The sequence below is a fragment of the Thermothelomyces heterothallicus genome (assembly GCF_042370625.1).
Source record: "Thermothelomyces heterothallicus CBS 202.75 unplaced genomic scaffold P884_scaffold_17, whole genome shotgun sequence".
Classification (NCBI taxonomy): domain Eukaryota; kingdom Fungi; phylum Ascomycota; class Sordariomycetes; order Sordariales; family Chaetomiaceae; genus Thermothelomyces; species Thermothelomyces heterothallicus.
In genome coordinates, this window is record NW_027192578.1 from 47,414 (window position 1) to 115,901 (window position 68,488).

Sequence of the window (68,488 nt, forward strand, 5' to 3'; positions counted from 1 at the left end):
CTAGATAGAGGAAGAAGATAATCCCCTACTAACGTAAGAGTAGCTAAAGGTCAAAAAGGATACCTAAGTTCCCTTAGATATAGCTATCTAGTAGTTCCTTAGCAAAGTGCCTAAAGGACTTAGGCCGGCTCAGCTCTTATAATAGGCGCTCGAGTACCCCTATAAACCAAAGATAGACGTCTACTAGCGAGTAGTAATATAGGTAGAGGAGCAAATTATAGCTGCCAATATATAAGGACAGACGTAAGCCTTAGGTTCCTAGTAATAGTAGTAGAAGTAGCTATAGGCCAAGTAAGGGTCCTTAGCTACGTAATAGCCATCTAGTTAGAGTAAGATAAGTATATCAGCGTAGGCTAGATCGCCCTAGACCATTAAGAAAGGCTAGGCGTGTTGGCGTCGCCCTATAGATAACCCTGTTAAGTAGATATAACCCCCTCTCTTTGAATAGTCTAGGCCAGAGGACCTTAAACTAGCACCTAAATACCTACCCTGGTTTATAGGCTAGGATAAGCTAGAGGCCGAGACTAAAGCCTAGTAGAGGTATCGGCAGTCTAAGAAGCGACCGTCGCCCGAGGGGGATAGTAAGGCTAAGAGAGCGAGACAATAGGAAGCTAGAAAAAAAGGTATTTAAGTGTCGAATTCGTTAGTAGGAGCCTTGGAGTGAATTCGAAGGGGAAGTATAGACTAGGGTAGAAACCTCTTAGTATAACCAGAGGGGTATAGGTTATAGATTCGTTTTTCTGGTTCTAAACAAGTTATATATATACTAGATATAAATAGGGGGTACCTATCTAGAAGGTACTAGGGATAATAAGGACAAGAGATAGTTTTTATAGAATAGATTAATAATAATGGTAATAGGCTGCTATTATAGTATTATTCGTATGATAATAAGATTCTTCTTTTACTTATAAGTTTGGCTATCTTTTTCTATATAGGTAGACTCTTTTACATCTGCCTAGAGGGGTATCGTTATCGCTGTCCCTATGTCTATCGTAACCGCTATCTAGGAGGCTAGACTTGTCTGCTGTATCTACGAGTGCCTAGATACATTAGACACTTTGAGCTAATACTCCTCTCTATCTGACTAGACGGAGGTTTGGTCTTAGGGGTGTGTGACTGTTGCTGGGAGAGGCTAGTACTAGTTTAATATATAAATCGCTATTAAGTTTAACTACTACCTAGAAAGAAACGAGGCTGACTACTAAAGTAGAAGACTTCTAGCTAGACCTAAGGTATTATACCTAGCTAGGGAAAAGCTAAATAATACCTAGAGGTATATACCTTTAATAGGCTACCTTAAATCTATTTTAATACTAGAAATCCTATTATTATTCCTTTATACCCCTCTCTTTCTCCTTTCTTTTATTCTAAACCCTATTATTTACGGTAAACAGGCTACTTTAAACTATATATCTAGCTTAGTTAGCTACCAAATAACTTAACTATTTAATGAATAGGGCTAAATAGCCTACCTATTTAGTATAGTAAGGCTAAATACTAATAGTTCAAGCCTTCTTTTATCCTATCTCTAGAAGCCCTGCCTAAAAACTATAAAAACCCTTAGATTTCCTACTATTTTCTAGTTTTTTAAACCTCTTTAATTCTTCTATAATTTCTTTAATAACTACCTTCTTTTCTAACCTTTAAACTCTTTAATATTAGCCTTTTCTATTAACGTAACTATATAGCCATCTCTTATAGCTTATATACTACCATTTCTATCAAAAGGAGGCCTTAGAGAGTATTTTCCTACTACCTTTTACTTTATTCTATCATGTATATAAGAAAACTACTTACTTTTGCGACTTTTACTAAGTTTATTAACCTAGAATAGCTTAGCTCTATTAGTCATAATGGCCAAATCTAGAAGCAAGGCTAGAAGGAGTAACAAACAGGCTGCTAAAGGCACCTAGGGCCCTATAGCAATAGTAATAACTATAGTAGCAACCCTAGCCACCGGAAATAAGCCTCCGGTTAGCTAGTAAGATATACCTATATCGTAGTTAGCAACAGTAACCAAAGCAGCCGACACCCTGACCACTACGTTTACGCCTATTAATTAGTAAAGGAGGCAGATAGTTATAATTATAGAGGCATCTAACTAGGCGTAAACTATATCTACACCTATATAGGGTATATACTCCAGCCCTATAAGCGAAAACAACACCCTAGTAGATAGTAATGTCTAAGATGTCCTTAATAATCTAGATATAATACTAGAAAGCAGTATAGGCTTTATAGCCAACCTAGGTACTAAGGAGGAATTCTATAATGACCTAGTAATAGGTAGCCCGGTCTAAGTATATTATAAAGATACGGCTATAGCCTTTAAGGGCGAAGATCCTAATATACTATAGTATAACTTATAGTATATACCCCCTCGAGTTATTAATGCCTCTTATAGCGTTACCTATGACACTTTTAGCCCTCTATACCTACAATTTCCGGAGGATACTATAATCAAATAGTATTATAATAGTAAGATAGGCGCTATAGCCTAAGTCCCTAGAAGCGTAATCAATAGAGTCTATATTAGTAAGAGTAAGTATAAGGCGGTTTACCTATTAGCTATATACTATTTTATCAATAGCCATTAGTTATAGGGAGGGCAAATGACTATAGCTAACTATAAGACTTTCTATAATATAGATAAGGATAATACTACTAAGATTCCCTATCTAGAGGCTAAATTTATCTTCGTTAAGATCAAGGGCAATATAAAGGTAGTACTATTTAGCGTTATCGTAGGTACCTTAGTTATAGTTAACCTATATAAAGCTACTAATAGCGATAATAACTATATTATACTAGCGCTATTTTTCGCTAAGTACTATAAGACCTTAAACCTATAAGGAGGATTCTAGCCTTATATTACTAATAGTAATATAATATATAAAATAAGGGGTACCTATATAGTTATATATACCTAATATATTATTATTATTATTATTAGTCCTATACCACCATACTAATAAGTATACCAGAGCCTCTCTAGTTATTTACAAAGGAAACCGTACCTAATAGGCCAGATAAAAACCTCTATCCCTCCTTTAACGCCCGATCCAGAATACTAATATACTATAAAGAAAAGGAGAAGTAGCTAGAATAGCCCTAAAGAGGCCTTCCCTCCCGGTCTAGCCTCCTTACAAGGCGGTATTCCAAGAGCCTCCCTAGGTCTATTAGCCACTATAGAACCCTCCTTGCCAAACGATAGTTACAGACCCCTATACCCCGTAAAACGAGGTCTAGGTCCCTTTGCGACCGTATCTCCTAGGATTCCTACATTCGGCTTCTTAGTAGGTTCGGGCACCAGATAACTAGGTGCTCCACAGTCTCCCTCCCTTAGCTATAGGCATAGTAGGGGGTACTGACCCCTAGGACTTGAACCCTAAAAAGGAAGTCGCGGAGGCCAATAGCCCCTGAACGGGCCTATACTAGTAGGGAGCTCTAGGCCTTCGTTAGACCCTGGTGCCTTTATAGGCCTTCCCCTGTAAAAACTAGGCACGGGGGGTCCTTGTCTGATACGTGCTATATCCTCCTACTAGCTTGGTCGGCCCTCTAGTGGTTACTCTAGCTAGCCACCACGGCTAGCTCCGTAGCCTGTAGCCTCCTCTATAGGGTCTATAGGGGGGGTTAACCCCCTCTATAGCCCTCCTAAACCTACTACCAGACTGTCGACCTTGCTACCTCTAGGGCTATAGGCTTCGGCTCCTGGCCCCTTGCCCTGGTCCTTCTCTTCCGGAACCTCTAGCTAAGCCTATTACAGGCCTGTTAGATAAGAGCCCTCGCGGGGACCCGGGGGGCCCCTAGGCCTGCCCCAGTCTATAGGAGTGGCTGGTCGAGTTTGGCTTCGAAGTTAGCTAGCCTCTTATTAAGATAGAGGTCGAGGGGTAGTACCTAGGCCTCTGTTTCAAGGCAGCGGATAGGGGTAGCCTTATAGGCCCTAGTAACTACCCGAAGGGCCCTATGTTAGGCCTTTGATAGTTTCCTAATAGGGCCTTCCAGCTTACCCCCTGGCTTGGTAGGCTTATAGAAGTTCAAGGCCCTATAAGTTAGGGCGCTACGGATATATTTGGTATAGACCTCGCAGGCCCGTAGCAGGCCAGGGCCCTAGGTCTTCGCGGCAAGCCTGGTTAGGGCAAACTCCTAGGTTTCTAGCTTCTTAGCTACCTTTGCGTAATAGGGGCCCTACTATAGCCTCTAGTCTAGCTAGACCCCTAGGAATCTAGCCGACTTCGAAGGGGCTATAGTGGTAGTACCCCCTCCGGGCCGTAGGAGCTCTAGCGGCTATAACTACTGTTTCTGGCCCCTGTTAAAGTAGATGAGTTCGCACTTTTCCGGGGCAAAGGCTATACCCTGGGTCCTTGCCTACTATAGGCAGGCCTTCCAAGCCCTCTATAGCTAATCGTTATAGGCCTCCTCGGCCCTCCTAAAGGCTAGAAGGTTAGTATCATCGGCAAAGCCTACCAAACTAACCATAGGGCTGGCCTAGTAAATAGCCTAGTAGAGGAAAGCTATATAGAGGATAAATAGTATAAGGGAGAGGGGTGACCCCTAGGGGACCCCGGCCCTTACTACTATATTCTCTGTTTCCTAGCTATCGAAGTAAAGGATAGCTACCCTGTCCTATAGCCACTCCCTGACCTAGACCACTAGCTACTTTGGGAAGCCCTAGCTCTATAGGGTAGCTAGTAGCCGGGTATGGTTAATAGTGTCAAAAGCCCCTAAGATATCAAGCTATAGGAGGGAGGTAGCTGCCTTATACCTCCGAGCCTCCTAAACCTAGGCTATAACTAGCCGAATAGCTAGTTCGGTAGACCTATGTTCCTAGTTGCCTATCTGCTCGGCCGGGAGAAGCCCGTAGGCCTCTACGATAGCCGTTACCTTCCGGGCTACTATAGCCTCTAGTACCTTGCCTACTATTGGTAGGAGCGCTATAGGCCTATAGCTACCTAGGGTAAAGTAGGCCTATAGGGGTTTGCTAGGCTTACGGAGGACTACTATCTTAGCCCTTTTAAACTAGGCTAGGAAATAGCCGAGCCGTAGGCTCTCCGAGGCTAGTTTAGCTAGTATCCGGTAGAGCGGCTACCTACAGGCCTTTAGTAGGCCTATAGGGAGGAGGTCCTCCCCTAGGGCCTTCTATAGGGCTGCTCTAGCTAGTATTACCCTGACATCGCCTACCGTGACCTCCTGGCTCATTTCGAATTTCGGCTCCTAGTAGTCGTTCAGATCTAGGTCGTTAATATCTGACAGGTCTGCTTCTAGGTTCGGAAAGAACTTGTTAGCTAGAGCCTTGGCCTTCTATTGGTAGGTTATAAGCCTTCCTTCGAAGGCTAGGAGCTTTAGAGGGTCAACCGGTAGGTAGCTTTATAGCCTTGCCTACCGCTCTAGCCCCTATAGTAGGTCTGGCTGGTTAGTTACCTCCCGTAGCATAGCTCTTCAGCTCTTGGTCTTCGCGGCTATAATGGTCTTAGCCTGGTCCTATAGGGCCTGCCGGAGTGCCTCCTACGTATAGGGGTTTAGGGTACCCCTATAGGCCCTCTCTGCCTCCTTAGCCCTCTTCCGGGCCTCCCGAACCTCCTTCGTCTACCATCGAGCTCGTTTACTACCTGTACTAGCCTTCTTTGCCGGAGCCGAGGCTATAGCTATCTCCTTGAGGGCCTCTATAAGCCTATCGAAGGCCTGTAAAAGCTCCTCTAGGCCCTGGAAGACAGGCCCGGCTAGGGCCGATACCTACCTACTAAGCCGGAGTAGGAGGTAGGCTGCCTCGGCTCGTGCGACCTCCTTATCTAGGCTCTTCTAGTCCCACCCTTTACTAACCGGTACAGGCCTATTAGTCCCCCGGAGGGAGACATATAGGGCCTATAGGTAGTAGTCGGATTTCCTACGTTCTGTAATATCCCTATAGGTCGCTTCTAGCCCGGCTAAGGCCTAGAATAGGTCTATCGTAGAAGGCCTCCTCTACTAAATAGTCCTACTAGCTAACTAGGAACCGTTTAGCCACTAGAATAGCTACTTTGCCCTTAGGCTTATAAACTAGGTAGTATTTCGAAGCCCGGAGGTAGTATATTAACCTTGTAAACCGGTTGATCTACGGTTCCTAGATAGCTAGTAGGTCGTATTTAGCCTCCTCTAATAGGACCTCGAGGGCCTGTTTATTACCTTAGGTATTCTACTAAAGGATCTTAATTTGTATTCGAGGTAGCCAGAGCAGAGGACGGAGGCATAGTAGTAGTAAGCTCTTTAGCTATTATCCCCTCGGCCGGTTATAAGAGGGAGGGGGCTCTAGGCTATAGAGAGGAGATATAGGTCTGTCGGGCGTCAAACAAGGCACTCCTAGCCGCCTGTTAGGCTAGGGTAGGCCTCCTACAGGGGCATTTAGCCCCGGTTTAGTAGTGGTCGTCGCCTTCCGGCTAGCTACCAAACTCGACGGCTACCTTCTGGTATGGTTACTCTAATAGTTAGAAGGTCTAGGGTCTATACTAGTAGGCCTCCCTAGCCCTTTCCTAGGCTTCGGCTTTCTTCGGGTAGCCCCTATACTAGGCGGTATAGGGGCCCCTATAGGCCGTATACCTATAAGGGAGTTGGCTAGAGTAGGTAGGGCACTAGGCCTTGCTAGTCTTCCCTCCCTCCCCGTAGGCCTTTACGCTACAACGGCTATAGCAGGCCGGCTGCTAGTAGTACTACTAGGTATAGCCAAAGCTCTAACACCTATAACACTGCCTTAGCTCTAGAGCATCTTAGTAAGGTTTACAGTCTAGCACCTAGGCATCCTAGACTACGCCCTCGTTATAGGCCTTCCAGGCCTCTTTGAGGTCCTATAAGCCTAGGAGTACCGTAGCCCACTTCCTTTACGGGCTCTTTGGCAGCCGGAACTTGACCGTTTCGATCGAGTACAAGCCTACGGCCCCCTTGAAGTCTTGTTCGCTAACCCCCTATAGCTCCTCCTTTCGGACTCCTTTGGCTAGGATTATATAGGCCCTGCCGACCTCCCTAGCCTCCTCTCCAAAGGCTATAGCCACCTATCACTTGTTAGCTAAATACCAATCCTTAGTAGCCTTATCCTTAAAGACCATTACTATATCCCTACTTAGGAGCTTCCTAGCCGCGACGGCTCCCTAGCGGCTAGAGGCTCCGTTAACTACTTAGACTATCTTAGCTAGGGTTCAGGCTTTAAGGTCCTCCTGTAAGCTCGTATTCCGTATTATAACCTCCTATAAGGCCCGTAACGGCACCATCTTAGCCGACAATAGGCCTCCTTAGGGGCCTGTTACCCCCTATTACAGCCCTATAGCCACCTATGCCTAGGTAGGGCAGGGGGTAGCCTTAAGGGCTTCTTTAAGCCCCTTTTTAACTTCCTTGGCTACGAGTTCCTATAGGTTTAGAACCAGGCCTATAATAGTGGTTATAAGGCCCTATAAGAGCCTATTAGCAAGGTCCTATACCTTGCCCCGTTTAGGGCTTAGTATAAGGTTAACTAGTTACGTAATAAGACCCCTTAGTTCCTTGATATCTAGGGTAGGGCAGGCCTATAGTAGGCCCCCCTTTGATTGGCTCGAAGCCATAGGCCTCCCTACTTAGTAGCTTGGCAATAGGCTTTAAATCGACGTTGTGTTTAGGGGCGCTAGGTAGTCTGTATGGTGAAAATTTTGACGGTCGTACGAGGTTTGGTCGGATTGCGGTCGGGTCCGGTTCCTACGCCTGCGGTGCCTGTTGCGCACCTGCAACGGCTCGCGCGCGGTTGAAAGTGGTAGCGTTGGATGGCGTTTTTCGAGAGCTTTCTAGCGATGGTAGTTCCGCGTATTTTAGTGAGGTATTCGCAAAGATGTAAGTCTCTATAAAATGGCGTCATATTATAGGCAAGTTAGAACCGAAAATAGTACCCTAATCGATAACGTTAACGCTACCGTTAAGTTATATATCTAGGATAGCCCCCGATTCCTACTATTATACTGCCTCTAATTCGTCTAGATTCGATAAACCCTATATAACTATATCTACCCCCTTCTCTACTAGGAACTCTCGTTATTTATAGACCTAAGTCAGATAGGCTAATACCTTAGAAGCTTTATACTAGTATTCTCGTAGCAAGGCTTTGGCCTCCTTCTCTTTAGCCTTTAAACGATATTACTTATATATAATATGATCTACTACGTCGCGATTAGCGATATACCCTTGTAGGGGAACGGGAACCTATAAGAAGAAACTAGAACGCCAGAACTATCGTAAGTATAACCCTGACGTATATAAGCCTTATAATGGCGAGATTTTTTAATTATTTTATACACTTGGTTATACTCTATACAATAGGAATATACTATTACTATAAACCTATAATCGGAAATAAACTAAGCTAGACGCTTACGACGAATAGATACTTAAGATCTATATACGTTAGATAGTATAATTAATAGTACAAAGGACTATAAGGAGCTAAGGAGGAAAACATATATAAGGATCGCAGGGGATATTAGTACTATTTAAAACGGCCAAAGAGGGCTTTCAGATCAAAAGCCTTGGAGAGAGGGCATCATGTCACGGAAATATATATATAGATACCGCCTAGGCCACCGACATAGATAGGCTAATCAAGCCAAAGGGACAGAAGAACTAATTATAGCATAGGAAGCATTATAATTACTACGTTTACCAGTAATCTAGGTAATTACCACCACACGCTCACTTATAATCACCGTGATCAGGAGTAATCACCAGGGCTATATATATATATAGATAGTCACTCGTTATAGTAGACTCTAGGAGTTCACCAGTGATAGTAATTATAATTATAGTACTCCTAATAGCATTATACTACTATGAGAGGCAACTCTGTTGTTGTGAACCCTTTGGCTTCACCGAATCTCTTAGACGACCTATACACTTGCCCTGCTTTACCTACCTTTGTCTAAACCCTTTTAGAAGAAGTCTGAGTTGGGTTTGTTATAATATCGCTAATATATAGGGTAAAGTATATAAGTTTAGAGAGTACGCTATGACTATAGAGCGCCTCTAATATAGTGCTAAGAGGTATAGGAAGAGACTAAGAAGAGGGCGCCTGTGGAAAATGCCTAGATATATGTCTTAAGAGAGAATACACAAACTAAGGGGGCGCGTTACTATAGTAATATACCCTAATATAGCGATCAAAACACTATAGAAAAGGGCCTGAGGAAGGTACCCTAGGAGAGGCCCTAAGCTGTATCGTAAAAACCTATATTTCGGGCTAACGTTATACTAAAACTATAATAAAAGGGGCCTTACCAAAGTTAACAAAAACATTTGTATTATAGTACCGCGAACTAGTAGAGCGAATCTATAATACCAATTTAGGGCTAAAGGGGTATCTACTCTATATAATCAAAAAAATGAAAACAAAATAAAATATAGCTACCCTAAAAACCCTGTCAAAACCTATCGTAAGAGATAAACTCTAAGTCTACTATATATTTATCTAGGAAGTAAGCTACCTTGCCCTTATTACCTAGGGCCCCTATTATAAGTATACCTAGTTTGGTAATAAACTTATACTTAGCTATTTACTAAGTAATATAGCCTTTATTAATAGGCTCTAGATAAGGTAGTAGCAAATACTACTAGATTATAAGATCTTATAGCACCTATACTATATTAGTATATAATTAAGCAGACTAAAACGCGACTAAACCTACTATATTAGCATTAAACTTAGGCTATAGGTTAGCTACTACGATCGTATATTTACGATTGGTTATAAACTTACTATATACTAGCTATTGCTCCTATAAATGTATCAATATCTATATTAAATTATAAATAAAAATAAATAAGTTCCTATAGAAGTAATCTTCTTATTACTATTATTAATAAGGCCTATATTAGACTGGTAGTACTTCTTGACCACCTCGAAAGTAACGGCTATATTGTTTATAAGCATAGTAATATAGCGGTAACGGCGCTTACTAAGTATAAGCAAATCCTTAGAGTTAGCCGTATCTAGCTTTAGGGCCGAAACGACCTTATATATAGACTAAATAATAATTATAAGATTAACTATATTACTAGTCATAATATTAGTAGCCTAAACTATTATTAATACCTAGGGAATCGCTCCTAAAACGTATACTTATTAGGAGGTAGATTGTCTAATAGCCCTAATAGCACTAAAAACACTTAAACGAGCTAGTAGTAGGATATATATATTAAACGTTAAGGGGAACCTTATCATTTACATTAATATCCTTAATGGTACCATATAAATACTATATATATAGTAGCAAGTCGGCTATACTAAGCTATTAAATCTCTAGAGTATCGCTATAGATATAAGAATAAAGATTTGAAAATTGGAAAATATATTATAGGTAGCCAAAATAAGAACGTTTTACAGAGGATAAGATTAAGGATTAAAAGAGAATCGAGAACAAAGAGCAGCCCTCTAAGAAAGTCAAATATTATTTCTATTACTATGGCAGAGACCTTCCTAGCACTACGGTAACCACCAGATATATTTATAACAAAGCAAATCTTTAGATAAAAACACTTAAACTATAACTATAACAATAGTAATATAGCTACAAATATAAAGGCACCTAGTACCTACCTATGACGAACCCAACTCAGACTTCTTCTAAAAGGGTTCAGACGAAGGTAGGTTAGGCGGAACAAACGCACAGGTCATCTAAGGGATTCGGTAAAGCCAAAAGGTTCACAATAACACTATAGTTATCTCTCATAGTAGTCAGCAATGCTTGGTATAAGTACTGTAATTATAGGGAAGTTACTATCACTAGTGAACTCCTAGAGTCCACCGAAACGAGTGACTATCTATATATATATATAACCTTCCCAGATCACCCTGATCAGTCCTTGGTCAGTGATCCTAGTAAGCCGCTCATCGCGATCAGTGACTTTACACTGATCTTGGTAATCGTAAGCCAATATATGGTGGGGCTCGCAGTGCTTCCTACGTTATGATTGGTTCCTTCCGTCCTTCCGGCTTGATTAGCCTATCCGTGCCGGTGGCCTAGGCAGCATCTGCATGCATATTTCCGTGACACGATGCCCTCCCTCCGAGGCTTTCGACCCGAAAGCCCTCTTAGGTCGTTTCAAATAGCGCTAACACCCTCTCGTAACTTGCTCCTGTGAGTTCCTCCCCTTGCTCCCTTCCGCCATTCGCCATGGCTGACCGTGTGAAGAAATGCCGTCGTGATACAACGCGTGAACGTCGTGTCTTAGTCGCTGTGATTGAGCGAGACGGTTCCGAAACCATGCCGTATTCTAACTATTGGCGTGTAATACCTAAGAAGTATTATATTATATCGGGAAATTCTAAGAGGTGTTTAAATTATACGTATAAGGGAAAGTCTTACAACAGGCCGAATATAGCGGATTTCTATAAGTGGCTTCTGTTTGTCTTCTTGTTTCCATTCTGACTTGTCGTAATATTATATAACTAGCGTAAGTAAGATAGGCTAGAGGAGGAAATTTTGGCGGCAGAGGATCTGCTTTAGCAAACTTTAAGCCGCCTTACACGTTTACGTCGTTAAAAACAAATGTTACGTAACCAGAGTAATGAGTTCGTTTGTCGAGGTATATAGGGTTTAGATAAGGAGGATAGGGTAGTGGCCCCGATGTCGGAAGAATAGGATTTGACAGGTCAGGTGTAGATATTAGGTGCCTTTGGCGTAATTGACTAGGAAGTAGTTAGCTTGTCCCTAGGGTTAGCTCCTACCGGTACTTCTTCCTTCTTAGATGCCGGTTAGGTTCTTAAGTCGGCCCCTGTAGTCGGTTAGGGTTCCTCCGGTAGAACTGTTCTAGTTTCTTAGGGTAGTTTAGGTTCTTGATCGGCTCCTATAAGTTGTCTTCTATTCTAAAATTAAGCTATTTAACTAGATATTACAGTTCCCCGTTGATAATACGTAAATCTAGGATTTCTTCGATATCCTATTCTTCCTCTTCGTCCTTTGCTTCGATGTTTATAGCGATTTTGGCGTTCTTTAGTACTGGTTTAAGAAGTGAAATATAAAAAACATCTGTCCGTAGTCGTATAGATAACGGTAACGATAGTTAATAGTTAGATGTCGAGATTCGTTCTTTGATAACGAAGGGTCTGACCTTCTTAAAGTCTAGCTTCGTACTTGGTTATTTGGTTTATAAGTTTCGTACAATTAGGTAGACTTTGTCTCCCCTCTCTAGGCAAGGTCCCTCGAGCCTATGTTTGTCGTAGTGGTTCTTTATTCTGGTTCTGATAAACTCGAGTTCCTTTTTAAGTTTTTTGTATAGTACGTACATCTGTTCTACTTTGACTACTGCTCTTAGCACTATGACCTCTAGTCCTTGCCTAAGGTCTGCTTCGTATCTATAGTTTGTAAAGAACGGTATGACTTTGGTCATTTCTGTCGGCATCGTATTATAGGCGAGTTATACTATTAGCAATAGTATAACCTAGTTATCTTACTGGTAATTAACGTAAGAATGGAGGTACTACTTAATAACTTGGTTTAGTCGCTCCGTTTGTCCGTTAGTCTGCGGGTGATATGCCGTTGACAGTTTACTATTAACTCCTAATCGTTACATTAACGCTTGCTAGAACTTTGATACGAACTTGGTGTCTCTGTTGGTGATCCATTCTTATGGCCAAGCGTATACCGATATAACTTGCTAATAGATCACGTCTACTAGCTATTTAGCTATCTAGGACTCCTTATAGGGAAAGAAGTATACCTATTTAGTTAGGCGATCTACTATAGTGAGAATACTATTATAGATTACTCCTGTGGCCATGTCCTTAGATTCTGGCAGTTTCATAATAAAGTCTATTATAACTAAACTCTATAGTTTGTCGGCTGTTAGTAGTAGCTAAAGTAGCCTGTACGGCTTATATCGTACTATCTTGCTTCGATTGTAGATATTATAGCTCTATATGACTTCCTTAACTCGTGCCGTTAACTATAGAAAGTCGTAATGTTTCTTGACTTATACGATAGTCTTCGTAACTCCTTTGTGTCCTCCGAGTTTCGACTTATAGAGTTCTCGAATCATTTGTAGTTATTAGTCTTTATTATAGATATACGCTTTGCCTCGGTATTAGAGTTTCCTATCTTTTTCTTCCACTCCGTTAGGTACTACTAGTCTAGGTACTACTTGATACTATGCCTTGTCGATCCTTTCTTCTTGAAAGATTGTATAGCATTCTAGGAACGAGTCGAGTAGATCATCTTCCACGGGTGTCTATGTTTCGTAATATAGCGTTCCGTCTTTTCGTTCCTTAAATAACGGTGGCGTTGTTTCCGTTCGTCCTTCTGTATGATCCGTTCGTCGGCTTAAAGCGTCTGCTCGTACGTTTTCTTTACCTTTCTTATAGCGGATCTCGAAGTTGAATTCCGCGAGAAATTCTGCCTACCGTATTTGTCGTCCGTTAAGCTCCTTCGTCATCGTGAAGTACTATAAATTCTTGTGATCTGTGTATACTTATATTGGTTCGATCGTACCACTAAGATATAGTCGTTACTCTTTAAAAGCTTTGATAATCGTAAGCAGTTCCTTATTATAGATTAGATAATTGAGACGTGGTCTGTCAAGCTTCCTTAAAAAGAAGGCTATAGGATATAGCTTCCCTTGTTCGTCTTGTTATCTTAACTGTCCTCCGATAGTATAGTCTGAAGCGTCCGTTTCTACCTTAAATGGCTTCTTAGGGTCTGGCAATACTAGTACTAGATCCTTAGTGATAGCGTCGCGAATCTATATAAATGCTTACTCGTGTTGCTCTTCCTATTGGAACTTAGCGTTCTTCTTAGTAAGTTCGTATAATGGTTACGCGATCGCTCTAAAGTTCCTAATAAATATCCGGTAGAAGTTTGTAAACCCGATGAAACTTTGTACTTCTATGACTAACGTCGGTTATAGCTAATCTTTGATAGCTTTAACCTTTGAGGGTTCTATCCGAATTTGTCCTAGGGATATCTTGTATCCTAAAAATACTGTCTTCCTGACGTGGAATTTACTCTTTTCCTTGTTAACTAATAGCTTATACGCGTGTAATACGTCTAGTATTACTCTTACGTGCTTCTGGTGTTTGTCTATCGTCTTAGAGAAGATAAGTATATCGTCAAGATAATATACCGTAAATTTGTTGAGAAAGGGGCAGATAGCTTGATCAATTAGGGCTTAGAACGTTACTAGTACGTTCGTAAGTCTAAATAGTATGACGAGGTACTTATAGTAGCTATAGGGTGTCTTAAAGGCCGTTTTCTACTTGTCGCCTTCTTTGATCTATATATAATTATAGGCCGATAGTAAGTCAAGATACGTGAAATATTAGGCTCCTGCTAACTGATCTTAGAGCCGTGAGATTAGTGGTAACGGGTATTGATTCTTTACGGTCTGTTCGTTAAGTTGCTAATAGTCGACATATAACCGTAGCTTTCCGTCTTTCTTAGGTATAAATAGGATTAGGTAGCCTGCTAGCGATGTTAACGGACGGATATATCCTCTTCGAAGGTTCTCCTCCAAGTATCGCTTAAGTTCTTTGTTCTATATCTAGCTCGTATAGTAAATCTTAAAGAACTTTAGTTATACTCCTTCCTTAAGCTTAATCTTATAGTCCTATGGGCCGTATTCTGGTAATCCTTCTAGATACTTTGGTTTAAATGCTAGGTATCCTTTGTACTCCTTTAGTACTTCCCTAGTCTTGTCTTGTTTCTCGGTTTTCTGATAGTATGCAAATTTGGTTCTATCTATAGCGATATTAGCGATTTCTCCTATCTTAACCTATTACTCTAATTATAGTACTCCGTATTTGTCAACGGAAAGAATAGCTATTAGCGGTTTAGCTCGTTCCTCCTGTTGTAACGTTAGTATTGTTATACCGCTTCTTCTAGAGTCCGTAGTGGTCTGTCTGCCACTGCCTGTCTCTTATGGTAGATCCGTAGGATATGCCTTCCCTTGAGCATCGTCCGCTCGTGATCCTTGCGTACTTCCTATCACGCTGGTCGAATACGACTCTATTTAGGGTCGTAGGTGGCTACCATTCTTCTAGCTAATGTCCGGGTCGTAGTCTTTATACTATAGTAGTCCTAGTATTATATCTTTGTCGTCGCCTATATCTATAATGCTGAATACGACTACTATGGTCTTCTCTACTATAGTGATATCGATTGGTTTGGTCTCCCTATATACCTATTATGTTAGGAATGGCCCTTTAACTATACTATGCTTCTATTTCATTCTCTAGGGTATCTATAGCTGATTTATAAGTGTTAGCAAAATTAGGTTTATCTCTACTTTACTATCTACTAGTACGAGCATTTTGTGCTGCTTCTATTATACTATTATCTATAGTCGCTTGTCTTGCCGTCGTTATCCAAAGATTACGGCGATTTCCTATATCTCTGCCAGGAGGTCTCGATATAGTGGTTTCTTACGCTAGTTCCTCCTGTATTACGCTACCACTTGCTACTATATAGGCATTAATGGTTTTCGGGCCCCTCGAAGGGCCCTAACCCGTTTCCTAGGTTAATGTTAACCTCTCCGATTGTTTAGCTGATGGCGGCTTTGTCGATCGTGCTTATTTCTACAAGCTATTAAGTGCTTATAGCTTCCTACCATTAGGTTCGTTATACTTTCCGTCGTACGTACTATAGCTTCGTCTAAAGCTCCCAAATTCGCGATTTCTTTTCGTCCTTATAATAAAGATAATCGTTATTCTAGCATAAGTCCTATATATCTTATCTTGTTCTGTAGTACCTAGGCTAGGCTTGTCTTAGAACTACTATAATGCCTTCTAAACTCCGGGTTTCGATCTTCTAGAGTAATTCGGCCGCTCTGTTTCCCGCGTTATAGACCTATTCCATGGGGCGTAAACTTCCGTCCCCGTTTTCCTATCAGGTTGGCTAGTGATTGTTTTCGAATTTGTCGTAAAAGTGGTATCGGCATTCGTATACTATATACTAGAACTAAGGCACTTGTATATATACCTTATGTCGAGGGTATAGTTATATAGCGTCGCCTAGAAGATATTAGAATTCTTTTCCGAATCCTTCCTACTATATGTAGACCGTAGGTGCCCTAATGCTAAGGTAGGAATGTTTCTTCTAGTAGCTTTCCTATATATGTTCGTCTTTTCCACGGTTTGTATATATAAACTGGTACTCTAGGTTCTATATATCGTAGCTAAGTTGCTAATTATCAAAGTGCTTAGTATAATTATTAGGTCTATCGTACGTCATAGGCTATTCCCCTTTGATAGTTTCTATAATACGTCGGAGTTCCCTTATTTTGTTCCTTATCTTATCACTCTACTAGGTAAGTCGAGTTAGGCGTCTATCCTATTTACATAACTCCGTATTAAGCTAGAAAACTTTATTATGGTACTATTCGATCTGTTCCTAAAGGAACAAGATATTTAGTCCGGGCCGGTCGACTCCTTAGGTGTCGGTTGTCTACGATCTATCCTGTCTCTATGTAACCGTAAAACCCTATTGCCTTAAGGCTAGGAGAATCGAAATCGGTGGTATATACTCCCCTGCCGTATCTTATTTGATAATACCTGTTTCTGGGTCTATAGTGACTAGTTCGGAGTATAGTGTCTGTTCGTCTTTGCTATTATTATCGTGTTCGAGACTGTCTGTGCTGCTATCCCTGTCTTTGTAGCTTATGGCTACTACTTCGATGACGTCCTTGGTTTCGTCGATAACTATAGTTTCTTTTCCTAGGACTGGTTTCTAATCTTTCTTCGGGCTTTAATATTCCTACTTATAGTGTCCTTTCTTTCCGTAGTTATAGTAGATAGTATTAGACTTGTCTTTAGCCGTCTTCTTCTTGTCCTACTTCTATACTATATCTATATCTATAGCTCCAGGATATATCCTATACGAGGTACTAACGTATACTCGCTTTTTCTTATCGTTAGCCTTAACCGTGGTTCTATTTATTCGACCTTATTTCTACTATTCCTATATATAGAGCCGATCGTCAATTCTAATAGCCTATATAATATATTTATCTAGAGTTTCAGGCCAGTCGTACTTATATAGCTTGTCTTTAACCTTTTCCTTCAAGCTATTATAGAATAGTTATATTAATGCTTCGTCATTAAGCTAAGACTTGAGTATGTCCTATCTAAACTATATAGCGTAGGAGGCTACTAACTTGGTCTATTAGAGATTGGCGAGCCTTTCTTAGGCGTAAATCTTCTTATCTTTATCGCTAAAGACCTTCTAAAGCTCTTCTTCGAAATAGTCGTAGGATCAAAAGACTACCTATATAAAGGCGTCTTGATTGTCCTCATCTTCCTTAGTAAGATAGTCATTCCACGTAGGTTCAAACCATCTAAGTACCTTGCCCTCTAGTCTCGTAGCTATATAGAGGACTTTAGCTTTGTCGTCCGGAAACTTATCGTTATTAAGCCGGAAGTAGGATCGGAGGTTTATCAAAAACCCTATAAGGTCCTCCTTGGTTCCTCTGTACTTGCTAGGTAGTTCGATCTTGATATAGCTTGCTTTGGTAGTCTTGAGCGCCTTGATTTTGGCGTAGGCCTTGTTAACTAGTTTCTACGAGTGCTTTTCGCCGTTCTCGAGTTCCTTGATTCGAGCTTGAGCAGCCTTGTCTCTCTGGTCTAACTCCTAGATTTGCTACTAGAGTTAACCAAGCTAGGCAAGCAGCTATTTGGCCATGACGCTAGTAGCTATATCGATGTCAAGGTCAAAGTCACCTCCGTTCTGAACTATAATAGAACAAAGGGAGTGATAGTAACGTATGACAAACCTAACTTAGACTTCTTCTAAAAGGGTTTAGACAAAGGTAGGTTAGGCGGAACAAACGTGTAGGTCGTCTAAGGGATTTGGTGAAGCCAAAAGGTTTATAATAATACTATAGTTATCTCTTATAGTAGTTAGCAATGCTTGGTATAAGTACTGTGATTATAGGGAAGTTGCTATTACTGGTGAACTCCTAGAGTCTACCGAAACGAGTGACTATCTATATGTATATATAACCTTCCTGGATCACCCTGATTAGTCCTTGGTTAGTGATCCTGGTGAGCCGCTTATCGTGATTAGTGACTTTACACTGATCTTGGTGATCGTAAGCCAGTGTATGGTAGGGCTCGTAGTGCTTCCTACGTTATGATTGGTTCCTTCCGTCCTTCCGGCTTGATTGGCCTATCCGTGCTGGTGGCCTAGGCGGCATCTACATGTATATTTCCGTGACACTACCTAATTATAGTATAATCACGGCCTAAATAATAAGTATAAAACACTAAAAGAATGTCAAAACGCTACTATAGAACAAAGTCAGATTAAAGCTATTCTAATAGGGCCTATAGATAGGCCCTTTAAGAGGGAGAGTAAATTGTCACAAACGTAACCCGATCCGGCCAGGGACCTAGGGACAAGCTATAGAAGGCCTATACCGGGCGCTAACGGGTATAACCCTATAAACAATAGGCACGGTCAGGGTATAGCCGGAGGAACGAGCGGCCGATTCGGGGTATAAAATGTACCTATTAGACCCTAGATCCGAGAGGGAGGTTTTGGCTCCCTAAGGATCAGTCCTCTAAACAACCTACCTACCTGCCCTAGAAAGATAATTGACTCTCCTACCTACGAACCCAGCTTGAACCCATCTAGCAGGCCCTATGATAGTGCTACCTCCGTGCCAAGTTAGCCTAGTGGTAGGCCCTCCTGACAACTTAGAAGAATTAATGTATCTTATTACTACTTCTACGGACCATACTAGTTAGTCTAGGAGTGCTGCCTATGGCGCGAATACTGCTATAGTGTTATATCTTATAGCCTATCTAAGCTATAGCCATTTGTAGCTATTAAGCTATAGTATTAACCCTTAGCTTGTTATCCCTATTAGTAGGCTGGTTAGATCTAGCCTATTATCTATAAAACTATAATAATTTGGGATTAGGTAATAAAAGAAGGGGCAGAGGTTTTTACCTAGCCTATTAGGTATAGTTTCCTTTGTATTTAACTAGGGAGGCTCTAATATATACTTAGGCATAGTAGTATAGGACTAATAATAATAATAATAATAATAATAACATCTGTTAGCCCCTTATCTAGCCTATATAGTATAGTTTCCTTTGTATTTAACTCGAGAGAATCTGGTATGCTTTAGCATAGTGGTGTAGGAATAATAATAATAATAATAATCTATTAGCCCCTCTCTTTTCAATTCTGCCTTGTAGATCCCCAACTCCCGACAAGCGCCATCGCCGCCTCCCCGCCCTCCGCAAGCCTCTCATCCCCGAGCACCTCGGCCAGACACTTCCATGGATCACGGCCGCCGCCCCACTTGAGCAGGCTCTCCTTGAGCCGCTCGCCGTTCTCCCTCCTGAGCGCGGCCCCGCGGTCGCCCGACTTGAACACCACCTCCCACACGCGCTGGGCCAGCACGCGGTCGAACAGGTAGCTGTAGTAGGTGCTCCCGTAGCCCGACAGGTGGCCGAAGAAACCCTGCCAGCGGGTGCCCGGCGGGTCCGGCGGGGCGCTGCCGTACGTCCGCTGCAGGCCGTGGAAGATCTCGGTCGAGTCGAAGTCGGGCTGGGCGGCGCGCGGCGAGTGCAGGGCCTGGTCGAGCATGGCGAGGATGATCTGGTTCTCCGTGTCGGAGGCCTCGAAGCGGCGGGCCTGGCGCACCTTTTGCGCCACCATGCGGTAGGGGAGCGGGTCGTTGGTCTCGTAGTGGCGCGCGAACTGCCCGAGCACCGACGCGTCGGCGGCGAAGTACTCCATGAGGGTGGACGGCAGCTCGGCAAGGTCCGTCGCGCACCGCGTGCCCGACACGGTCTGGAAGGAGGTGCGCGCCAGGACCGAGTGGATCGCGTGGCCCATCTCGTGAAAGAGGGTCTCGACCTGGAAGAAGCTCAGCAGGGCGGGCTGCTGGTCGCCGTGCCCGGACGGCTGCGGGAAGTCGCAGACGAGGGCGATGGTAGGCAGTTGTTTGATGGTCTTGTTGGGCTGCCTCGAAAAGGTCATGCCGTCGTTGGCGGCGTACTCCGGGCTCGCAAACGGGGGCACGTCGGGGTCCTGCTTGCTCTGCTGCCAGACCTCGGCCATCTCGGCCTCGGATATCTCGCGCGAGCACCGGACGGTGAAGTGCGCCGGGTTCGGCGACTTGTCCGGGCGGTAGAAGAGGTCGCAGTAGAGGACGGCAACATGGCCTTCCGTGTCCGACATGACGTCGAGGCGCCGCACGTCGGGATGCCACGTCTCTCCGACCACTGGCTGCTTGGGAACGAGCCGGATGCCGTAAAGGTCGGTAAAAAGCCTCGACAGGCCCTGCATCACGACGCCGAGGGAGAAGTAGGGCGAGAGGAGGTCGCCCTGGCGTCCCGTCAGCCGCAGTGGCCGACGGATTAGGTCGGAGTAGTAGTCCTTGTCCCAGGGGTCGAGTCGCTTGACGGCCGGGTAGGCTTTTCGCTTCTCGGTCAGGAGCTCGGCCATTTCTTGCATCGCCCTGGGCCTGTTGTTCTCGGCCAGCGCGCGGAGGAACTTGTCGACGGCCTCCGGGCTCCTGGCCATCATGCGGTCGCGCAGGGCCAGGTGGCCGTAGCTCTCAAAGCCCGAGAGCGTGGCCAGCTCGGCCCGCAGTCTCATCAGGTGCTCGAGCAGTTCGACGGATCGACGAGACGCGGTGCGAGAGGCGTAGTAGATGAGCTTCCGCGCGTCCGCGTCGTGGACGGTCCGCAGCGCCAGTGCGGCTTGCCCACTCATCGTGGGAAGGTGTACCTTGCCGCCCCGGGTCAGCTCCCGCGCCTGGAGCGGATCCATACCGCGCAGGTCGCTGCTGGGGAGGACGATGACGTCCTGATCCGGCGCCATCTCCTGCACAAAGGCGGACCCGACCGCGCTGATCTTGGACGACAGCTCGACAAAGCGATCGCGGTACTTCTTGGGCAGGTTGACGGCCGACTTGGTGAAATCCAGCTTCAAGACTTCGGCCACCGTCTTCTCCTCCTCGGACCAGACGGCCGTGACATCGGGGTTGGCCATGGCGGCGGCCAGTTGGTCATGCAGACCCGTCATGGTGTTGAGCTCGTTCATGTACTGGTACACCATATCCCAGGCCATGCTCGCCATCCGCTGCATGTTGCGATCGGGGTGGGTGACGCGGACGAAGTCGGCCATGTCGAGCACTCGGCAGAGGATGTCGCTCAGGCGGTCGAGGTCGCGGACGATGGCGCGGTACTCCTGGACAGACGATGCGGCCAGCACCTTGGAGACAACGGCCCGGGCCTTCCTTAAGCTCACGCGGGCAAAGGTGAGAAAGCCACGGGGCTCCTTAAGGTACGCATTCCGGAAGAGGCCGACGCTCACGCCGCCAGGGTGACTGGAGAATTCCCGCCAGAAGCGGGGGTAATCGAAAACAGAGCGCAATGTGTTGTCCTCGTCACGGTACAGCGGCGGCGCATGACTGGCGGGAATGATGGGCTCGAACTCGACGGCGGCCGACTTGGGAGAGTTGCTGAACCGGCGCCGTTGGAGGGCGGGTACCGCGCGTTGAGACAAGCAGCTCGAGCAGACCCATCGTTGGTGTTGCCATTGCCTGGGTCGAGCGACTGCCTTCATCATGGTGAACCCCTGCGGCCGCGAGGACGCGAGGCAGCGATATCTCCTCGGTCAGGCGGGGCGTCACGGTGCCGATAATTCCGTCGCTACCACAATGACGCAGCCGGGTCGAGCCGTGGAGGCGCTAAGGTACGTGAACGGGTCGCGGGCGGGTCTTGTCGGCGATGTATGCCCGTCGGTTGGTTGCACCTCGGAGCTGCTTGGTGGTTTTCTCGACTCCAATTGTCTCAAGTTGGTGTTGGTTTTGGCTGGATTAAAAAAAAAAAAAAAAAAAAAAAAGTTACAGGGGGAGCAATCATTTTGAGGCGCGCTATTGCTACACCAAGTTGTTACATGAATTGCCGAGTACTCCGTACTTCGACGGAGCCCCACAGGTAGTTACTTGTAGTTACATACCTCCCAAAGTCAAGAACCTCGAGCTCTAAACCAAATTGGCCGCACGCCCTCTTTAAAAATCTATAGCGTCGACGGAAACGGGGCTAGTCCTCTTTGCATTGCATCTTTTGTATGATATCTATACCAAACTCTCCTGATGATAGGTTAAATCGAGATGGTTCAAGCTTGTTATTTCCAATGACTATGGAACACGAAGAACCTCCGTACAGAGTAGCCGAATGGGATGCCCGTCTCGTACTTGTACGGAGTACGAGTAAATTTCGTGGAGATGGAAGCCTTGACATGGTCTAGTGTGCCAAATCAAGTTAGCAAGTGTGTCGAAATAGCCAGGCAGCTCATCGCTTTTTCCCAGGTCGCTTCCCGGAAATAGCCGCATCCGATGCCCGCTAACTACGGAGTAGCAGCCGTCCAATCCTGGTTTCCCGCCCACGCTTCCGCAACCTCTGACCTCAGCATCCAAAGCCCGCCGTCCACCACCAAACGGGACCGTTTTTGCCCGCCGATTGCCGGAAGCCTCGAGTGCTCGCGAGGGACATCTCAATTGGGTGGACAATGGCCGCCAGAGTGCTGCTGCAGCGGGTATGTGCTCGTGCGCGAACTCCGATTTGGGCGCCATTCGGGACCTCGGGAGAAATCAGGCGAGTACTGACGAGCAATAATCGTCTTTTGACAGCCCGTTGCGCCGTTGGCGGCTGCCGCCCTCGTAGGGAGTGTCGGCTTCTACCCCCGGACCGCGCACGCCGAAGCCCCCAGCGAGCGCCGATATGTGCGTGTGTTCATGCCTCCGTTCCAGCGTCTCCCAAAGATTGCCGGACTAACCCCGACCTCGGCACTTTGCAGTCCAGAAAACCCATCTACGACGACGACTTCGACATCCCGCCCGTAGCGAAGCCTGCGCCCGTACCAGCAGCCAACCCCACCTCACCTGCTCCGTCAGAACATGCCGTTGACGCCGCCGCCGGCAACACTTCCCCGGCCGCGCCTCCCGCGCAGCTGCAGTCCGCCTTGGAACCCGACGTCACAACCGTGGTCCGCACCCGTGCGCCCACCCCGACCGACCGGCTGGCGGCGCAGATCCGCCGCGCCCGCCTCTTTCTCTACGCGCGGGCTTGCGTGGCCGAGGACGCCGTCAACGGCGCCATGGCGAGGGCCTTTGCGCTCGAGCGGTCCTTCACGTCGACCATCGCCTCGCTGGCGCCCCCCCGCGAGTCGGGCGAGAAGCTGATGCCGGGCCTGATCTACGTCCTGGTGGCCGGCATGGCCGGCAGCATCGTGGCGCGCAACCGTAACATCCTCCTGCGTGGCGCCACCCCGCTGGCCTTCGGCCTCGGCGCCGCATGGACCGTCATCCCCGTCACCATGGGCAACGTCAGCGGGCTCATCTGGGAGTACGAGAAGCGGGTGCCCGCGGTGGCGGATGCCCATATTCGCGTCCGCGAGGGCATCGAGAACGGTGTGTACATGGCACGCCTGCATGCCGAGCTGGCGCAGAACAAGGTGCACGAGGGTGTGAGGGGCGCGAGGGAGGCGTTGGAGGAGTGGGTGAGAAAGGGAAAATGAGGACGCCCCTGTAGTGGAAGGAGAGGGCGTATTAACGAACGGAGGGAGATATTGAAAAAAAGACAAAAACTCAAAAAGGAAGAGAAAGAGGGAGGCGGGGGTCTGGGGAACCCCGAGTGTAGAAAGTTTGCTGAATAGAGCGGCAAGGCGAGCGGCAAGGCGAGCAGCACGTCCCTCTCTGCTTGTATCACAGGGGTAGAGAGACCTCCGGTCGGATAGACCAATTTTTTTTCTGCTTTGCGTGAAGAAAGCCCCGGGTCTATCCCAGGTGCGGCCATAGAGCGTATCATTCTTGCTAGCATTACGAGTTTGGTTCTATGAATGTAGTGTATGTAGAGGTCTATCGTCTAATCAGGGTATCACATTCTCAATCTCTCTATACCATCCTTCACAGACTATCCTCCCTTCTCTCCCGCAGCCGATTTCCGAGCCCGCTATAGAAGCTCAAGGCCCTCTCGTACGTCCACATCGTGACGGCACTCGTCGGCGCCGCCTTCAGCAAACTGACCGTCAAACCCCTGTACAGCCCCCTTAACCCCTCCATCCTCAGGATGGTCCTCACCGCGCCGATCGTGCCGCCGTAGTACTCGGGGATGTTCTTGTGCACATACCTGCCCCTGGTGGGCCCCTGCACCTGGATTCTCTTCCGCACGAGATCCAGGGGGAAGGTCCCCGTCTTGGCCAGCACGCTGGCCATGGTGCCGGCCACGGCGCCGCCCGAGCTGAAGGGCAGCTCCAGGCCGCTGAGGGGCGGGCGCAGCGTCTCGTAGGCGGCGAAGAAGAAGCCCATGTAGGGGACGATCTGGGCCAGGCCCGGCGCCAGGCCGCGGAAGAAGCCGCGCAGGCCCTCCTCGCGGCTGATCTGGCACACGGCGCGCCACAGGCCCGTGTAGACGCGGTCGTTGCCCTGGGCGGCAAAGCGGGTGCGGAGGAGGTCGAGCGGGTAGGTCGCGGCCGTGGCGATGCCGCCGCCGACGGCGCCGGCGATGAAGGACTCGGCGGACTGGGGCAGGGCGCCCTCGCCGAAGGCGGAGTGCAGGAAGAGGGTGGTCGAGCGGTAGGCGGTGAACTGCACGGCGCCGTAGCACACGTAGAGGAGCTCGGCCGGCACGTTGCCCTTCCAGAGGCCGGCGAGGCCCTCGTGGCGGAGGATGTGGCGGATCGTCGGGAGCGTGCCCTTGTAGATGGGCCCGCCTTGCAGGTTGCGGTGCGAGAGGGGGTCCGAGAGGGAGTGGGTTTGGAGCTGGAGGCGGATCTTGACGACGTCGAGCGGGGCGATGACGAAGCTGCGGGTTTCCCTGGCGTCAGTGTTCTGTTCTGCTTGCCGCGACCATGATGGATGGACGGCGATGGGACGGGGTACGGGGTGTTCCAGGATACGACATACCGGGCAATCAGGCCCGCGGTGGCCCCGGCAGCCGTGACTTCCAGGCGAGTGCCCTCATCTTTGAGGTGTTCGCCCTTGAGTGACATTCATCCAGCGAGTCCGGTTAGGCGCCCGGGCTCTCTACAGCGTGTTGCTCTGAGGGCCGCGCTGATAGGCGCTGGTAGGCGCTGATAGCTGTGCTGGTCGCGTGTTTTGCCTTCGGGATGATGGCGCGCGTGCAGCGAGATTGATTGCGCCGAAAATTTTGGGCACCGTGTTTCGGGGGTGCCCGCGCTCGCGCTTTTATGCAGGAGAATCAGACATGTAAGCAACGACGTCGTGCATTCGGAATGGTCTTCGCCCCTGGTTGTCGCTTTGAACTAGTGTTCGTCCTCCGACTTACACTAGCTGATGTGCCTTGCTTGCATTATGTCTTTGGCGACTGAGCTCTGGTGGTGACAACATCGCTCGTCCGAAATCTGCAGGAGCCAATAACCTTTCTCGGACACTTTTGATATGCAATAGTGACACAAGCGCTTATTTAGCAGAATTTCGTACTAGTGTAACGGCACAGAGTAATCCGTACTCCGTACAGTACGTCTTCGGTGCAGCTTCACTATTCTCCAAGCAAGTACAGATTAACGAGCCGGGTCAGAGCCGCGAGCACTGTTAAAAGAGAGAATGGTATGAGGTAAACGATTTTCGGGGAGGTCAAACTACCGCTCAAGAGCGCGTCCGAGGTATGTATGCTCGCTCAACCTTTTCTAGCAACTTCCGAATATGGACTTGACCCTTTCTGATAAGGCAGGGTTATCGATAACTAGGAAGTGATTTGTGTTTAGTTATTGGTTCCATCCGCCCGAATCTGGAGCACCTTTAAGTGGCTGAAATGCGCAACAATACAGGAGTGGGTCAACGGCGGTACGGAAGGGCAGCAGCGACCACTCAGACAGCTCGGAGTGCTTGCACCCATCGCGGTTCCCCAGGTTCTTGGTTTCGGCGGGGTCGCGGGGATGGACAACCGTACCTCCGGCTCCGGTCGTGCTCCTTTTCGCGCCTGGCCCAGCGCCAGCGTCCTCTTGTTGTTTGCCGCATGGTTCTCTTGGAGCTAACTTTGCTTTTTTTTTTTTTTGTGCTCGAGCACCGCCGTCGCTGAATCGAGCTTGAGTGACGAAGTTGCCTTGTGCGCGGGTGATGACTGTTGCATGTGATCAAGTGCTCCAGTGCCCGAGACAGACTCGCATCTTCGCAATTTCTCTCCGTTCTTGCCACTCCTCTTTTCTCTTACTTATTGCCAGAGCTTGAGGTTCAGTTTCCAAGTCGTCCGCACTCCAGACCAGTTTTCTGCAACAGCTGGTCACAATGGCCGTCACGTTGCCAGCATTCTCCAACATCGCCGCTCCGGACGTCAGAAGCACCGTGGCGCCGGTGCTCTCGACCCTCCCTGCTGCGGCCTCCTCGACGGAGCCTGCCACGACAGTCCTGCCATCACTTTCGCCCATTCTCCGACAGCGAGTCCAGCTCTTGGCGTCGGCCAGCTCGGAACCATGGATTCGGCTCTTGACCTACACGCCCTCCAAGGTGGCCGAACTAACGGGCATCGCCCGGAGCGTGAACCTGGAGCCCCATCCGGTGTCTGGCGAGATCGAGCTGGATTGGGACCAGGAAGTCGGCATTAGATACAAGAGGATAGACGAGGAGACGTTGCAGACCATGGTCGTGCTCAAGGAGCTGAACCTCTTCTTCCGCCTCGTCTACTGCACCGGTGACCCGGACGGTGGTGGCGATGGCTGGCGAGTCGGCGAAGTGGGGGTTGCCGACCCCTCTTTCCTCGCCTCGTTTGGCGGGTTTGCCAGCATCGACGAGGCCGAGAAGTCGTTCCGAGCTTCGAAATCCACAAACAACGCACCGCCGTCCGCCGCGAATGGTAGCCACGCGGCAACCCGCACTAACGGTGGTTGTTGGAGTGCACAAGCTGACGCGTACGACGACCACGACGACCACGACGACGACGATGATGATGATGACTACTGGGCTCGGTACGACGCGACGCCTTCTAGGACGCCGGCCATGAAGCGCTCACCCGCTCCCGGTGCCGGCGGCGGCCTGGCTTTGCGGCCCGATATAAACCGCAGCCAGTCCACCGAAGCCGAGGATGCCTATTTCGCCCGGTACGACTCGGTCCAGCCGGCCATGGACAACCACGACCCCGACGAGGAGACCAACCTCGGGGAGAATGCTGAGCATGTCGAGCCGCTGCCACCCCTGGGCCTAGGAAAGACACAGCCTGTCAAGGCAAACAACGCCAACGGGGCAGTGGACTCGGCGAAGGAAGCAAGCAATGGCTCAAATCTGGCACAACCCATCCCTATCAAACCCGACTCGGTGCGCTCGTCCGGCTCCGGAGCTAGTCAGGAGGAGTCGTGGGTGATGGCTCATCCCCGGCCCGGTAGCGCCAGCTCGACCGCCTCTCAAACGGTTGCCAAGCTGGAGGAAGCAGCGGAGAACCGCCAGCAGGCGGAATTCGGGGTGAAACAACACATTTCACGGAGCATCAGGAGCCTGTTCTTGCTCTCGCGAGCCTCGGGGATCGACAGGGAGGAGTTTGAAAGAATGGTTCGGACCGAGCTAGATGTGCTGGGCATTGTGGAGGACGACATCTGACGGGGGAGCCTTGGGATGAAGCTGGGTTAATGAGGGAAGTGGAAGCGGGCGGCTGTATAGAATGCCGATTGCCGTCGTTATTGCACGTTCTGTTGTGTAGGCCGTGGCGGGTTTGTCTGGTATCTCAGTCGTAGGGGATTCCGTTTTACGACTCGTTTATTGTCTGGTCTGCATTTGGGACGGAGTTGGTGGGCGTTTGAGGGAAGATCTCTGTTGTGTACTGTACATACAATGCGCATCGGGCATCAGGGCACCGAATGCGATAGCGAGAAATCATACTGCATTTCAAATGTGGGGAGAGAGTAAGCTTCACGTGAAGCCGTGCAAGTTGAGTTGACTCGTAGTCTGAAGGATGCGAACGGTTACGGTCGCATTCCTGGCCACAGATAAAAGCCAGGGTTAGGGTGTTGATATCCCGTTGGGCCTCGACACTGCCTCAATTCTTAGGCGTCAATGCCGTCCCGGCCAAAAGAGTTGGCAGGCGCGAGACGAGAAAAAAAAAAGCGGCGACGAGGAGGCCAGCAACAACACCACCCACCCGCTCTCCTCCGACCTCCTGCACCCTTCCGATACCACCTCACCACCCACAGACGATGCTGCGCCCGAGGTTAAGGATACCGCTGCGGCCGCGTGTCGGCACGCCGGCGACGTCGACCCTGCTGCCGCTGGCCTGCCGCGCACGATCGATCCACGCGATCGCACCCCTCGAGTACAACCTGAAGAACGAGGCGTCGCAGAACGGCATCGCCGACTTCCTCTCCCCCGCCGCATTCAACATCGCGTGGACCCAGTACCAGACACACCTCCTGGAGAAGTTGAACGCCTTGACAGCAGGCATGTTCTAATTTCTTCTCTTTCCCTCTCGTCGCTTTTGCTTTACCCTCTTGCCTGCGATGGGCGGGTCGTGCATGATTCAAGGGAGAAACATGGTGGTCGCAGGCATAGACTGACTGGAACCGACTGTCCAAAACAGAGAGCGACTATGAGTCCCGACACGTCAAGGACATCATGCTCAGCACCGCCCGCGATCCCGCCTCCGCGCCCCTGTTCAACTACGCCAGCATGATCCACAACAACCACTTCTTCTTCAAGCACCTCACCCCCAAGCCGGTCGAGATGCCCGAGGCCCTGCGCGTCCACCTCGAGAGGTCCTTCGGCTCCATCGAGACGCTCCGCCGGGAGATGGTCTACACGGCCGCGTCCATGTTCGGCCCGGGCTTCGTGTGGCTGGTCAAGACGTCCCAGCCGGGGCTGCCCGTCGCCTTCAAGGTCCTCGCCACCTACGCCGCGGGATCCCCCTACCCGGCCGCCCACTGGCGCCGCCAGGAGGTCGACATGAACACGGCCGCCGGCGCCACCACCGACGCCGCCGTCGAAGCCGGCAAGTCGTACCTCGAGCGCACCGCCTACGGCGCCGGCAAGCGCAACAGCAGCGTCGCCAAGAAGGTCGAGCACGCCCCGGGAGGCACCGACCTGCTGCCCGTGCTGTGCATCAACACGTGGGAGCACGTCTGGCTGTGGGACTACGGCTTCGGCGTCGGCGCCCCCGACCGCGGCAAGCTGGGCTACGCCGAGAAGTGGTGGAAGCACATCAACTGGGACCTGGTGCTGAAGGAGGCCAACGTGCAGAGGCTGGAGATGTCGTCTAACTTGGGCGCGCCCTCGTCCTAGGCTACCGAGAGAGCGACGTAGGGGCGTGCGTGGGGCTGGCCGAAGCCCCTCCCCCCCCCCCCCCCTTCTTCCTCCCGGTGAGAGGGCGGGTTGTATAATATATCACGAGACCAGGAAAAGGCGAAACGGTCCATTCGCAATTTTTTTTTCCTGGCCTGACTCTCAGTTGTTCTTGTACAAAATAAACTCGTCGGGTGTATGATGATGGGAATAGAAACACTCATCAACCTGTCCACGGTGCCTGCAGGGTTCCTCCCGAGTGCTTCTTTTGGCTGCCATGTTTCTAAAGAATGCGCGTAAAGAGATCCCCTTCGTCGCTACTTTGCCAAGGTGCTACCCATGGCAACCGCGACTAGAAAGGAGAGGGGAAGGAGAAGAGGAATCAAAAGAAGGAGGAAAAGACTGCAAGTCGCAAATCAGCACACATAGGCATTTACGAAATGATTAAAATTTGAATGAGACACATACATATACTTTTGATTCTCAGCTAACTAATACTGCTACCTCTTATCCAAACAAGACCGACTTCACAAGGACTCATTTTCTTCCGTCCATGAAACGAGCGTACATACAGTCAATATGTTGTCATATATCAACCTTATCTACACTTTCCGATCGTCCCTAGTCGGTAACCTGAGGTAGAAACGCCAAACCATGCCGGCTCATGCAGGACATCCAAGGTATCGCCCTGAAGAGAAGTAAACAGAAAGGTTAGGAAATCTTGTGAAGGAGGGGTATGAAGGGTGAAAGCAAGCCAGGTATCATCGCGACGAACCAAAAACAGAAAACCCTGGAAAAACCGATGGAAGTTAGGGGTGGAAAGGAGAAAGTAACTGTAAAGGATCGTGATCCAGGTAATGGAAGGGCAATGGCGTGCGAACTGAGCCAGACAAACTGACCACTGCGCAAAACAAAAGCTGCACACCTCCCATCAATATCATCAATCGTCGTCGTCATCGTCGTCGTCGTCGTCGTCGTCGTCGTCGTCACCGTCCAAGCAATGACCGCTCTCCGTTACCGTCCCTCCCCTTAGATCATGTTCCCATTCACAACCACCTCGAAGCCCTCCCCTTTCTGCTTCCTGGCCTTGGCGAGCATCAGCTCGCGCATCCAATCGATCCGCTCGTCCCGGCTCTTGACGGCGAAGTGGTGCGTCTTGCCCGTGCCATTGACGGCGCCCTCGATCGGCGGCGGCGCGTCTTTGCCCTTGTTGGCCCCGGCGGCCGAAGAGGAGGAGGAGGAAAAAGAGGAGGAGGATGACGACGACGACGAGGCGGCGGCGCCGCCGCCGCCGCCAGGCGCGACGCTCTCCCTCTTTCGGAGCTTGACCCCGCCCTTGTTGTCCTGCGGGATCAGCTGGAAGCTGAAGGCGCCGACGTCGCCCTTGGCCTTGGCGTCATCGTTGCCGCTGCCGGCCCGGCGGATGTGCATGGCCTTGAAGGCGGCGTTGAGCTTGGACCCGCCTGCGATGCTGCCGCAGGCAATGGCGTAGTCGTCAATGTCGATGTACTCGAGCGTCTTGTTCATGGCCGCCGCGTCGCCCGCCGCCGCCGCCTTGTCGTGCATGGCCAGGCGCGTCCCGCGCAGCGTGAAGAAGTGCTCGTGCCACTCGTGCCGCAGCATCTTGGTCTTGCGCTTGCGCATCAGCCCTTGGTACGAGATGGCCTCGCCGCCCGTCATGTCGACTTGGGGCTTGTCGCTAATGGGCGAGAGGCGACCGTTGATGTTAACGGTCTTGACAGTGCCGGTGGTGCCGTTGATACCACCGCCGGCGGTGGTGGTGGTGGTGGTGGTGGTGGTCGTCGTCGTCGTCGTCATTGTTGTCTTGCGGGAAGAGACGGTTGTTCTAGCACCAGTAGTGGCGGCCGTGGCGGCCGCAGAGCCCGGAAGTGGCGGGATGGCCTTCTCCAGGGTTGGGCGCTCGGTTTGTGTCCAGGGATATTGGGCGCGCGGGGGTGCCTGGAGCGGGCGCTGGCCGACGCGTTGGGAGAAAGAGCGGTTGCAGGAGGAGGTGCTGGTGGCGGGCGTAACAACCGAGTTCTCGTCCAGGGCCGGCATGACGGGGAAGGACGGCCGGCGGCTAGTATTGCGGGACGTGGAGCGAGGTGCGGGGTTGTGGCGATAAGCCATGTCTGGCGGGACGGACTGCGAGAAGTCGCGCGAGACCGGAGGGAGCTCTGTTACCGTAACGGGGACGTCCATGTCGGAGAACGGAGTGCCGAACCGGTAAGGCGCCGTAGGCGTGGGAGTGCCCTCGTCGGACGACGGACTAAGTTCTCGGAAGGACGGGATGACCTGCGATGCGGGACGAGCAGACCGGGCCTGTGCCGGCTGCGGCCCCTGCCCGGGAGCGGCAACCGAGGGCTTCGAAGGGATGGAGAGCTTCGGGAGGTTCCGGAGCGCAGCGGGTGTGGGTTTCTGGCTGTTGTTCTGGGGGAAGATCTCGAAGGGAGGGGTTGGGGGAACCTCGCTCGAGGCATTGGCGTGTGGGCGCTGGAAGTCGAGGAAGTGGCGGACGTTCTCTTGCGGGTCTCTCTCCTGAACATTGCGGAGCGTCGCCTCGTGAAGATATTGGAGCGGTGGCATGTTCCCCGGACCCATGACATCCGAAGAGGCCACCACCGACGGCACGGCGTCCGAGACGGGGCGGAGGTCGTCGCTCGACACGATCGCCTCGGCCGTTTCCGGGTTCCCGGGGTCGCCGGCGATCATGATGATGCCGTTGTCGTGGATGAAGGGGTGGTCCTTCTTGAAGGCTTCTATCAATCGCTGATTCCGCCTCCACTTGGCGCAGTTCTCGCCCTTGGAGCAGTGGTGAGGCTTCGGCAAGACCTGTTCAATGCCTACGATGGAGACCGACTCGAGAGGGGAGATGACATCGTTGACCTTGAGCCGCGGCTTTTGCCTCCGACTGCTTCGACTGCTGGAGCCACTCTCCTGCCTCCGCAGCTCCTTCCTCACCCTCTTGTCCGGCTTGTCCTCGATGGGCGTCTCCGGCTGGGGTTCTGGCTTCTCGAGGTTCCTCATCTTGTGGATCTCTTCCCAGATCTGTGTCCTCACGCCGAACGACGCGATCCCTAGCTCTTTCAAGTCCTCGAACTTCAGTGTGATCAGGATGGCGCCGTTGATATCGTTCTCGACAAACTTCTCACACGCGCTGAGCTCAATATTGGCGTTCAGCATCTGCTGGGCAACCATCTCCGGGGTCCAGCTCGGCAGGGTCGATGTGTCGAGCTCCTCGTCCGTGAACTGAAATGGGCCTGTGTCGCGTTTCTTCCGCGGGAGGGAAGTGAGGTGAAGGTCCTGCAGATGTAGGTCCATCATGTGCGGATCCTGCGGCGTGATCGGCGAGAGCGAGAGCGCATGCTGAAGCTCGATGGATTGCGCCGAGGACATGGAGCTGCGGAACAGGTGAGGTCCTCGCGGGCCCTCGACTTGCTGTTTTGGCTCATGGTCGAAAGGAAAGGGGGGTTGCCGTAGCGAGCTCGGTGTTTGTACTTCGTCGTGCGTCGACACTGTCGTAAAGCTGTTCTGCCCCCCCGACTGCGCATCAGTGAGCAAATCTACCCCAAACATGCCTGTGACCGTTGAGGTCCGGGGCACCTACCGAGCCGATGCTGATGCGCGGAGAGCAGTCGCCATCCTCGATCCCCTCCAGATCCCCAAACTCGCTGTACACTTCCGAGTCGTCCTCTTGGTCATCCCCCTGCTCGATTTCGGTGTCCGACTCCATGAATTCCGTGTATACCGAGTACGGCCGGTTCTTTACCCTCGCTGCCGAGAAAAAGATATCTCGCCCTCGCCCCTTCTCCTGCATCTCCTGCGGCGGCCGTTCCATCATGGCGACCTGTACCGTCTCCTGTGGCCGTGGTTAGTTAGCTGTTTGGTCGAAATCCAAAGGCAGCAATGCCCGATGAGCGTACCATGTCGGTGCTTTGTCGTCGCGGACGACTATGTGCTAGTGTTGATGCCGATGTTGATGCCGATGTTGATGCCGATGTTGATGCCGATGTTGATGCCGATGTTGATGCCGATGTTGATGCCGATGTTGCCGGCGCCGGCGCCCTCTAGTATATACTCACAATTACCCTCCCAAGATATTTCGAAGTCGCTTTTTTGTTGCTACACCCGTGATGCCGGCGCCACTTCCGACAGCGGACAGGACGAGGTCCAGCTTCGTGTGCCCGCTCAATGGCTACCGAGAGCCAAAGCCAGGAGGATAGGACCTGAACGGTGGGGGCGGGCGCCCACAGGAGGTTATGTATGTCTGTACTGCGTATATGTCGGCTCTCACCGCATCGAGATGCATGCGCATGCGCAGGCGCCGAAGTGGGAACGCAACTGGCGTCAGTCACATAAAGACCGATTATGATCTGAGTCGGGACGGCATAGCACCGACAGCGGAGAACTGGGCCAGTGTATGTACGAGGGAGAAAAGAAACGAGCAACAACTGGAATGGGTGCCCTAAGGGAGTATGACAAGCGCGCTTGAGGCCAATACGTGTGATATCGGTTTTGGTTGGGTGAGAGGAGAGAAGGGGGGGATAAGAAGGGGGGGAGGGGAGGGGAGGCGGTTAGGCGGGTTGCCAGGTGCAAATGGAAGCCGACTTCGACTACAGCGCTACACTATACCGGAGTGTAGGAGGGTGGAAGGGCTACTCCGTGCCCGCGGATTCACTGTTTGCTCTCAAGAGACCCGGCATTTGCGGGAAGCGTCCAGGTCGCAGCGTTCCCGTCATTCCCGCCCTGTTTCCCCATGTTCCATGTTTGCTACCGATGCCTCCGTTGACATTGGTCAGCCATTCTCGGCCAATGTGGCTCGCGCCCTGCCCGGGCATTTGCCCCGCTTAGGGTACTATAATTATAGCAGTTTGTGCGTGCTAAGACGTACGAAAATCACCAGATTCGAGCAGAGCGAGCGCCCAGTCGGCCGCAAGTCGAGGGCTGGTTGGGCAGCTGCGGGATGGCCACGCTGGTGCATTGCATCCATGCAAGACTCGAGCTGCCTCGCGAGTGGTGGGAGAAGCACGGGTACCTGCCATTTGTGTTGTGGGAGAGAAGTGGGGCGAACTGACCAGTGTTCACTCGCCGGGGCAGGTCCGGATGTGACCAAGCGGCATACAAGAAAAGAAAAAGGATCCGTCTGCGATTCTCATTGGGCTGCAAATCCTGCCGTGCTTGCCATTATCGGACAATCCTATCTTCTGATTGGTTGAATTTCCAGAATCTAATCCAAAAAAAAAAGGCGGCCTACAGAGTAAGCGCCCATGAATTCGCGCTAGCCTTATCTGACGGGAACTTCCCAGAGCACACACAGCACATGCAAGGCCCATCGAGGCGTCGAGCGGGAAGGAGCCGAGCAGACCGTTGGCCAGCCGATATTTTCACGCGCCTCCCGCTGCGCTCCGCCAAGATGAAGCCACCACGAAGTCATGGACACCCTGTACTACAAGTACAAATGAAGTACATACATACAAACAAATGAGTGCATGAATATGCAGAAGCGGTTGCCATGGCTCGGCGTCTTCGCCGGTCGACCTGGCCGCATCTCGCCTCAACTCTGTCAGGCCGCCGACCTCAACGGCGGCCGCCTACGCTACGTCAACAGTTCCCAAGTGTCCGGGTCTTGCGCCCTACCATGCATACACTTGGGGGGATTCCGAATCGAAATCGATAAACTGCCATCGTCAGCTGTAGGTTCTACTGTCCACTCTCCAACCCCCTCCTAGAACAGCTTTCTAAGACCTGCCGCCTCTGCCGCCGGCGCACGCTCCGAGGTATATCCGTATGCCGTCATCACCTCAGTTGCACACCGTTACGGGACCGAATATCTTCCGTGGTGTCTGTGAAAATGCCAGAACCAATTGGCTACGGGAGGACGGGAGGAATCCTGATCGGCAACTAGCTCGGCGTGTCTCCGTCTGCACCAGAAGTTGCGGTCACCGTGAAGCCACAACACTTCGGATGCAGCAAGGCCGCTTCCCGCCACTCGCCAAGCAAAATAGTTCGCTGCTTCGGTTGCGTACGGATGAACATACAATAGACGGTCATACATATATCCGCATGCCAATGTATATGCAAGCCTAGCCTCTAGTTATTTATCGGCTACCCCGCCCTGCTCTGTCGTTCAGTTGGGAGAAGAGGGCAAGGAATGACCCTCGAGAAGGCACATGACTAGGAGGTATATCGTGATCTGCGCAGTTTATGCCCGAGTAAGGCTCAGAAAACTGCGGCTGGGGATGGTGCAGCTGGAGATTCGTGGCGACTCACGACAGACCTCAGCTTGAGCGTTGCCAGCCTCGTTTGCCCGCGTAACCTCTCAGCTTTCTGGGAAATAACTAACTGAGAACCACTTCCTCATGTAAGTGGTCCCACTAACTACATCGATGAGCATTTACAGTACAGGCATATTAGGTATGTGCACTACAACGACCAATGACCGAGTAGCATGAGAGCTACTTGTATCGCACAGGACCTGGTCTTGTGCTCCCAGTCCAACAGCAATCGCGAGCTAACTGTTTGGCTTCGGGATCAGACAGCCACAACCCCTTCTGCAGCCGTCATCTTACACACTAACGGGGGGGGGTTGCTTGCCTTGAGCGACATTGCCCCGCTTCTGAGTCCTCTTAGGCTTTCATTGTGTACTAGACGCTCTTAGTAAAATGCGTCAATTAATACGTATGCTTTCCCAGATGCTACAGGCGTTGTCTAAGCTATCAGCTCCACTAGAAGCTCCATCGGTCGGCCAATTCGGAGGCTCAAGCCGTAAAATAAGACTGCCCGTCGAAAGAGTCAAGAGAGAAATACCCCTCAATGAGCTCTCGGCTAATGCTCACGGGACTCCTTGTCTAAAGAGGGGTGAGAGTTCGCTCGCCTGGTAAGTCACTACCAGGGATTGCTGCTGCACTACGTGGGATAGTGCACACACCGACTTCTCCGAATGTCATCTACACGCCTGCGAGCTTCGGGAAGAATTCGTGATGTTTTCTGATGTACAGTACATACATTCGCTAGAGCGCTCCGGTGTCTGGCATCGCGCCTGCCGGCCTGTGTCTCCTACCCTTGTTTCCGATCCGCGGGTACTTACGGACTCTTCCCCCTCCTGTTCCAGGCTTTAGAAGAGCTCCTCAAGTGTAAGCGAAGCATGTAACGTGCTCGTCATACCTCGAACAATAGATCTCGCGTGGGGCGGTCAACGGTTGGTCTCGCGCTAGGGAATAGAATATCGCCCACCCACACACATGCAGTGAACTTAGCGGTTCTTTGCATCCACGGTATTCCGTATGTGCACATACTACATGTACCTACTCTGTTGTCGGTGACCGCCTGAACCTGATATCAAGGGCATTTTAGTGTTCCTTTCTGGCCGCCAGACGTAGGTTCTCGAAAGGTGCCGTTTTCGTTGATGCCCAACTGGCCTAGTGGAGAAGAAGATGGACGTGGTAAACCTAAAGCTAAGTACCTTACAATGCTGTAGGCCATCAATGTTTATAGATTTATGGTACGGACCACGGAACTGCCATCCTTGCTTTCTCGGTTTACTGTACGGAGTTCCGTGCACAGTTGCATGCTGCCACTTCCCGTTGAGGGAAAGGCCGGGGATAGCCTCTGACCTATCCATGCTGTCAAGGATGAGACCTCTGCGGCCCGTCGCTTTTCAATGCCCATCTTGTTCATGCGCTCCAAGCATCTTGAATATCGAATCGGTGATAGGCACACTTCCTCCTCTTCTTTTCCATTCACATGACTTTCAGGGTCTGCGACCAGAGAGGCCAGCCAAGCGTGGTGGGTGGCCAGCTTATATCACGACACATTCAAAAGAGCAGTCTTGAGAGCATGACTGGTCAGCGAAGGAGGGGCCAGAGTTCGTAGCGTCGCACCGCCAATGAACCCCTCTTTCCCGGATGGTCGAATGAGAGCGAGTTCCCGGAACTTTGCACCAGGTGACTAATCACCTAAAAACTAAAAATGAGGCTACCTTCTTACGCGTGTTGTGTGGTCTTGGTCGCGGGATTACAAAAAGTATTGTGAGGTGCCGAGGATACCGCTCCCGGTCCAAGGACTTGAAGAAAAGAAAATTAAACTCTCGGGCGTTGGCCCGTTTGAGGGTGTGATGTCTTTGTTCTAGTTTCCTGATCGCATCTATGTGTGCTCTGAGCAGACTCCTCCCATACTCGGATCTTCGTGCCTCCGTACTCCGTAGAGTAGTGCAGTGTGGGCAGTCAGCACGATCCATGTTGATCCCATCGCCGAGTGGGTTTCTCCCCCGCCATGTTGTCCATTGAAAATTTCGTGAGGGGTTCGGCGTTGACCAGACCCACTTTCCCCGAGCTTTCTTCCCAAACAGGAAGGGGAGCCACTAACACAGGAACCACGGGTAGTGTAGTGTATGTCTTACTTGTACGCAAGAGGTAGCCATGTTTGGCCTTGAAACACGAGTCCTGCCAGTAGTCTCGGACTGCTAAACATGTTCCCGGGCTCTTTGTTTCTCCGCCACCACTCGCTAACTTGCTAACGCTTTTATCTCGAGTCAGCTGCCAGTGCCTTGGTCATGGGATCTGACGGGCTCTCGACAACGGCCATACAAGGAAGGCGCAGACAACGACAAGGTCTGGTCTTTCAGCCGGGCCTATAGCTTGGGGCTTGAGGCGCATCATTACTTGATATAGTGGCTAGCGGAACGGGGCAAATGATTTTCGTAGGTTTTGTAGCGTTCACTGTATTCATGCTCTGCCAAGTTTAAGAGGACGCACGGGCGCCGTCCAAAAGCCGGAGTTCTCATAAGGATCTGCAACTAAGCACGGGGAGCAGGGTTAATTACACACCAAGTGGAATCCACAGGGCAGAACAAGGGGGGCCTTGTTAGGTTCACACCCCCCTTTTAACCGAGTCGTCGATTGATCGGATCCCCCGCCATTATAGACCATTGTCAAGACATAGGAGTGACCCGAGTAAGTGTTTCGGCGGCCCTGATAACGACATGCTCTTTCGAGGAATCCTCAAGCCTACCAGGATAATAGTATAAGCTAGTCGCCTTTAAGTGGACGGCGACATAGATAGGAGGGTGTGCCGCTCGGCAACCGCGGCCAAGGGAAAATCCGACCGGGCTCCTTCCCCTCACCTTGCTGAGACGGGAAGAGGAGGCGTCGACATCGGAGGTCTCGGCGATGGCAGCACTGTGCGAGTTGCCTATAGTGAGTGCATCGGAGCCAGATTGTAGCAACGGACTCAGTTTGTACCAAGATACAGTTCTAAGTATAGAGGGATAATTATGCCAGGATATCGAGGGCTAATTTGGTTTCGATAGGATGCTGTGTAAGAATAAAAATAGAGACCAACCATAGTGTAGGCTGATTAATATAATTAGCCTAGACATGCAAGTGGGTTAATTATTGTCACATCCGAAGATAGGCTGCAGAGCTGCTAATAGACCCAAAATGGATACAGAGCGGCTAATTAGCCCAATTTGTCCGAATTTCGGTGTGCTATTACTACCATCAAGCAGATAACGTTATTCACGCAGGCTTCACAATCCTCCGAGGACTCCTACCATTACTTGTGGATCCGCCTAAGCCTCAACCCTCCAATATCTAGTGTAATGCTCATAATGTAGGCAAACCAGAGTATAAATACAGAGCGTATGTCCAGTAACCGGGCGGTTATGTTGGTTCTTGTAGGGGGATCTCTGGCTTCCAGTTTGTGTTTTTCTTTTTTTTCTCTTCTTTTTTCTTTTTGCGACAAGTCTGAAAACCTTCATACATACACACCATGTAGGCAGCAACTGGAACTCGGGTTCGGTAGGGCCCTTGCTCTCGCACCGAAATGCCGAATATCCCTTGGCTGCCGCTAGCAGGTCTAACTCGGTGCAGGCTTTCCCGTCATCAGCCGTGCAAAGTATGTACATCCGTACTTCGGGCGTGTGTACCTGCCAAATCCGAGTTCAGTTTGCCGTTCTCTCTCGACCACGCCGCCCATGCGTGCTCCATTCCACGGTTCTCATGGCAGGCTCGTTGCCAAGACAGGCACCCTCCAATCCAAGGCAGATCATCCGGCCAGGGTCTGGGTGCCCTGGCCCCGGCCCATCTGGTCTCGCGCCCGTTTTCCCGCGTTATTGGCCCAAGCGTTGTCCGCTAGCGCATCAATCCCCTGCCCGCAACCCTGGCTGATCTTGATGCGCGAGCCAATCTGGCTTGGTTGCCGCCTCTCGGGCCGCATTCGATATGCAACGAGCGATTTGCCGTCACACCTGACCCACCGAGCCCCATCGAATCAACGTCCTTAACCGGTCTTTGTCGCTTTTCCTGCAACCATCACGCCCGCGCACTAATTCGCACGACAGGCTTGCTTGCCCTCGCACCCGATGTCCGGCGGCCGTCGGGGATGCTACGCCGCTCCCACGAGAGCTTCGTAACAAGGGCAGATTGCTTTGCGGGGGCCACGAGGGAATGTGCGATCCGTCCACTGCTAATGAAGCGACGGTAGCATGAATCCGCGAGCGAATACATCCGTCGCCATGTAACCACACGACAACCAGAAATTTTCCCTGCTGGTGGATAGTATAATCCGTACCCGATTCTGCACCTGGCCAATCCCGCCCAGCGTTGACTTCTAGGAGCACATCGCTGATTTGCTGAGCTGTTCAGATCTTAGGGCCTCGGAATGGGCAAGTTCGTTGTCGTCTTCATCTAAGAATCAACAGCTACTGATGCCGAAATCATGCGGAGAGGCCACTATCCCTCCGGGAAATTAAGACCATCGACAAGTCCATGGTTCTCTCCCGCAGGCTACCCTGGTGTAGACCTACGGGTAGCAGTGCTTTGCCGTTTCTCAGCAGCGAGGCATAGACAAAAGCAACTGCGGGAACCCGTACGCACGTCTTTACCGTCCGGGAGCGAAAGGCGCAATAGTGAAATCTGTCTGCACTGTATGCATGTACAGTACAGTACGGATACAGAGTGGTGTTTTGTACTGGTGTTCGGCGCCATTCGCAGCTGGGAAGCTTCCCTCCTGATGCCAAGGTTGCAGGGTCTTGGAGAGGAAGGGCCGGACCGGACACCATTGGGCCATCTCCTCTCTCCCCGCCGCCTCGGCCTCTCGGTCGTGGGGAAAGGTTTTTTGGGGACGGCTCGCCGCCATCCAGTGCACGCCCCCTCAGTTCATCATCATCATGATTATCATTGTTGTCGTCGTCGTCATCAAAACAAGAGTGGCCGCTCTTCATGGTTGGCTTCTGATGCTGATGAGCCAAACCAAACCGGTGGGTGGCATTAACCCGAGTCCATCCTGCCAGGTACAACCCCCCATTGTCGTGTGTGGATGGACAAAGTTCATGAGCTGCCGTGCCCTGCAGGCGGGCCTGGTCCGCGCGCCAATAAGCAGGCGGCCGGTGCTGACCCCAACATGCTCTGAGCTGCCTGTTTAATCGCTCGGCAGGCTCTCACCCTTGCCGCCTTGCAGCGACCTCGCTCCATGCCACCCGCCCATTCACTGCAGAGCACAGTGGGGCCTCTACACCACTACACTATTGGGCTGTTCCCTTCCGAGGAAAAGAAGCGTGCCGAGTGGCCGCTTCCGCTACTGGCACCAATGAGGGTCCCCGTTGGACCCCTGCCACCTGTCCCCTGCCCTCCCCCCCCCCCTCCAAAAACCAAAGTGCGAATGCACGCACAGGGAGACGCCCGACCCTGTTTCGATCGACGGGACGGAACGCACATGCAGGTCCTCCGGGGCTGGAAGTGGGCAAATATCCCAAAAATGGGTCAAATTTCAAGAAGCAGTCATTTAGCCCACGATGTTCAAAAATAGAAACAGCCAGATCACTGCAGGCTGAGAGAAGGTTTGGGTGTCAGCTCGATTCTGGGCTAAAATCTAGATATAAGAATTTGCCCACTTCTCGAGCTGGCCTAGGTGGTTTCCCTCTCCTCGAGCAGGCCCAAGGAACGAAAGTTGGAGATCCAGGTGTCGTCCAGTCCAGTCCAGTCCAGTCCAGTCCAGTCCAGTCCAACCTAGTCAACAGACTTCTTCTATCTCACTCATACTCTCTCTTTCTAATTTGCTACTCGACTCGACCGTCCAACCAGATTCACATCTTTGACGGCAGCTTCATCGCCTTACCCACAGTTCAGATCCCTTCATACGCAAGCCGGACTTGCTCGGATCCAGTCATTCATTCACGACGACGATACGGTAATCTAATAGTCCCCACGACCTTTCGAGTTTAGGGAGCTGGGCACTTGGGACGTCCAACCCCCTTTCTTGCGAACTCGATTTGACCCCCCGCCCCCTGGGTATTCTGGCCGGGACATTGAGCTCGGCCCAGCCCCGGAGTTCACCCCCTCTTCCCGGTCAGATCACACGCATCCTCCCACCCCCCCCCCCCCCCCCCCCCCCCCCCCTTTTTTTTTTTCACCCCACACCCCTGGAGGGTACAAATGTCTACACAAATCCCCAACCACCAAGGAGCGCACATGAAGGCATCGCAAGTCAACATGGCCGCTGCTACCACGACAACAACAAAGGCCAAGCCGGCCCCCAAGGCTGGTGGCAACGCCAACCCTAAGCAAAAGACCCAGATGCATCGCCGTTCAAGGACAGGTTTGTCTTACACACATCTCCCGGACACGCCTGCTTGGCAAATTGGGAGGGTGAAAGCTGACATTGGTGGTGTAAAATAAAGGGTGCTACACCTGCAGGCTAAGGAGGAAGAAGTGCGATGAGGGCTCGCCAATATGCACGGCATGCAGGCACCTCGGCCTGCAATGCGAATACAAGCGGCCAATGTGGTGGAGCAACAACGACATGCGGAGGAAGCAGAAGGAGGAGATCAAGATGATCATCAAGCGCAAGAAGCTGTCGGAGAAGTCGACGCACACGCACACGCACACCATCCAGACCGCCGTCGGCTCGCCGCCGGGCCTCTCGCACTCGCTCCCGACGTCGGCGACCTTCTCCGACCCGCTCGACCGCGCGCGATCGGCCTCGATCGACTCGCACTTTGGCTTCAACTTCGACAGCCCGCAGAGCTCGCACGAGTACGGGCCGTTCACGCCCCAGATGCACCCGGACTTCATGTTCTCGCCCTACTCGCCGTACGAGATCGACGTCAAGACGGAGAGGCAAATGTTCATCAACGACGTCCCGACGCTGCGCGAGTCCACCACGTCGACCTTCAGCACCTACGCCACCCCTCCGCCGCCGGGCACCGTCCTGCCCCCGTTCCCTCTGGAAGGCGAATGGACGGAGCAGGTCTACTCGGAGCGGAGGGAGTCGCTGACCGAGGAGACGCTCAACGTCAACTTCTTCGACTTCTCCCACGGGCCGGCGGCCGCCTCCAGGCAGGTGGCCATCGAGCTGGACGAGGGCGACCAGCGGCTGCTCGACCACTTCGTCCGGTCGGTGCTCCCCACCATCTTCCCCATCCTCGAGTCGAACCAGCACGGGTCCGTCAGCTCGGACCTCATCCTCCCGGCGCTGGCCAACAACAAGGGCTACCTGCACTGCTGCCTGAGCATCGCCGCGCAGCACTACAAGGCGGTCATGGGCCTGCGGGGCGACGAGATCGACGGCGACATCATGCGCCACCGCTACGCGACCATCTCGGCCCTCTGCGACGCCCTCAACCGGGACGAGAACCACCAGCAGATCCTCGAGGCCGCCCTCGGCCTCATCTTCTTCCAGTGCGGCGTCGGCCGCTTCGACGACTCGCTCCCGGACATCCCCTGGCACCAGCACTTCCAGGCCGTCGTCTCGCTCGTCCAGAAGCTCGACCTGCCCCGCATCGTCTCGGACCCCGGCGAGCCCCTGACGCAGGCGCCCTTTAACATGACCCTCGCCGCCTGGATCGACATCCTCGGCGCCACCATGCAGGGGCGCGCCCCGACCTTTGCCCACACGTACCGCGAGAAGCACCTGTCGCCCGCCAACCCGTCGCTCGGCCTGCGCGAGCTCATGGGCTGCGAGGACCGCGTCATGTACCTCATCTCGGAGATCGCCTGCCTCGAGGCGCTCAAGCGGGACGGCATGGACGACATCACGCTCTGCCAGCACGTCCACGTCCTCGGCGACCAGATCGGCCTGACCGAGATGGGCGAGGGCGCCCCCGTCCTGCCCTTCAACGCCAACGGCTCCCTCAGCCCCAAGCAGCTCAGCAAGAACATCACGGCCGCCTTCCGCTTGGCCGCCCGCATCTACCTCTGCAGCCTCGTCCCGGGCTTCTCCCCGCTCCAGGACAGCTGTGTCGGCCTGGTCGAGAAGCTCACCTCGGTCCTGCACCAGATCCCCTCGGGACCCAACGGCTTCGACCGCTCCCTCGCCTGGGTCTACCTCGTCGGCGGCTCCGTCAGCCTGGCCGGCTCCTCCTTCCGCGCCTTCTTCGACGACCGCGTCGCCCAGCTCGGCGACCTCGCCAACTTTGGCAGCTTCGGCCGCGTCGCCTGTCTCCTGCGCGACGTCTGGCTGCAGAACGACGCGCCCCGGGCTTCCTCCTCCTCCTCCTCCTCCTCTCCCTCGGCGATGGGGAGCTCGTCTTCTTCTTCTTCGTCGTCGTCGCCCCAACAACAACAACAACAACAACAACAACAGGAGGTTCCACAGCAGCCGCAACCGCAACAGCAGCAGTTCGTCCACTGGCGGGACGTCATGCAGATGAAGGGTTGGGACTACCTGCTCATTTGAGAGGCCCCAACACCCCACTCTACAGGCGCATAACTAGCCCGAATCTGCAATTACTGTCTTCAGAATGCGCGCGGCTTCGCTAGTGGCTGGAATGGCCTCCTTTTTTTGTTTTCTCAACAACATTCTTTGTTTCTTCCTTCTTTCCTGTTCTTTCTCGCGCTCATGCGCATTTCATTCTTGTGACTCGGGCTGCTAGATGTTGCCGCGAGGCAAGTGGTTTTGGTGATGGAGAGGAAGGAAAGGGGAAGAGTGAGTGGAGAAGAGGATTGGTACTACTGCAACTGCACTGGACGACACTGGATGATGGAAGGATGGATGCGTCGGATGGTAAATGGAACGGTAGGGAGTTGTGGTAGCCCGGCGGTCTCTGGACTGGGCCGTGGTCGGGCACCGCATCATCCCAGAGTTTTCTTTTCTTTTTTTTTTTCCCTCCTTGATTATTTTCCCCTTTCCTTCCCTGCTTGAGCTATTAATATCTGGAATCTCCCCGGTGTCTATACAGGGTTGAGAGAGCATGCATGATGCGGAGTTTTGGGGATTTTCGGTTCTTGGGCTCGATGGGGATATACCACGGGATCGATATTGAAGTTGTCACGCAGGGGATGAGGACAAACTGTATAGTAGCAATGGTGATTTATACCCGCCTGGAAATGGCCCACACAGAAGAAGAATGAAGCCCTTTGAATAATACTACCATGTTCATCAGCCACTCGAATGCGAGTTCCCGACGTGGGTGGCGGCATCATGCTGAGGAGATGGGACAGTTACAGAATACGACAGGGTGTCTCCTCATTTGGCGTCACCCGGTCACGGCTACTGTTCTGGATACTCGGAGCTGCGGCACCCAGCGCTTAGAAACTGTCGCCAGTTGTGGTATGTGCTGATGGGGGGGTCACAGCATCAAGGGAGAGAAAGCTTTGGCTGCCTCAAAACACCTTCCAGCGACTTGGACAGCACGACCATACTCGCAGCGGCGACGCGCTAGGGCGGCTCGCCTGTCTGTGTCGCTTGAACATGGCAAGTCTGCAACTGATGGCTCCCTCGGCCGTCTCTCTTCTCGTATTTTGGTTCTCTTTTCCCCTTTCCCATTCTTCTTCTTTCTTTTTTATCCTTTCCTCTTTACGCGCCAAGATGAACGGCGGGCTGCTGCTGCTGCTGCTGCTGCTGCTGCTGCTACTTCGGATGATGGCGCTCTCGGGCGATCAGGCGATCATATGAGACGCTGTTACTTGTACGATTAGGGCGAAAACGCATCCTCGTTCCGGGGTTTGAGGCCGCCTTGGTATTCAAGATGACGAGGACGGTACTCTCATCGAACCATCGAACCATCGAACCGCCGAGTGTTCATTGCCGACGGAGAAGAAGGCGGGCGCTTGGAGAGGCTCCTCGGCGGCAAGTAAAGTGGGCTGTGCAGACCTGCCAACCTGCGAACCTGCCAGGCACAAGGAAAGCTGTGGCACGTGGATCCGGTGGGTTTATTGTGCACGAGCCAGGTCAGATCTGGCGCCAAATCCTCAGCCAACCGCTGCGACGAAAATAGAAGTGGCAGGTGCAGGCTTTCCAATCAGCAGCGTGGCCGCGGCCCAGCCCGACCGTTTTTCAAACAGCATGGGGCATGGTCAATTCTCTTGGAGCGCTTGCTCACCACTCAAGCTTGCTCTTAGGGTCGCCTGGTCCATCCAAACGGCTATCGGCGCTTCGCATCGACCTGTCACCAACCAAGAGCCCCAAATTTCTCAAACAAAACCAACATTGCACCGCCTCACCCCCGGTTCGCTTGAGCTGTTGTCCAGGTTCGCTCGAAGCGAAAGTTCTACGCAGCACATTGCACCTTCTTTTTTTTTTTTAAAAAAAAAAAAAATTCTCTGGTCTTTTGAGGCAATGGACAGGGATCTGCCTAGGACCACATTGTCCAGTCTCTTCCAATGCATCTTGCAAGCAATCAGACATCCCCCCCATCGGGAGACCTCACGGGACGATTGGTGCTCAAGAATTCCCCTGCCCATCAGGTCGACTGACGTGACCCCGAGTTTCTCGGCAGGGTCCGCGGCCATCCGGCGGCCAGTCGATCTCCCCTTCGCTGGACCTTCGCTGATTCCGCTGCCCTACCATCACTCCACCCTGGAAATGGCCTGGCCAGTCTCGGGCTGGCGGCCTGGTGTCGTTTTCCCGACCAGTCTTTCGAGCCTTTGCGTTTTGTTTCTTGTGCGTGGCCAACAATGCAGAGATGCGTCATGATTCTGCGCTGAGGCAGCATTTCCTGACCCTCGCCTGGTGTTGCCTCGAATATACCCGCATGGCGAGTGCCTCGGGTCCCGGCTCCTGACCCCTTCCTTCCTCGAAACACCCTCTCTGCCGGGCTTGTACTCGTCGCGCGTGTCTTGGTCTCCCTCTCATGCTTTGCCGTGTTCTGAGAGTGACGTCGGCTTGTTCACCGCCGTCGACAACAAGGGACTGCTTTGTTGTCTTTGAGGGCGTCAATCCCGCCTTGCTCATCCTTCTTAGATCTCGCCCTTTTATGCCTCTTTATTGTCGAAGCGGCGCGACCCACCCTTCTCGGGTCCAGTTCCATTGTTCAACGCCGACTTGGAGCCGCTTGATAATATCCTCTCTGCCAGGTAACCAACGAAACCACCGCCCACAGGCACGAGTCACGGAAGCAAGGCGGCCCAAGAATCCTCCGTCAGGATGCCCAAGCGCCGGCTCGCGCTCCTGGCGGCTTCAATAGCTGCCGTGCACACCGCGGTCGCGTCGGCAATATCGATGGACGAGCTGTTCGCGCGACAGTCTTCTTGCCTTCCAAACTATTTCCGCTGCGAGAACGCCAAGTTCCCCGACTACTTTTGCTGCAAGGGCAGGGAGACCTGCATCGCTCTCGCCGGGGACACGACTCTTCTCTGCTGCCCCGAAGGGTCTGATTGCCGGAGGATTCGGCCGGTCCCCTGCGACCTCGAGCTGCAGAACGGCGAGGCGAATCCGGATGCCGTCATTAAGACGACTGCTCTCGGAGGAACTCTGGTGCGCTGCGGCACTCAGTGCTGCCCGTTCGGCTACTCATGCATCGACGGCCAGTGCGCCATGGACCAGAACCAGAATGCGGTCCCGATACAAACCAGGACGAAGAAACCAGAACCCACGACAACGGGCGGCGGCGCGACGGCCACCTCGACGGACGGCGCCAACCTAACCGCCAGACCTACCGAATCTACTGAAGCCCCGAGCGCGACGGGCGAACCATCCTCAAACGACGAAACCAAGTCAAGCAGCGGTCCGCCGGTAGCCGCCATTGCGGGTGGTGTGACTGCCGCGGCTGTTGTCCTCATCGGTGCCGCCGCCCTGGCCTTCTATTTCTTCTGGAGGAAGAAGAAGGAGGAGGGGCAGAGGAAAGGCCGGAGCCCGCTGAAACTGTCCCGATCGACGTCGTCTTTCGGCAACCTGATCAGCCGCCCGGTCATGGCCAGCAACACTGCTAGTATAGACAATGATTACGACTTTGTTCGACCATCGGGCCCCGCGAATCATGCCCAGGAACCCGAGCCAGATTCGGTGACGGGAGCAGTCCTCGGCTCCTCGATCAACTCTCCCGAGTCCGGCGCGATGCCGTCGGTCCCCGCGGCAGCGGCCTTGGGCCCGGAGTCGCAACAGCAGCAGGACAACCGCGCCGCGTACGGCGGCTACGGCCAGCTCGAGCAGTCGCAGTACGTCGACATGCCGTACGCCGACTACGAGAGCAGCGCGCTCGCGCCGCAGACGCCCCGGCAGATCAACCGCGAGCCCAGCTCGGTGAGCATCAACGTCTTTGCCGACCCCAACATCACGCCAGACCGGACCCCGGAAAACAACGCCGCCCGCAGGTACAGCAACATGACCAGCTTCACCCAGATGCTCGACAATGCCGGCATGGCCGGCATGGACCGCGGAGAGCCCTACCTGAGCTACGACCGCGACGGTGGTCAGGCTCCGCCGTTGTCGCGGCGGTGACAATGTGGCCCCCCCCCCCAACCCCCCCCGGGGGTTTCCGTCCCCTTGGCAGCGCGCGTTTGATGCTGGCACGGCGAACGCTGACTTCCTATACCTCCTCTGACTGTGGTCCGCGTGTCTCTTGTTATATGTCGCATTGAAACCGGAGTTCTTTTTGGATTGGATTTGGGACCCTTTAGTTTTGGATTGATTGATCTACTACATGAGGCGCTCCTTTGCTGCATCGTTTTGTTTTGGGCATCAGCATCGCCGTCACTGGGATTATCTTATATGTATAGAAGGATGGGACATTATACCCTGGCTTGGTACCAGAATGCCGCGCTTACCTTTCGAGCTGTACATCTTTTTACATATCACCTTATTTTTTAGCTCTAGACATCAATAACATTTCGTGTTCTGTTCCGACGTGCTTGACCGCGTATGCCACTGAGCTACGCGAGTTCCTCCGCTTACCCAACCCATCTTACCTGGGCAACGATTCAGGGCTAAACAGACCGGTAGAAGGGTAAGTTAAGGGTTCTAGAGTACGAATAATGCGTACGGCGTCGATCTACTGCGCACGTCATGGAGGCGGCCAGGACTGAAACATCAGAAAACCATCTCCTTAACCTGGGGCAGCCCCCATTCTTCCCATACTCGTGACGGGAGGTGGCACAGGACGTGAAGACACGATGTTCTATCCGGCCAGCTGCAGAGTATGATGGCGAGCTGAAATAAACATAGCTCCGCTTTGTCGATTAAAAAGAACAATACGTAGCCAGACTCAGACTCAGCCGAGGTTCTAAAGTAAAACAACCACCCATCCCATTCTCTTATACCTCACCCGAATCCAACTCTTCATTTTTATTTTGTTTATTTTATGTTCCTTTTCTTTTTTCGAGCCGACAAGCCAAAAAGCCGACGAGACATCCTGTCCATTCACAGCTTCTTCTTACTTCCGGCAGCCGCGGCGGCGGCCTTCCGTTCGGCCTCCTGCCTCTCCAGCTTGGCCACCTCGTCCGCCTCCTTGCGCTCCGCATACCACTGGCCGGCCTGCAACACCAAGACGCCCACGAGCACCAGTGCCAATATCACGTGGCTCGCGCTCAGCACCCTCAGGCTGTCCTCGCGGCCGAGCACCACCTCACCCGAGATGGGGCCCGAGTGGTGCTGGTAGTGGTAGTCGTAGCGGGCGCCCTCGCGGCCGGGCGCGTCGCCGGTGCCCGCCCCGGAGGCGGCGGCGGCGGCAGCGGCGCGCAGGGCGTCCTGGGCGTCCCGGGCGGCGGTCTCGGCGGCGGCGAGCCCGCCGGGCTGGCTGACGGCGCGCATGCCCTTGACGATGTTGCTCAGGTAGACGCCGGCGCCGATGACGTAGAGGATCAGGCTGCCGCCGTCGAAGAGCACGTTGGCCTCGGAGGGGCGGAACAGCTTGATGAAGAAGCCGAGGAAGCCGACAAAGACGATGATGTGCAGCATGCGCGCAATCAGCGGCGGCGACTGGTGCATGAAGCGCAGGTGCGTCTCCAGGTGGTCGAGGAACGAAGGCGGGATCGGGTCCGAGGTCCAGAGGAGCGGGAAGTCGTAGGGGAACGAGGCGAAGAGGATGCCCAGAGCGAAACATACCGCTGGGAAGAGAAAAAAAAAAACAAAGTTAGCTTGACGGGGTCGCAGGGACAGCAAGGGGGTCGTTATGGTGGTTTTGGGGGGGGGGGGTGGCGGGTTTGTTTTGTTTGGTGGACGTACGGCCGATGATGAGAAAGGTTGCAAAGGAGCCGGAGCCCCGGTAGTCCTTGGACCGGGTCGTCTTCGACCAGTCTACCCACTGGGTGGGCATGGTGGGCAACGGTCGCGCTGTGGAATCGGGCAACAGGCGCAAGTCTCCGTGGGTGGTGTTTCGGGCTCGGTGTGCTGGAGGATAGAATAGGTAGTAACTCTCTAATGGGAAAGCTCGGTGCCGCTGACGTCGGGTTGTGTGCGGTGTTGGGGCGCGACCGTATTATCCGGTTCTGGGTCGCAATAATACGGAGTATAATCGGTACTGTGCTCGGGTGGATACCAAAGCAGGACTCTCTGGTCAGATTTCCCGCGCGCCGTTGCGTTGTTGGTAGTCGGGCTGGACCACGGATTCTCCTCGTGGGTTGTTGAGAAACCTGATGGAGCAGCTTAGTCGGAAGGCACGGTGGTGCAGCGTCTTACACACTGTGCTGTGGCTGTCTTGCCAAAGAAACTGCAGGGTCTGCGCAGCTAAGAGATTGTGGGTCTGTAGCGCAACCGCAGGTCAAAACACATTTGTTTCTGCCTGTGCAGCGTGCTTGTTTCTCATTGCGCTTGCTTGTTTCTCATTGTACTTGCTTATTTCTCATTGCGCTTGCTTGTTTCTCATTGTACTTGCTTATTTCTCATTGCACTTTTCACAAGTCTCATTTATATTTAGCGAGTAGATTATCTGTTGCTACACTAGCCACAGTTAGTTATTCAGTACTGGTGTCCAACAGCGCCATCCCATGCTCCGGGTACCGGGTGCCGACGGGGGCCAGCTCCTTGATGAGCCTGTCGAGCTCGGCCAGTTCCTCGTCGCTCAGCTCCACCTCGACCGCGTTCTCCCTGACCCGCTCGGGCCGGGACGCGCCCGGGATGGGGATGATCCTGGGCATGCCGGGCCTCTTGTTCAGTGCCAGCACCCAGCCAATGGCCACCTGTCCCGGCTTGACCCCCTTGCGGGCCGCCAGCTTCTCGACCTCCTGGACCAGGCGCAGGTTGGTCTCGAATACGTCCGGCTGGAAGCGCGGGATGATGCGGCGGTAGTCGCCCTCGGGGATGTCGTCAAAGGACTTGATCTCGCCGGTGAGCATTCCACGGCCGAGAGGACCTGTCGAGCGCGCCGTTGTTAGCCGCAGATCTTCTGTCTGGAAAAACGGAATCCGGGGCATCTTATTCCGTACTGTACGCGAGGATGGGGATATCGAGCTCGGCGCACGCCCGGGCGAGGCCGTTCTCGAGCGGCTCGGTGCACCATAGCGAGAGCTCGACCTCGACGGCCTCGATCTTGGCGACCTTGGCGGCCCGGCGGAGGGTGGCGGCGCTGACCTCGCTGAGCGTGATGCCGCCGATGTTGCCCGCCTCGACCTGCTCCTTCAGCGCGGCGACGGTCGTCTCGATGTCGACGTTGGGGTCCTTGCGGGCCGGCTCGAACTGGTGGATGAGGCCCCTGTCGCCGATCAAGCGGACACAGTTCTCTACGCTGGCCTTGACGCCGGCCGGAGAGGCGTCGGGGCGGAGACCCGGGGCGACGCAGCCCTTGATGTTGAGCACGATCTTGTCCTTGTCCTCCGGGTACTTCGCAAAGTACTTGTTGAGGAGTGTGAGCGAGTTGTTGTCGGGCGGGCCGTAAAACTCGCCGCCGTTGAAGTAGTTGCAGCCGGTCTCGATGGCGGCCTTGATGGAGGCAAACGCCTGCTCGTCGCTGATCCTGTCCGCGCGGAATGTCAGGCCTGTGCTGATTAGCCATCCGGTCGGGGCCTCCAAAAAGTGGGCATCCCGGCATGAGTGTCCGGAAACTCACCCATGAGGCCGTAGCCAATGTTGCCGACTTGCTTGCCCTGAACCGTGTAGACCATGGTTGTTGTTTCTTTGGAGCGATGAGGAGCTGTGTAGCGTTTTACCTCCCTGTTGTTTTGTCTTCTCTCCGTATTTCTGTGCAAATGAGGGTGATTCAGTTACGATGTCCTTGCAGTACGAGGTCTTTATAGATATCGCCTTACTCCTAGATCCGTCGTACTTTCGGACTTGATAGTGTGCAATCCGTACTCCGTCTAGCTCCTGAGCCCGGATTTAAGTGGCATTAAGCTAAGTACGGACTTCTACGGTTGTAGCAGTGCGGGTATGCCCCGGTTGTCCGGTGAAACCCCGAGGCTCGGTTTCCCCACCATCTTTGCCATCCTCGCTACACCTGCCACAACTTGCAGGAGTACGTCCGTACAGTAAAGTAGGCTCGTAAAGCTCTCCATGGATTAGGTAAGGTGTCATTTTCGGTGTTTTTCCTACAGATTCCGGGGCCCTGGAACTTCCGCCTTTCCTCGACCCGCTGCGGACTTAAGAGAGGTCTTAGCTCCTACACTACCTCCGCAAGTTTGACAGCAGATAACGTTAGAGCCGCATTTGGAGGGGGTGTGCAGGCCCAAAAACTGCAAAAATGGCCTAGTTTGGCGGCCACAGAGATGTTTTCAAGCGTTACGCCTGTTGCAAAATCACTCATGAGCAGTCCGAGATGGAGGGAAAATTGACGGGAAAGGATACGAGACTGTAAGGAACATCTGCAAACGTGGAGTGCAAGCACCGTTCCGAGTGTATGTTTAACTATGTGTATACGGATCCGTAAGTCCTGTTACACTACGAGGGATTCGCGCAGGCCGCTTCGCGGCCTCTACCCTCTGGCCCTGCATATTTTTCCCCACACTACAGCCAGCCCACTTTTCCATTTCCACACAACCAACCAACCAACCAACCCAATCAATCGATCGATCGATCAATCAATTCCAACCACCATAACCACCACAAATCGCTTACACACGCGCATTTAAGCCTATACAACAGAAAAAAATCGCTAGCCACGTTACTATAAGTATTCTACAGCTATAGTAATTTTTTTACAGTCTTTTTAACACAGTTTTTATGACAAACCCAACTCAGACTTCTTCTAAAAGGGTTCAGACGAAGGTAAGTGGTGTAGGACAAGCGTACAGGTCGTCTAAGGGATTTGGTAAAGCCAAAGGGTTCATAACAACAGAGTTGTCTCTCACAGTAGTGCGATGCTATTAGGAGTACTATGATTGTAAGTTACTATCACTAGTAAACTCTAGAGTCTACCGTAACGAGTGACTATTTATATATATATATAACCCTGGTGATTACTCCTGATCACGGTGATTGTAAGTGATTGTATAGTGGTGATTACCCTGATCACTGGTAAGCGTAGTGATTATAGCGCTTCTTATATTATAATTAGCCCTTTTGTTCCTTTGGCTTGATTGGTCTATCTGTACCGGTAGCCTAGGTAGCATCTATATATATATTTCTGTGATATGATGCCCCTCCTTTAAGGCTTTCGACCCGAAAGCCCTCTTTAGGCTGTTTTAAATAGTACTAATATCCCTTGCAATCCTTATATGTATTTTTCTCCTTAGTTCCTTATTATCCTTTATACTATTAATTATATTATCTAACGTATATAGGTCCTAAGCGTCTATTCGTTATAAGTATCTAGCTTAGTTTATTTCTAATTATAGGTTTATAGTAATAGTATATTCTTATTATATAGAGTATAACCAAGTATATAAAATAATTAAAAAATCTCGTCATTATAAGGCTTATATACGTTAGGGTTATACTTATAATAGTTCTAGCGTTCTAGCTTCTTCTTATAGGTTCTCGTTCCCTTATAGAGGTATATCACTAATCATAGCATAATAGATCGTATCATATATAAGTAACGTCGTTTAAAGGCTAAAGAGAAAGAGGCCAAATGTCACGGAAATATGCATGCAGATGCCGCCTAGGCCACCGGCACGGATAGGCCAATCAAGCCGGAAGGACGGGAAGAACCAATCATAACGTAGGGAGCACTATAAGCCCTACCATACGCTAGCTTACGATCACCAAGATCAGCGTAAAGTCACTGATCGCGATAAGCAGCTCACCAGGATCACTAACCAAGGACTGATCAAGGTAATCCAGGAAGGTTATATATATATATAGATAGTCACTCGTTCTAGTAGACTCTAGAGTTCACCAGTGATAGCAACCTCTTCCTTATAGTACTCGTAACGGCATTATACTACTAAAAGAGACAACTATAGTATTATTATAAACCCTTTGGCTTCACCAAATCCCTTAGACGACTTATACATTTGTCCCACATCACTCACCTTCGTCTAAACCCTTTCAGAAGAAGTCTAAGTTAGGTTCGTCACACGTTGCTATCACTCCCTTTGTTCTATCATAGTTCAGAATGGAGGTGACTTCGACCTCGACATCGATATAGCTACCAACGTTACAGCCGAACAGCTGCTCGCCTAGCTTGGTCAACTCTAATAGCGAATCTAGGAGTTAGACCAGAGAGATAAGGCTGCTTAAGCTCGAATCAAGGAACTCGAGAACGGCGAAAAGCACTCGCAGAAACTGGTCAACGAGGCCTACGCCAAAATCAAGGCGTTTGAGACTGCCAAAGCAAGCCATATTAAGATCGAACCACCTGGCAAATACAGAGGAACCAAGGAGGATCTCGCAGGGTTTTTGACAAACCTCCGATCCTACTTCCGGCTTAATGACGATAAGTTTCCGGACGATAAAGCTAAAGTCCTCTATGTAGCTACAAGACTAGAGGGCAAGGCGCTCAGATAGTTCGAACCTACGTAGAACGACTATCTTACTAAGGAAGACAAGGACGACCGAGACGCCTTTATATAGGCAGTCTTTCGATCCTATGACCGTTTCGAAGAAGAGCTTCGGAAGGTCTTTAGCGATAAAGACGAGAAGATTCACGCGTAAGAAAGGCTCGCTAATCTCCGATAGACTAAGTTAATAGCCTCCTATACTGTATAGTTTAGATAGGACATACTTAAGTCTTAGCTTAATAACGAGGCGTTAATATAACTATTTTATAACGGCTTAAAGGAAAAGGTTAAAGACAAGCTATATAAGTACGACTAACCTAAAACGCTAGATAAATATATTATATAGGCTATTAGAATCGACGATCGGCTCTATATATAGGAATAGTAGAAACGAGGTTAAATGAATGGAACTACGGTTAAGGCTAACGATAAGAAAAAGCGAGCGTACGTTAGTACCTCGTATAGGACGTATCCTAGAGCTATAGATATAGATATAGTATAGAAGTAGGATAAGAAGAAGACGACTAAAGACAAGTCTAACGCTACCTACTATAACTATAGAAAGAAAGGACACTATAAGCGAGAATGTCAAAGCCCGAAGAAAGATTAGAAACTAGTCCTAGGAAAGGAAATTACGGTTATCGACGAAACCAAGGACATTATCGAAGTAGTAGCCACGAGCTACAAAGATAGGGATAGCGATAGTCTCGAACACGATAATAATAGCAAAGACGAACAGATACTATACTCTAAACTAGTTACTATAGACCCTAAGATAGGCATTACCAAATAGGATATAGCAGGGGAGTACGCACCACCGATTTCGATTCTCCTAGCCTTGAGGTAATAGGGTTTTACAGTTACGTAGAGACGGGATAGATCGTAGATAACTAATACCTAAGGAGTCGACCGACCTAGACCAAATATCTTGTTTCTTTAGGAACGGATCAAATAGTACCGTAACGAAGTTTTCCAGCTTAATACGGAGTTACGCGAACGAGATAGACGCCTAACTCGACTCGCCTAGTAGAGCGACGAGATAAGGGACGAAATAAGGGAACTCTGACGTATCGTAGAAACCATCAAAGGGGAACAGCCTATGACATACGATAGACCTAATAGTTACACCGCGCACTTTGACGATTAGCAACTTAGCCACGATGTACAGAACCTAGAGTACTAGTTTATATATATAAACCGTAGAAAAGACAAACATACGTAGGAAAGCTATTAGAAGAAACATTCCTACCTTAGCATTAGGGTACCTATGGTCTACATATAGTAGGAAGGATTTAGAAAAGAATTCTAATATCTTCTAGGCAATACTATATGACTATACCCTCGATATAAGGTATACGTACAAGTGCCCTAGTTCTAGTATATAGTATATAAATGCCGATACCACTTCCGTAACAAATTCGAAAACAATTACTAGCCGACCTAATAGGAAAACGGGGACGGAAGTTTACACCCTATGAAATAGGTTTACGACACGGGAAACAGAGCGGCCGAATTACTCTAGAAGATTAAAACCTAGAGTCTAGAAGGCATTACGATAGTTCTAAGACGAGCCTGGCCTAGGCACTACGGAATAGGACGAGACATATAGGACTCATGCTAGAGTAACGATTATCTCTATTACGCGGACGAAAAGAAATCGCGAATTCGGGAGCTTTAGATGAAGCTATAGACTATACGACGAAAAGTAGAACAGACCTAATAGTAGGAAGCTATAAGCGCTCAATAGCTTACGGAAATAAGAACGATCGACGAAGCCGCTATTAGCCGAACAATCGAAGAGGTTAGCACTAACCTAGGAAACAGGTCAAGGCCCTTCGAGGGGCCCGAAAACCATTAACGCCTATATAATAGCAAGTGGTAGTATAGTATAGGAGGAACTAGCGTAAGAGACCACTATATCGAGACCTCCTAGCAGAAACATAGGAAATCGCTATAATCTTTAGACGATAACGGTAAGATAAGCGACTATAGATAACGGCACAATGGAAGTAGCACGAAATGTTTATACTAATAGACAGTAGAGCAGAGATAAACCTGATTTCACCGACACTCGTAAATTAGCTATAGATACCCTAGAGAATAAAATAGAAGTATAGTATAATCAAAGGGCCATTCCCAATATAATAAGTATATAAGGAGACCGAACCGATCGACATCACTATAGTAGGGAAGACTATAGCAGTCGTATTTAGCATTATAGATATAAGCGACAACAAGGATATAATACTAGGACTACTATAACATAAAGACTACAACCCGGACATCAGCTAGAAGAATGGTAACTACCTACGACCCCAAACGGAGTCATATTCGACCAGCGAGATAGGGAGCATATAAGGATCGCGAATAGACAATACTCAAGGAAAGGCATATCCTATAGATCTACCGCAAGAGACAGGTAGTGGCAGATAGACCACTATAGACTCTAGAAGAAGCGGCATAACGATACCAACGTTACAACAGGAGGAACAAGCTAAACCGCCAATAGCTATTCTCTCTATTGACGAATGCAGAGCACTACAATTAGAGCAATAGGTTAAGACAAGAGAAATCACTAGTATCGCTATAGACAGGACCAAATTCGTATACTATCAGAAAACCGAGAAACGAGACAAGACTAGGGAAGTACCGAGAGAGTACGAAGGATACCTAGCATTCGAACCAAAGCATCTAGAAGGATTACTAGAACACGGCCTATAGGATCATAAGATCAAGCTTAAAGAAGGAGTACGACTAAAGTTCTTTAAGATCTACTATACAAGCTAGATATAGAACAAAGAACTCAAGCGATATCTAGAGGAGAACCTTTGAAGAGGATATATCTGCCTGTCAATATCGCTAGCAGGCTACCTAATCCTATTTGTGCCTAAGAAAGACGGAAAGCTACGGTTATATATCAACTATTAGTAACTTAATGAACAGACCGTGAAGAATCGATACCTGTTACTACTAATCTCATAGCTTCGAGATCAATTGATAGGAGCCTAATATTTTACATATCTTGACTTGCCATCGGCCTATAACTATATATAGATTAAAGAAGGCGACGAGTAGAAAACGGCCTTTAGGATACCCTATAGCTACTATAAGTACCTTGTTATATTATTTAGACTTATAAACGCGCTAGTAACGTTCTAAGCCCTAATTGATCAAGCTATCCGACCCTTTCTTAACAAATTTATAGTATATTATCTCGATAATATACTTATCTTCTCTAAGACAATAGATAAACACCGGAAGCATATAAGAGTAGTACTAAACGCATTATATATATATAAGCTATCAGTTAACAAGGAAAAGAGCGAATTCCACATTAGGAAGATAGTGTTTTTAGGATATAAGATATCCCTAGGACAAATTCAGATAGAACCCTCAAAGGTTAAAGCCATCAGAGATTAGCTACGACCGACGTTAGTCACGGAAGTACGAAGTTTCATCGGGTTTGCAAACTTCTACCGGATGTTTATCAGGAATTTTAGAGCAATCGCACGACCATTGTACAAGCTTACCAAGAAGAACGCTAAGTTCCAATAGGAAGAGCGATACGAGTAAGCATTTACGTAGATTTACGATGCCATTACCGAGGATCTAATACTAATACTACTAGACCCTAAGAAGCTATTCAAGGTAGAAACAGACGCTTCAGACTATGCCATCGGAGGATAGTTAGGATAACGAGACGAGCAAGGGAAGCTATATCCTATAGCCTTCTTTTCAAAGAAGCTCGACAGACTATATCTCAACTATCCAATCTACGATAAGGAACTACTTACGATTATCGAAGCTTTTAAGGAATAGCGACTATATCTTAGTAGTACGATCGAACTAGTACAAGTATATACAGATTATAAGAATCTGCGGTACTTTATAACGACAAAGGAGCTTAACAGACGACAAATACGATAGGTAGAATTCCTCGTGGAATTTAACTTTAAGATCCATTATAAGAAAGGCAAAGAAAATGTACAAGCGGACACTTTAAGCCGACAAACGGATTATACAGAAGGACAAACGGAAACAACGCTACCGTTATTCAAGGAACAAATAGACGGAACGCTATATTACGAAACATAGATACCCGTAGAAGATGATCTACTTGGCTCGTTCCTAGAATATTACGCAATCTTTTAAGAAGAAAGGATTAATAAGGCATAATATCAAGCAGTACCTAGACCAGTAGTACCTAGCAAAGTGGAAGAAAAAGATAGGAAACTCTAGTACCGAGGCAAAGCGTATATCTACGACAAAAACCAATAGCTACAAATGATTCGAGAACTCTATAAGTCGAAACTTAGAGGACACAAAGGAGTCACAAAGACTATCACATAAGTTAAGAAACACTACAACTTTCTATAATTAACGGCACGAGTCAAGGAAGTCATATAGAGCTACGACATCTATAATCGAAGTAAGATAGCACGACATAAGCCGTATAGGCTACTTTAGCTACTGCCAACAGCTAACAAACTATAGAGTTTAATTACGATAGACTTCATTACGAAACTGCCAGAATCCAAGGATATAGCTATAGGAGTGATCTACGATAGCATTCTCACTATAGTAGATCGCCTGACTAAATGGGTATACTTCTTTCCCTACAAGGAGTCCTAGATAGCTAAATAGCTAGCAGACGTAATCTATTAGCAAGTTACATCAGTACACGCTTGGCCATAAGAATGGATCACCGACAGAGATACCAAGTTCGCATCGAAGTTTTGGCAAGCGTTAATGTAACGATTAGGCATTAATAGCAAACTATTAATGGTATATTACCCGTAGACTGACGGACAAACGGAATGACTAAACCAAGTTATCAAGTAATACCTCCGTTCCTACGTCAACTACCAGCAGGATGACTAGGTTATACTATTACCAATAGTATAACTCGCTTATAACATAACGTCAATAGAAACGACCAAAGTCACACTGTTCTTTGCAAACTACGGATACGAAGCAGACCTTAGGCAAGGACCAGAGGTTATAGTGCCAAGAGCGGCAGTCAAAGCAGAGCAGATACACGCACTACACGAGAAACTCAAAAAGGAACTTGAGTTTATTAGAACCAGAATAAAGAATTACTATAATAAACATAGGCTCGAGGGACCTTACCTAGAGAAGGGAGACAAAGTCTATCTAATTGTACGAAACCTACGAACCAAACGACTAAGCACGAAGCTAGACTTCAAGAAGGTCGGACCCTTCGTTATCAAAGAACGAATTTCGACATCTAACTACTAACTATCGTTACCGTCATCTATATAACTACAGACGGATGTTTTCTATATTTCACTCCTCGAACCAGTACCGAAAAACGCCAAGATCGCTATAAACATTAAAGCAGAAGACGAAGAGGAAGAATAGGACGTCAAGGAAATCCTAGATTTATATATCATCAATAGGGAACTATAGTATCTAGTTAAATAGCTTGATTTTAGAATAGAAGACAACTTATAGGAGCCGATTAAGAACCTAAACTACCCTAAGAAACTGGAATAGTTCTACTAGAGGAATCCTAACCGACTATAGGGGCCGACTTAAGAACCTAACTAGCATCTAAGAAGGAAGAAGTACTAGTAGGAGCTAACCCTAGGGACAAGCTAACTACTTCCTAGTTAATCACGCCAAAGGCGCCCGACGCCTATGCCTGACCTGTTAAATCCTATTTGTCCGACATCGGAGCCACTACCCCGTCCTCCTTATCTAAACCCCGTATACCTCGACAAATGAATTTATCACTCTGGTCATGTAATATTCGTTTTTGACGATATAAACGCGTAAGGCAGCTTAAAGTTTACTAAAGCAGATCTTCTGTCGCCAAAATTTCCTCCTCTAGCCTATCTTGCTTACGCTAGTTACGTAATACTATAACTAGTCAGAACGGAAACAAGGGGACAAATAGAAGTCACTTATAGGAATCTGCTACGTTCGGCCCGTCGTAAGACTTTCCCTCACGCGTATAATTTAAGCACCTCTTAGAATTTCCCGACATAATATAACGCTTCTTAGGCGTTACACGCTAACAGTTAGAATACGGCATGGTTTCGGAACCGTCTCGCTTAATCGTAGCGACTAAGATACGACATTCACACGTTATATCGCAACGGCGTTTCTTCACACGATTAGCCATGGTAAACGGCAGAAGGGAGCAAGGGGGGGGGGTACTTATAGGAGCAAGCTACGAGAGGGAGTTAATGCTATTTAAAGCAGCCTAAGAGGGCTTTCAGGTCGAAAGCCTCGGAGGGAGGGCATCGTGTCATAGAAATATATATATAGATGCCGCCTAGGCCACCGGTACGGATAGGCCAATTAAGCTAGAAGGATGGGAAGAACCAATTATAACGTAGGGAGCACTATAAGCCCTACCGTACGCTAGCTTACGATCACCAAGATCAGCGTAAAGTCACTGATCGCGATAAGCGGCTCACTAGGATCATTGACCAAGGACTGATCAAGGTGATCCGGGAAGGTTATATATATATGTAGATAGTCACTCGTTCTGGTAGACTCTGGAGTTCACTAGTAATAGTAACCTCTTCCTTATAGTACTCGTAACGGCATTGTACTACTAAGAGAGACAACTATAGTGTTGTTGTAAACCCTTTGGCTTCACCGAATCCCTTAGACGACTTGTATATTTGTCCCGTATCACTTACCTTCGTCTGAACCCTTTTAGAAGAAGTCTGAGTTGGGTTCGTCATACCAAAGCCTTACTACAAGAATACTAATACAAAGCTTCTAAGGCGTTAGCCTGTTTGACTTAGGTTTGTAAGTAACAAGAGTTTTTAGTAGAGAAGGGGGCAGATATAGTTATGTAGGGTTTGTCGAATCTAGACGAATTAGAGGCGGTAGAGTAATAGGAATCAGAGGCTGTTCTAGACGTATAGCTTAACGGTAGCGTTAACGTTATTAACTAGGGCGCCGTCTTCGATTCTGTCCTAGGTTTGCCTTTAGCCGATCCGGGTTCTACTGATAGAACTGTTCGAGTTTCTTAGGGTAGTTTAAGTTCTTAATTAGTTCCTATAAGTTATCTTCTAATCTAAAATCAAACTATTTGACTAGGTACTATAGTTCCTTATTAATAATATATAAATCTAGGATTTCCTTGATATCTTATTCTTCCTCTTTATCCTCTGCTTCGATATTTATAGTAATCTTAGCGTTTTTTGGTACTGGTTTAAGAAGTGAAATATAAAAAATATCCGTCTATAGTTATATAGATAACAGTAACGATAGTTAGTAGTTAGATGTCGAAATTCGTTCTTTAATAATAAAGGGTCTGACCTTCTTAAAGTCTAGCTTTGTGCTTGGTCGTTTAGTTTATAGGTTTTATACGATTAGATAGACTTTGTCTCCCCTCTCTAGGCAAGGTCCTTCGAGCCTATGTTTGTCATAGTAGTTCTTCATTCTAGTTCTAATAAACTCGAGTTCCTTTTTAAGTTTCTTATATAATACGTATATCTGTTCTGCTTTGACTACCGCTCTTAGTATTATAACCTCTAGTCCTTGCCTTAGGTTTACTTTGTATCTATAGTTTGTAAAGAATAGTATGACTTTAGTCGTTTCTATTAGTATTATATTATAAGCGAGTTATACTGTTGGCAATAGTATGACCTAGTCGTCTTATTAGTAGTTAACGTAAGAGTAGAGGTATTGCTTGATAACCTGGTTTAGTCGCTCTATTTATCTATTAGTTTATAGGTGATATACTATTAATAGCTTGCTATTAATACCTAATTGTTATATTAACGCTTACTAGAACTTCGATACGAACTTAGTATCTCTATCGGTAATCTATTCTTATAGCTAAGCGTGTACTAATATAACTTGCTAATAGATTACGTCTACTAGCTATTTAGCTATCTAGGACTCCTTATAGGGAAAGAAGTATACCCATTTAGTTAGGCGATCTACTATAGTAAGAATACTATTATAGATTACTCCTATAGCCGTATCCTTAGATTCTAGCAGCTTCGTAATAAAGTCTATTATAACTAAACTCTATAGTTTGTCAGCTATTAGTAATAGCTAAAGTAGCCTATATAGCTTATATTATACTATCTTGCTTCGATTATAGATATCGTAGCTCCGTACGACTTCCTTAACTCGTACCATTAACTATAGAAAGTCGTAATATTTCTTAACTTGTACGACAGTCTTTATAACTCCTTTATATCCTCCGAGTTTCGACTCGTAGAGTTCTTAAATCATTCGTAGCTATTAGTCTTTGTTATAGATATACGCTTTACCTCGGTACCAGAGTTTCCTATCTTTTTCTTCTACTCCGTTAGGTGCCACTAGTCCGGGTACTACTTAATACTATACCTCGTTAATCCTTTCTTCTCGAAAGATTACGTAACATTCTAGGAACAAGTCGAGTAGATCATCTTCTACGGGTATCTACGTTTCGTGATATAGCATTCCGTCTATTCGTTCCTTAAACAATGGTAGTATTGTTTCCGTTCGTCCTTCTATATAATCCGTTCATCGGCTTAAAGCGTCTGCTTATACGTTCTCTTTGCCTTTCTTATAATAGATCTCAAAGTTAAATTCCGCGAGGAATTCTACCTACCGTATTTGTCGTCTGTTAAGCTCCTTTGTCGTCGTAAAGTACCGTAAATTTTTATAATCTATATATACTTATACTGGTTCGATCGTACTACTAAGGTATAATCGCTATTCCTTAAAAGCTTTAATAATCATAAGTAGTTCCTTGTTATAGATTAGATAGTTAAGATATAGTCTATCAAGCTTCTTTAAAAAGAAGGCTATAGGATATAGCTTCCCTTGTTTATCTTATTATCCTAACTATCCTCTAATAGTATAGTCTAAAGCGTCTATTTCTACCTTAAATGGCTTCTTAGGGTCTAGTAGTACTAGTACTAGGTCCTCGGTAATAGTATCGCGAATCTATATAAATACTTACTTATATCGCTCTTCCTATTAGAACTTAGCGTTCTTCTTAGTAAGCTCGTACAATGATTATACGATCGCTCTAAAGTTCCTAATGAACATCCGGTAGAAGTTTGTAAACCCGATAAAACTTCGTACTTCTATAATTAACGTTAATTATAGCTAATTCTTGATAGCTTTAACCTTTAAGGGTTCTATCTGAATTTGTCCTAGGGATATCTTATATCCTAAAAACACCGTCTTCCTAATATAGAATTTACTCTTTTCCTTGTTAACTAATAGCTTATATATATATAACGCGTCTAGCACTACTCTTATATACTTCTAGTGTTTATCTATTATCTTAGAGAAGATAAGTATATTGTTAAGATAATATACCGTAAATTTGTCAAGAAAGGGTTAGATAGCTTAATCAATTAGGGCTTAGAACGTTACCGGCGTATTTATAAGTCCGAATAGTATAACGAGGTACTTATAATAGCTATAGGGTATCCTAAAGGCTATTTTCCACTTATTGCCTTTTTTAATCTATATATAGTTATAGGCCGATAGCAAGTCAAGATACGTAAAATATTAGGCTCCTACTAACTAATCTTAGAGCCATAAGATTAGTAGTAACAAGTATCGATTTTTTACGGTCTATTCGTTAAGTTACCGATAATCGACGTATAACTATAGCTTTCTATCTTTCTTAGGTATAAACAGGATTAGGTAGCCTACTAGCAATATCAACAGGCAAATATATCCTCTTCAAAGATTCTCCTCTAGATATCACTTAAGTTCTTCGTTCTATATCTAGCTTATATAGTAGATCTTAAAGAACTTTAGTTATACTCCTTCCTTAAGCTTAATCTCGTAATCCTATAGGCTATGTTCTAGTAATCCTTCTAGATGCTTTAGTTCGAATACTAGGTATCCCTTGTACTCCTTCGGTACTTCCCTAGTCTTGTCTCGTTTCTTGGTTTTCTAATAGTATACGAACTTGGTTCTATCTATAGCAATGTTAGCGATTTCTCCTATCTTAACCTACTGCTCCAATTGTAGCGCTCCGTATTTGTCAATGGAGAGAATAGCTATCGGCGGTTTAGCTCGTTCCTCCTATCGTAACGTTAGTATCGTTATACCGCTTCTTCTAGAGTCTATAGTGGTCTATCTACCACTGCCTGTCTCTTATGGTAGATCCGTAAGATATGCCTTCCCTTAAGCATCGTCTACTCGCGATCCTTGTACGCTCTCTATTATACTAGTTAAATACGACTCTGTCTAGGGTTATAGGTAGCTACTATTCTTCTAGCTAATGTCTAGGTTATAATCTTTATACTATAGTAACCCTAATATTATATCTTTGTTATTACCTATGTCTATAATGCTAAATACGACTATTATAGTCTTCCTTGCTATAGTAATGTCGATCGGTTTGGTCTCCCTATATACCTATTACGTTAGGAATAGCCCTTTGATTATACTATACTTCTATTTTATTCTCTAGGGTATCTGTAGCTAATTTATAAGTATTGGCGAAATTAGGTTTATCTCTACTCTACTATCTACTAGTATAAGCATTTCGTACTACTTCTATTATACCGTTATCTATAGTCGCTTGTCTTGCTATCGTCGTCTAAAGATTACGGTAATTTTCTATATTTCTGCTAGGAGGTCTCGATATAGTAGTCTCTTGTGCTAGTTCCTCCTATACTATGCTACCACTCGCCGCTATATAGGCGTTAATGATTTTCGGGCCCCTTAAAGGGCCCTAACCTGTTTCCTAGGTTAGTACTAACCTCTTCGATTGTTTAGCTAATAGTAGCTTCGTCGATCGTACTTATTTCTATAAGCTATTAAGTGCTTATAGCTTCCTACCATTAGATCTATTCTACTTTTCGTTATATAGTCTATAGCTTCATCTAAAGCTCCCGAATTCGCGATTTCTTTTCGTCTTCGTGATAAAGACAATCGTTGCTCTAGTATAAGTCTTATATATCTCGTCCTATTCTATAGTACCTAGGCTAGGCTCGTCTTAGAACTACCGTAATGCCTTCTAGACTCCGGGTTTTAATCTTCTAGAGTAATTTAGCCGCTCTATTTCCTATGTCGTAGACCCATTCTATAGGGCGTAGACTTCTATCCCTGTTTTCCTGTCGGGTCGGCTAGTAATTGTTTTCGAATTTGTTATAGAAGTGGTATCGGCATTTATGTACTATATACTAGAACCAAGGCACTTATATATGTGCCTTATGTCAAGGGTATAGTCATATAGCGTCACCTAGAAGATATTGAAATTCTTTTCCCAATCCTTCTTACTATACGTAGACCGTAGGTGCCCTAATGCTAAGGTAGGAATGTTTCTTCTAGTAGCTTTCCTATATATATTTGTCTTTTCCATGGTTTGTACGTATAAACTAGTACTCTAGGTTCCGTATATTGTAACTAAGTTACTAACCGTTAAAGTGCTCGGTATAGCTATTAGGTCTATTATATGTTATAAGCTATTCCCCTTTAATAGTTTCTACGATATGTCAGAGTTCCCTTATTTCGTCCCTTATCTTACTGCTCTACTAGGCAAGTCGAGTTAGGCGTCTATCTTGTTCGTACAACTCCGTATTAAGCCGGAAAACTTCGTTATAGTACCATTCGATCCGTTCCTAAAGGAATAGGATGTTTGGTCCGGGTCGGTCGACTCCTTAGGTATCGGTTATCTACGATCTATCCCGCCTCTATATAACTATAAAACCCTACTACCTTAAGGCTAGGAGAATCGAAATTAGTGGTATATATTCTCCTACCGTATCCTATTTAGTAATACCTATTTCTAAGTCTATAGTAACTAGTTCGAAGTACAGCGTTTGTTCGTCTTTACCGTTATTGTCGTGTTCGAGACTATCTATATCGCTATCCCTATCTTTATAGCTTATAGTCGCTACTTTGACGACGTCCTTAGTTTCGTCGATAACTATAGTTTCCTTTCCCGGGACTAGTTTCTAGTATTTCTTTAGGCTTTAACATTCTTGCTTATAGTGTCCTTTCTTTCTATAGTTATAGTAGGTAGTATTAGACTTGTCTTTAACTGTCTTCTTCTTATCCTACTTCTATACTATATCTATATCTATAGCTCTAGGATATATCCTATATAAGGTACTAACGTATACTTGCTTTTTCTTGTTATTAGCCTTAACTATAGTTCTATTTATTTGACCTCGTTTCTATTACTCCTATATATAGAGCTAATCGTCGATTCTAATAGCCTATATAATATATTTGTCTAGAGTTTTAAGCCGGTCGTACTTATATAACTTATCTTTAACCTTTTCCTTTAAGTTATTATAGAATAGTTATATCAATACCTCGTTATTAAGCTAGGACTTAAGTATATCCTATCTAAACTATATAGCGTAAGAGGCTACTAACTTAGTCTATCGGAGATTAGCAAGTCTTTCTTATATATAAATCTTCTTATCTTTATCGCTAAAAACTTTCCAAAGCTCTTCTTTAAAACGGTTATAGGATCGAAAGACTACCTATATAAATACATCTTAATCGTCTTCGTCTTCCTTAATAAGATAGTCATTCTACATAGGTTTAAACTATCTAAGTGCCTTGCCCTCTAGTCTTATAGCTATATAGAGGACTTTGGCTTTGTTATCTAGAAACTTGTTATTATTAAGCCAGAAGTAGGATCAGAGGTTGGTTAAAAACCCTATAAGGTCCTTCTTAGTTCCTCTATACTTGCTAGGCGGTTCGATCTTGATACGGCTTGCTTTGGCGTTCTCGAGTGTCTTGATTTTAGCATAGGCCTCGTTAACTAGTTTCTGTAAGTGCTTTTCACTGTTCTCGAGTTCCTTGATTCGAGCTTAAGCAGCCTTATCTCTCTAGTCTAACTCCTAGATTTACTACTAGAGTTAACCAAGCTAGGCGAGCAGCTATTCGGCTATAACGCTAGTAGCTATATCAATATCGAGGTCGAAGTTACCTCCGTTCTAAACTATAATAGAATAAAGGGAGTGATAGTAACGTATAACAAACCTAACTTAGACTTCTTCTGAAAGGGTTTAGACGAAGGTAAGTAGTGTAGGATAAGTGTATAGGTCGTCTAAGGGATTCGGTAAAGTTAAAGGGTTTATAATAATAGAGTTGTCTCTTATAGTAGTGTGATGCTATTAGGAGTACTATGATTATAAGTTACTATTACTAGTAAACTCTAGAGTCTACTATAACGAGTAATTATTTATATGTATATATAACCCTAGTGATTACTCTTGATTATAGTAATTGTAAGTAACTATATAGTGGTAATTACCCTAATTACTAGTAAGCGTAGTGATTATAGCGCTTCTTATATTGTGATTAGCCCTTCCGTTCCTTTGGCTTGATTGGTCTATCTATGCTGGTAGCCTAGGTGGCATCTGTATGTATATTTCTGTGATAGTTTTATATGGTATAGCTATACTACCCGCGCTCTCTGATTCCGAGGAGCTATTCGACTCGATCAAATAGGACCTAGCCCGGCTAAGTAACCCCTATACCCCCTACCCTCCCTATAGCCCTAGTAGTAATAGCTATAGTAATAATAATAATAATAATAATAATAATAATAATAATAATAATAGCTAGAAGCCTGCTACTAAAGCTATAACAATTGACAGGCTTCTTATAAATATATAAGGTAAAATAGTATAGGTCATTAGGAAAGATAAAGTAGTAGCCCTATATAATAATATAGCTAGAATGACTAAGTATATTAAGAATATACTTACCCTATCTATAAGTTATAAACTTATAGCCTTATAGAGCCTAATTAATAACTATAATAGATCATTTACTATGTCTTAGTTTATAATAATAGTAAAGGAGGTAACCGTAAAATTAATACTAAGCGCCCTACTAACCTTAAGGCATTACTTATATATATTATTATTATTATTATTATTAATCCTATACCATTATACTAATAAGTATACCAGAGCCTCTCTAGTTATATATAAAGGAAACCGTACCTAATAGGCCAGATAAAAACCTCTATCCCTGTGACAAACCTAACTCAGACTTCTTCTAAAAGGGTTCAGACGAAGGTAAGTAGCACGGGACAAGCGTACAGGTCGTCTAAGGGATTCGGTAAAGCCAAAGGGTTTACAATAACAGAGTTGTCTCTTATAGTAGTACGATACTATTAGGAGTACTGTGATTGTAAGTTGCTATTACTAGTAAACTCTAGAGTCTACTGTAACGAGTAACTATTTATATATATATATAACCCTAGTGATCACTCCTGATTACGGTGATTATAAGTGATCGTATAGTGGTGATCACCCTGATCACTG

At 48.7% G+C, this 68,488-nt stretch overlaps 11 protein-coding genes across 11 annotated transcripts; 6 read left to right on the forward strand and 5 right to left on the reverse strand.

The window, feature by feature from the left end:
- Window positions 1–19,011: 19,011 nt before the first annotated feature.
- On the reverse strand, window positions 19,012–21,798 carry P884DRAFT_286050 (uncharacterized protein). Its single transcript, XM_069443804.1, has one exon. The coding sequence runs from the start codon at window positions 21,561–21,563 to the stop codon at window positions 19,161–19,163; it is 2,403 nt and encodes an 800-aa protein (XP_069296106.1). The 5' UTR covers window positions 21,564–21,798; the 3' UTR covers window positions 19,012–19,160.
- Window positions 21,799–22,508: 710 nt separating this feature from the next.
- Window positions 22,509–23,516, forward strand: P884DRAFT_204497 (apolipo protein O-domain-containing protein; the record flags this gene model as incomplete). The annotated part of the gene is made up of 3 exons (XM_069438582.1): window positions 22,509–22,535; window positions 22,630–22,722; window positions 22,797–23,516. The coding sequence occupies 3 exons, from the start codon at window positions 22,509–22,511 to the stop codon at window positions 23,514–23,516; spliced, it is 840 nt and encodes a 279-aa protein (XP_069296107.1).
- A 356-nt stretch (window positions 23,517–23,872) lies between these two features.
- On the reverse strand, window positions 23,873–25,406 carry P884DRAFT_226675 (mitochondrial carrier domain-containing protein). The gene is made up of 2 exons (XM_069439660.1): window positions 24,904–25,406; window positions 23,873–24,802 (listed from the first exon to the last, which is right to left on the reverse strand). The coding sequence occupies exons 1-2, from the start codon at window positions 24,987–24,989 to the stop codon at window positions 23,905–23,907; spliced, it is 984 nt and encodes a 327-aa protein (XP_069296108.1). The 5' UTR covers window positions 24,990–25,406; the 3' UTR covers window positions 23,873–23,904.
- Window positions 25,407–26,831: 1,425 nt separating this feature from the next.
- Window positions 26,832–27,836, forward strand: P884DRAFT_261377 (uncharacterized protein). Its single transcript, XM_069441551.1, has one exon. The coding sequence runs from the start codon at window positions 26,953–26,955 to the stop codon at window positions 27,544–27,546; it is 594 nt and encodes a 197-aa protein (XP_069296109.1). The 5' UTR covers window positions 26,832–26,952; the 3' UTR covers window positions 27,547–27,836.
- Window positions 27,837–28,107: 271 nt separating this feature from the next.
- On the forward strand, window positions 28,108–29,283 carry P884DRAFT_286054 (mitochondrial 37S ribosomal protein mS42). The gene is made up of 2 exons (XM_069443805.1): window positions 28,108–28,380; window positions 28,520–29,283. Exons 1-2 carry the CDS (start codon window positions 28,140–28,142, stop codon window positions 29,215–29,217), a joined length of 939 nt encoding a protein of 312 aa, XP_069296110.1. The 5' UTR covers window positions 28,108–28,139; the 3' UTR covers window positions 29,218–29,283.
- A 963-nt stretch (window positions 29,284–30,246) lies between these two features.
- P884DRAFT_270918 (uncharacterized protein) lies at window positions 30,247–33,143 on the reverse strand (the record flags this gene model as incomplete). Its single annotated transcript, XM_069442392.1, has 3 exons — window positions 30,247–32,760; window positions 32,825–33,076; window positions 33,141–33,143. The coding sequence occupies 3 exons, from the start codon at window positions 33,141–33,143 to the stop codon at window positions 30,247–30,249; spliced, it is 2,769 nt and encodes a 922-aa protein (XP_069296111.1).
- An 8,407-nt stretch (window positions 33,144–41,550) lies between these two features.
- On the forward strand, window positions 41,551–43,986 carry P884DRAFT_39177 (fungal-specific transcription factor domain-containing protein). Its single transcript, XM_069445863.1, has 2 exons — window positions 41,551–41,561; window positions 41,894–43,986. The coding sequence occupies exon 2, from the start codon at window positions 41,995–41,997 to the stop codon at window positions 43,888–43,890; it is 1,896 nt and encodes a 631-aa protein (XP_069296112.1). The 5' UTR covers window positions 41,551–41,561; window positions 41,894–41,994; the 3' UTR covers window positions 43,891–43,986.
- Window positions 43,987–44,655: 669 nt separating this feature from the next.
- Window positions 44,656–45,142, forward strand: P884DRAFT_39166 (uncharacterized protein). The gene has a single exon (XM_069445862.1). It carries the CDS (start codon window positions 44,905–44,907, stop codon window positions 45,106–45,108), a length of 204 nt encoding a protein of 67 aa, XP_069296113.1. The 5' UTR covers window positions 44,656–44,904; the 3' UTR covers window positions 45,109–45,142.
- Window positions 45,143–46,578: 1,436 nt separating this feature from the next.
- On the forward strand, window positions 46,579–47,871 carry P884DRAFT_204196 (uncharacterized protein; the record flags this gene model as incomplete). The annotated part of the gene is made up of 1 exon (XM_069438557.1): window positions 46,579–47,871. One exon carries the CDS (start codon window positions 46,579–46,581, stop codon window positions 47,869–47,871), a length of 1,293 nt encoding a protein of 430 aa, XP_069296114.1.
- Window positions 47,872–48,421: 550 nt separating this feature from the next.
- Window positions 48,422–49,980, reverse strand: P884DRAFT_286057 (Shr3 amino acid permease chaperone). The gene is made up of 2 exons (XM_069443806.1): window positions 49,594–49,980; window positions 48,422–49,475 (listed from the first exon to the last, which is right to left on the reverse strand). The coding sequence occupies exons 1-2, from the start codon at window positions 49,682–49,684 to the stop codon at window positions 48,790–48,792; spliced, it is 777 nt and encodes a 258-aa protein (XP_069296115.1). The 5' UTR covers window positions 49,685–49,980; the 3' UTR covers window positions 48,422–48,789.
- Window positions 49,981–50,223: 243 nt separating this feature from the next.
- Window positions 50,224–51,675, reverse strand: P884DRAFT_286058 (NADP-dependent oxidoreductase domain-containing protein). The gene is made up of 3 exons (XM_069443807.1): window positions 51,413–51,675; window positions 50,793–51,341; window positions 50,224–50,719 (listed from the first exon to the last, which is right to left on the reverse strand). Exons 1-3 carry the CDS (start codon window positions 51,465–51,467, stop codon window positions 50,322–50,324), a joined length of 1,002 nt encoding a protein of 333 aa, XP_069296116.1. The 5' UTR covers window positions 51,468–51,675; the 3' UTR covers window positions 50,224–50,321.
- Window positions 51,676–68,488: the final 16,813 nt, after the last annotated feature.

Excerpts from the sequence above, each read along its gene's own strand:
- P884DRAFT_286050 (XM_069443804.1), bottom strand. The coding sequence starts at position 21,563 with ATGATGAAGGCAGTCGCTCGACCCAGGCAATGGCAACACCAACGATGG.
- P884DRAFT_226675 (XM_069439660.1), bottom strand. The coding sequence starts at position 24,989 with ATGTCACTCAAGGGCGAACACCTCAAAGATGAGGGCACTCGCCTGGAA. Across the intron at positions 24,803-24,903 it reads ACCGCGGGCCTGATTGCCCG|CTTCGTCATCGCCCCGCTCG; the intron begins GTATGTCGTATC and ends GGAAACCCGCAG.
- P884DRAFT_261377 (XM_069441551.1), top strand. The coding sequence starts at position 26,953 with ATGAAGCGCTCACCCGCTCCCGGTGCCGGCGGCGGCCTGGCTTTGCGG.
- P884DRAFT_286054 (XM_069443805.1), top strand. The coding sequence starts at position 28,140 with ATGCTGCGCCCGAGGTTAAGGATACCGCTGCGGCCGCGTGTCGGCACG. Across the intron at positions 28,381-28,519 it reads GTTGAACGCCTTGACAGCAG|AGAGCGACTATGAGTCCCGA; the intron begins GCATGTTCTAAT and ends TGTCCAAAACAG.
- P884DRAFT_39177 (XM_069445863.1), top strand. The coding sequence starts at position 41,995 with ATGTGGTGGAGCAACAACGACATGCGGAGGAAGCAGAAGGAGGAGATC.
- P884DRAFT_39166 (XM_069445862.1), top strand. The coding sequence starts at position 44,905 with ATGGCAAGTCTGCAACTGATGGCTCCCTCGGCCGTCTCTCTTCTCGTA.
- P884DRAFT_286057 (XM_069443806.1), bottom strand. The coding sequence starts at position 49,684 with ATGCCCACCCAGTGGGTAGACTGGTCGAAGACGACCCGGTCCAAGGAC. Across the intron at positions 49,476-49,593 it reads AACCTTTCTCATCATCGGCC|CGGTATGTTTCGCTCTGGGC; the intron begins GTACGTCCACCA and ends TTCTCTTCCCAG.
- P884DRAFT_286058 (XM_069443807.1), bottom strand. The coding sequence starts at position 51,467 with ATGGTCTACACGGTTCAGGGCAAGCAAGTCGGCAACATTGGCTACGGC. Across the intron at positions 51,342-51,412 it reads CATTGGCTACGGCCTCATGG|GCCTGACATTCCGCGCGGAC; the intron begins GTGAGTTTCCGG and ends TAATCAGCACAG. Across the intron at positions 50,720-50,792 it reads TATCCCCATCCTCGCGTACA|GTCCTCTCGGCCGTGGAATG; the intron begins GTACGGAATAAG and ends CGCGCTCGACAG.